The sequence below is a fragment of the Sinohyriopsis cumingii genome, unplaced genomic scaffold (genome assembly GCF_028554795.1).
Source record: "Sinohyriopsis cumingii isolate HCF-2022 unplaced genomic scaffold, ASM2855479v2 utg003158l, whole genome shotgun sequence".
Taxonomy (NCBI): Eukaryota; Metazoa; Mollusca; class Bivalvia; order Unionida; family Unionidae; genus Sinohyriopsis; species Sinohyriopsis cumingii.
Genome location: NW_028316414.1, coordinates 1 through 59,288, shown reverse-complemented (window position 1 = coordinate 59,288; position 59,288 = coordinate 1). Strand labels below are relative to the sequence as shown.

The 59,288-nt window shown below is 37.0% G+C and overlaps 1 protein-coding gene across 1 annotated transcript; it reads right to left on the bottom strand.

Moving 5' to 3' along the window:
• Positions 1-18,884: 18,884 nt before the first annotated feature.
• On the bottom strand, positions 18,885-58,969 carry LOC149769853 (uncharacterized; the record flags this gene model as incomplete). Its single annotated transcript, XM_089949738.1, has 9 exons — positions 18,885-19,113; positions 21,051-21,191; positions 21,844-22,000; positions 28,782-28,894; positions 29,432-29,516; positions 39,974-40,117; positions 42,282-42,410; positions 43,158-43,253; positions 58,797-58,969. Coding segments are annotated over 9 exons (1,151 nt in total), but the record flags the coding sequence as incomplete, so codon positions are not given.
• Positions 58,970-59,288: the final 319 nt, after the last annotated feature.

Sequence of the window (59,288 nt, the reverse complement as noted above, 5' to 3'; positions counted from 1 at the left end):
GATCGAAACGGATTGAGATCATTCACCAATCCAAACACGCGTTACAAAATTCAGTCACCACACGGAGTCACTCGTCCAATTCGAAGAGAGCAGTCTGTGACGTCACATTCCCTATATAGATGCACTAGCGTCTGTGCGCAGTCAATCCATGCGACACAGTTTTCAAATATGACGGAAACTAAGATGACGATGAATTGGGGTGCATCGGCCGTGGAGACGAAAAGCGATGGAATAGTATTGACTACCCAAGTAAACCCGGACCTACTTCCAGAAAAGGTTAATTTTAATTGGGATTTTGTCGATTTTTGTTCGCAGGAATTTGTTCCGGAACCAGTACCTACGCCACCTTCTCCTTCTTTACCACACATGGAGAATTTTAAACAGAGACAGAAAGATGAATTGGAGAAATTGTACAGCAGCAAAAGGAAGCAGAACAAGCTTTTCTCCTTCAACAACAGCAATAAGAAGAAACAAGAAGAAAACGACAGGAAGAAGAAGCAGCTAAGAAACAAGGTAGTGAAAGTCAAATGGTCGCGATACATTTAGACATTTTAGCAGAGTTAGGAAGTCTGAAACAAATGTGTCAGACTTCTTTATTATGACCGAAGATTAAAAGACCTTCCCGAGCTAAACAACCCAACCCTGTGACTACGCCTGCCGTACCACCCTTAGTGATTTCTACAAAATCATCATCGACAGGAATCAGTTGAGAAGTAGGCCTTGGTCGTGGCAAAGGCTTAAGGTAGTTAAAGTTGATTAGTTCCCATTCTTAAGTTTGTTGTTTAAACCAATAAATACCCAAAGGCCCTTTTCAAAGCCACCCATTTTTCTCGAAAAGAGATAGCATTTCAATTGCCAAGATCAATTAAATCTCAAAAAAAACTTTTTGCCCCTATTGTATGTGTGAATGTATGAGTGCATGAGTGTAGGTTTTTATTCTAAAAATCACAAGCAAGAGACACTTAGGTTTTATGCCTGGTCTATTCAGTTACAAATTTTACACTCCAATTCACAACATAACACTTAAAAAACTTCTTCGACTTCGTCTGTGTCTGTGCTCACCCTCTCTGTTCATTAAATTTCTTCACTTTCAAAGTTTTGTCCTCCACGTCTTCGTCATTTTCTCCACTTCTTCTTTTATTCTCATGTTCCTGTTTCTGCACGTGTCTAGGTTCTTCCTTGGAGGAGGCTACCTCTTCTTCCTCTTCATAATCCCTCTCTTCTCCTTCTTCTTCCTCCTGTTGTTCCTTAGGGCATTCTGAAGACCAATGTCCTTTTTCTTGACAATGATAACAGGTATCTAGACTTTTGTCTCTTCTAGCACCTGTTTTGCTTTTTTGACGTTCTGGACACTTCTGACGACCAATGCCCTTTTATATTACAGATATAGCAAGTATATTGACTTTTATCTCGATAGGAGGGTGAGTAGTCCGTCGGCTTGTCTGAAGAAAATTTTCTGATGACAACTCGCAAAGCTCTGATCAAAAGTTCGATCTCTGTAGGCTCTTCCATCGTTCTGCTCGGTCTGAGAGTTAAATGAATATGGGAAGGCAAGACACACACCCTTTATATTTACATTGGTCTGCTATAGGTATAAAGTGACCTATGGTGTTTGACATGTAGTCATATGACTTTTTGTAATCAAGATGAAACGATCGCATCAATTCGAGAAGAAAGAAGAAAAAGAAAGTAAGAGGCAGAAACGTGATTTATCGCCTCGTACAATAGCTGAAGTCTTGGCACAAATTCATGCCAGTGATTTTGAAGATGACATGAGTAAACCAGAATCCAGACCCAGCGATTCTACACCCAGTCAAAGTTCACCACCCTTAGTAAACCCTGAAAATTACACTCGAGAGACGGAAAAGCGTTCCTCTAGAAAATTTAGAACCACGGCTTACACTTACAGGGTGAAGTTTACAGATTTCAAGGCCAACGTACCGCTGCAGAAAGCAGAGGGCTTCATCACTGAGATGTGGGATTCTTTGTTAACCACACTGAAACACCAATGTAAAGCCAAAAGACGATCGCTTGGGACTTTCTATTTATCACGACGGTTTGAAATCCCCTGTTTGGACCGAGTTTAGTACCCCAGCAGAATGGTCAATGGACAATATAAAACACGGTCAACAATCCAATGACCAATGTCACATCACCGATGGAAAAGCGACACTGTTCATGACCCACGTCTCTCTCCCCAAGGGGACCGGAAAAAGCAAAATGGTGTTATTGATGGACGACCTTCGGAGCATTAAGCGTAGCCTCAACCAAATTAACAATCCTCAAGACCAAATGTGTTTAGCCCGAGCCATCGTGGTGGAACGAACCGTATGCCAACAAGAACGACACGGCAGAATGAAAAAGAGCCTGGAAAACTGTTCGACAATCGGACCGAGCCAAACAATAAAGTGAAAAAGAACTCCTGTTACAACAAGCCGGCCTGTCCAAAGACACACCCTGTGGCATTCCTGAAATGCAAAAATTGCAAGACGTCTTTGCTCCACGCTACACATTGAAAGTGCATCCTCAATAACTGCGCGGGTCTCTGATGTCTCATGGCAAAGATTTTAAGGACGGAAAATACATTCACGTCTATTATCACAATGAATATTTCGATACCATTACCAGTATCACTGCATTTCTTGTATACGGTTATTACTGTGAGAAATGTGACTATGGTTATAACAATCGAGAGCAACACAAACACTGTGGTTCGAAATGTTCAGTATGTTTGGCCTCTCAACCCTGTCTGGACGAAGGAAAAGAACGAGTGCATTGCTCTGCTTGTCAGCGTACTTTTGTCAGCCCTGCCTGTTACCAACAACATTGGAAGACACAAGGTTCACAGCAGAAATGTGCTTGTCAACTGCTGAGATTGTGTCCTACGTGTGGACAACGCTTACTTGCCTATAATGCTAAGGCACACATATGTTCAGGAAAGAAGCGATGTCACACCTGTCACCTAATCGTGGACTTGGAACACCAATGCTACATTAAAAAATACGAACCCAAACAGGAAGATGACCATTTCAAGAAAAAAGGCAATTTCATCTTTTTCGATTTCGAATGCATGCTGCAAGAGACTGGCATTCAGATTCCTAATTTCTGCGTGGCTCATCGAGCGTGCGAGAAGTGAATTCAAGAGCCTATCTTTAGTCATTGCCCTCACTGCAGCAAGATTCCTGGAGGACGTGAAAAAATATTTTGGGGACCGAACACGCTGGCCAATCTTGCCCGATGGATCTTAGAACCCATCGACGACACATGGAGCCAAGAGGACATCGAACGTTACGGAGATTGTCAACGTAATGCCACAGTGATGGCTCACAATTTCTCGGGATACGATGGACAGTTCTTTTGAGATACTATACGGAACATAGCACCGAACGTCCTAAAGTCACTTTGAACGGAGCCAAAACCATTTCCATGCAAGTGGGACAAGTGCAGTTTAAAGACTCGATGATTTACTTGGCCATGCCTTTGAGTCGAATGCCTGAAACGTTTGGAATGACAGAAATGGCCAAAGGCTACTTTATATACTTTTTCAATACTGAAGCCAATCAACATCCCGTTCTACCCCATTTGCATGAGGCTCACGACTACGACCACTACAACATGCGTACCGAACAACGAGAAGCTTTCTACGCTTGGTACCAGGCTCACGTCTCAGACCCCATCGACTTTCAGGAAGAAATGTTAAATTATTGTTGTTCCGACGTGGACATTTTACGACGTTGCGGTGGAAAATTTCAAGAACTGTTCATGGAACACGGAGGGTTCGATCCTTTGAAAAAAGCCTGCACCATTGCCAAAGCGTGTTCCTTAGTGTACCGCCAACAATTCATGCGTGAAAACACCCTGGCTGTCATTAGCCCTCTAACGGCCAACTTTGTCAAACGCCAATACTCGGTCAAAGCCCTACGCTGGTTACATTACTTGTGAGACAAGGAAGACAAATGGAATCAGTACTCCCTCAACGAGGAGGCGAAAAGACCATCGCAACGTATTCGGTAGATGGCTGGGACTTAGAAAACCCCCAAGATCGTGTACGAGCTTAACGATTGCTTATTTCACGGACGTCCCGTCTGTTACCCTGAACGTGGCACTAAAAATCAGTTTTTATAACGAACCATTGAAGACTTGTACCATGCCACTTGTCAGCATCGTAGAAAGTTACAAGTTGATGGACCCCCTGAACCCGAGGGACAGTTTGTACGGAGGACGGATGAATGCCACCTGTTTACCAAGCCGACGAAGAGAAAGGAGAAGAAATCAATTACTTGGACGTGTGTTCACTGTATCCTTACGTGTGCACCCGCAATTGTTGACGGAACACATCGACCTGGACCACATTCAACAATACGAAGGCTTGATCAAGTACAAAAAAAGTCTTGCCTCCTACTGACTTGTACCATCCCGTGTTACCTCATTATTGCCAAGGAAAACTAATGTTTCCCATGTGCCATACTTGTGCCGAAACGTGCAATCAACATCAGCCTTGTCAGCACACACAAGAAGAACGCGCCTTGACGGGAACGTGGATTATCCTGGAATTGTTCAAAGCTCTGGACATGGGATACCAACTGTTAGAAGTGTACGAAATTTACCACTTTCCCAAGACACAACAATACCACAAGGGTAACCCAACTCAGAAAGGCATTTTCGCAGACTACGTGAATGCTTTTTCAAAACTAAAACAAAAGGTCAGCGGCTATCCTTCTTGGTATCTCACTCCCGAAGATGAAAAGACATTCAAAGAGAAATAGTGGGAACAAGAAGGCATCACTTTAGAGAAAAACGAAGGCAGGCGATCGTTTGCCAAAGTGATGTTAAATTGCTTGTGGGGGCAAAATGGCACAACGACCATGTTTACCCAAGACGCAATATTTGACAGAACCTTCCCGCTACGTCCAGATGATTGACGACAAAACCAAATACATGAAACACGTGGACGTCGTTCGCGAGGATTTGATCTTAGTCAATTACGAAGAAGATCTGGACTTTGTACAAGCCGACGAATTTGAAAATGTCATCATTGCAGCCTACGTGACAGCTCATGCTCGCTTAAAATTGTACGAAGCTTTGGAATTGCAAGGGGATTGCGTCCTGTACTTTGACAAGGACAATTGCATTTACATCGAGCGCTCGGGTCAGCAACACCCTGACATCGAAGGAGACCGTTTAGGAACCTGGACAGACGAGCACCCCGACGAGAAGATTTTAAGCTTTGCAAGTGGCGGTCCTAAAAATTATGGCTACAAATACCGAGACAAACAAGGAGAAGTGCACACCGATTGTAAAGTGAAAGGATTGACTCTCAATTATCGCACCAGTCTAGTAGTAAACTTTGGCGTATTGAAAGAAGCCTTGCATTCTGGAGAGGATGGAAACTTTAGAGTGACCACCTACCAACCGCACAAGATTGTACGTTTACCCACTCATCAAATCGTCAATCGACCGTTGGAAAAAGTTTATCAAATCTTGTACCAGAAGCGAGTGCGTCTTCCCAATCACTTCATTTTGCCGTATGGACAAGTCGGAATAAAACAAACTGGTTGTAAGAGGATAGCCACCAACCAGAAGAATGACTTTGCCACTGCAAGAATCGAGTGAGAGACCCAATGAGAACTCCAAGTTCAAACCCTACCTTTTTCTGGTCTTCTTGCCTGACTATTGTGATTGTGCCCGTCGATTGGAAACGTTTCAAGAATGGCCCACGGATAGGGAAGGATTACCTACTTCGAATGTTTTAGCTAGAACAGGAGTTGTCTACTTGGGACCGGAGACTGAATTGGGATACGAAGTACAGTGTTTCAGTTGCGGCCTGAAATTACAAATGGATCTATGTATCTATAAAGATTCAGCTATTCTGGAACATACTCGATGGTGTCCGCACTGTCCTTACCTTTCTGTGGCCTTTCCACCCATTACACTACGATACAATTATGACGGTACCTTAGAGAAGGTAGTACAGTTGTCCAGGACGAAAAAAAGGGAGAGTTCCAAAATTAGAAATTTTGGGGATTGTTTATCTCCATTATAAACAAAATTGGGAGAATATTGACAAAAGATTGAAATCGTTGAAACATTTACGTTCAATGCATAATATTCAAATCGATGCAAACTTCAAGAAATTGAGAAAAGGTCAAAATATGTACTGATGAAAATGTATGATAGGCCACTTGTAAGAAGAGTCATGCTAGATAAAGCTACGTTATTAGTCTACAGAACAAGAAAATAAAATTAACCAACCAATATATGTTGGATTTACAGTGATAGAAGTAATCTCCCATTATAAGACTTTGACTATGACATGCTAATGAAATCGATATATGTTGGCTTTACAATGATATAAGTAAGCTCCCATTATAAGGCTTTGCCTATGACATGCTAATGAAATCAATATATATTGGCTTTACAGTGACAGAAGTAAGTTGCAATTATAAGACTTTGACTATGACATGCTAATGAGACCAATATATGTTGGCTTTACAGTGATAGAAGTAAGCTGCAATTATAAGACTTTGACTATGACATGCTAATGAAATCCATATATGTTGGCTTTACAGTGATAGAAGTAAGCTCCCATTATAAGTCTTTGACTACGACATGCTAATGAAATCAATATATGTTGGCCTTACACTGATATAAGTAAGTTCCCATTATAAGTCTATGACTATGACATACTAACGAAATCAATATATGTTGGCTTTACAGTGATAGAAGTAAGCTCCCATTATAAGTTTTTGACTATGACATGCTAATGAAGTCAATATATTTTGGCTTTACAGTGATATAATTAAGCTGCAATTATAAGACTTTGACTATAACATGCTAATGAAACCAATATGGTGACAAAATGATGTAATTAATGATCGTAACGAATTTCCTATGCATACGTGACAAATGGATGACTTCAGCTGCATAATAAAACAAACCATACAGTTTACAGTATAAACAGTTATACAAATGATAACATTTATTAAATGTAAATACTAAGTAGGATGTTGTTGCATTGCTTAAAGATGCGATGAATCATGTTCAAATAGAACAATGTTGTAGTCTTTCAGGTAAACTTTATCGTTTTTAGACTGATGCAGTAGAAATAGGTATGGAATGGTTTTTAAAACTGCAAAGAATATCAATTTAGATATATACAAACATCATTCAATTGGCGGAACTAGAAATCAGAAATGAGCTTTACTTTAAACCTATCACCACGATGATTCACAATGCTACACTGAATAAGGTTGCTCTCTAATCATATGATGGTACCTGTTATCTAGCTTAGAATATGAGTACTAAACTCTATATTTCAGCAACTTCTACTCTCTGATCCAGCCTTTGTCACAGTTTTACTTTTCGTATTTTCTTTTTAAGTTTTTAACTATGTTTCATCTTTGAAACTTCTGGCATTATACCATTTTCATTAAAAATATTTTTTAAAATCATTTTGTTACATTACTATAAATTTAACATTTTCACAAAGATAGTTTGCGACAGAGTTATATTTTCGTACAGTTTGCTAGCATGGATACGTTGGTTGCATTCTTTCGTTCCTCAGATAAATTTGTAAAGTTTACATCTAAAATAAAGTATCAATTTCCTGGTATTCACTAATAAGTAATTATATATATATATATATATATATATATATATATATATATATATATATATATATATATATATATATATATATATATATATTTGTGTGTGTATGTGTGTGTGTGTTTGTGTGTGTTTACAATAAAATTAAAACAGTGAAATGGGAAAGAAAAGAGATGGAAAAATCTAGCAACCACAATATAATTTTATATTAAGGTGAAACTGGAATAGCATCAGATAGTTGTGATATTGCATATGGTTGGAAGACACACGGTGTCAACAAATATTACTTGTTTAATTTCGTTAATGATTTACTAATATATCCATTTTCTATAGAATACTGAAAAGACGCTGTGCAAGTTCATATAGTATGTTTGTGTTCAGAGACTTCATCTGTAATTATGAGATTTCCTCACATGGGTGTTTTCTGCTAAATAGTCCTGGTATTAATCTGTTTTTGAGATCTGCACAAAATGAGTATTGAAAAATAAAGTCATATTCATCTTCTGTTTGGCTTTAATCACATAACATAAATATACGCTGATTAACAGGGATAGCATCAGGCCATCATTCTTCTGTGGCTATATTTTGGATGGAACATCGGATTCTGGATTTTGTATTTAGCAAATGGATAGGTAAATCAATGGCTATTTAAAACACACACACACACACACACACACACACACACATATATATATATATATATATATATATATATATATATATATATATATATATATATATATATATATATATATATATATATATATATATATATATATATATATATATATATATATATATATCACTGTGATAAACTGTATGTGATTTTAAGACGTTGTATGAAGTCGAACAAAAATACAAATATATTTCATCTCTTACATCTTGTGTGTGTACCGGTTATTGATGAAGCTAATGAATACTGGGTCGGGGGTAGGCGCTAGCTTTTCTCCTACTTGTTGAGGTGATTTGTGTGACCCGCGAAGCAGTGTTGACGTCTGGAACGGTGGCATTGTTGGTATGAAAACTAACATAAAGGTCAGTGGCTTGTGATCTAAGCCAGTGGTCAATACTTTTGCAAAGACTAGTAGCCCATGACCTAGGTTAGACGTTAAGTGTTTAAGGAGTCGTACAATTTTAAAGATGCTGGCAACGGTTTTCGTGAAGTCCCATGGCCCAGGTTGTCTATGTTTTAAGTTATGGTATAATGAAAAGGTCAGAGGTTAGGTTGCCAAAAGCCAGGAGCGGATCTTAAGTGGCTCATGAATCATAACATTTTAGTGTTCTAATTTTGCGGGTAAATTTTGGGAGATCACTGGGAGGGGTTGAAGATCAGACACTATGGTGAAATCTCAAATATTTGATACAAAATGTCAAATTTCAATTAGTAACGTTACGTTACCCATAACGAAGGTTCTGTGTACTATTTATGTGGATTACGTTCATTTGTATGAATACCTTTACATTTGGAAATTTCTAGTGATTTAATAAACGTTAAAAATGTTATAAACAGGGAAGGGCTAAGCATACATTATTCGCAGTGTCAATCGAGCAATCAAAGCATTCTGGCAAACCTTCCTGAGTTTTCACACATCCTGGGGAACTATTATTAGGTCTTTGTTTTGCATTTTGTTTTATCAAAACAAACAATAGTAAGTCTTGTTGGCCGGAAGTCTAAAAAAGGCAGTACAAATGTACTTTGTATTTTTTGTACTTCTTGATATTAATACATTAAAGGTTTGCGAAATTTTATCCAAGTATGTTTATAATTTTTTTTTCATTGTCCCGTTAAGTTAATCTGTTATATTATGTTTTTTAAATGTTACACACGACACTTAACAGGGATATCCCTCGATCATTTTCTAAAATCCTACACTCTTTACGTGAAGGACATGTGCTGGGATTTACAGCACTCTGATGGAAAACTACCTTATCCAGAAGATATTTAAACAATTACTATAATTAAGGCAGTATATAGCTATGGTCATTTTTATATTCATTCTGTCGTAATACCATCTGGCCATGAAAGCTAGACAAACTTCATTTTTAGCAACGTTTTTGCACTTCTTCAATGAAAATGCCACTATCTAATGTTTCGACATACGCAGCATGCAGAGTTTCTGAATCTGAAATATTACAAATTTACTTCTACTGTAAAAACGCACACACTTCTTTCATGCTGATTTGGCTGATACGTTCCCTTCTAAGTCAACATTAATATCACCTATCCTAAACCTTTTAGAAGGCGATATTTAAACCGTGTTGATTGTCAAACTTCTGGATCCCACCATGTAAGCCGTCAGCTTTAAAGCTATCTGATACTTCATTTTATGCTCGTAACTGCATATTCAGTCAATTTCAGGAGATCTTGAACAGATGAATAAATATTATGATTCAATGGTTATTCATTCAAAGAGTATTTTCAATTTAACCCTCTAAATGTTTGTAAAATCAGGTATAAAGGCATTTTTCCATGGAAATATTTAACCCTGCCTTAAACATTTACAATATCCATACGAGTTCAATGAAGTGAATATTTGACAGACGAACGTGCATGCATCGCTCTCCATTACATTTTGTCACATGGTGCTTGATTGACATAATGAGAAATTATCAAGTTGATTGGTAAAATGCACCCTGTATTCAAAATAGATAATCGTTCTTCACAGTTCTTCCGCTGGTGATCTTTGGATCTCATAAACAATTACACAATTTATAAAAACCAAACCGAAAAATAATAACGATGTTAAAAATATTTTTAAATTACATATGTTGTGTCATTTTCATTTCCATGCTAAGCCGGCAGTAATTTCCTGGGTAAATCGAGCTTTCAATTAATTTACGTAATACAAAGAACATAATGGTCCTGTTACACAAATAAATACTTTATGTGGGTGTGATTATTTATTTCCCTTTTGGAAACTCGGAATTTATCATGAAAATAGATCAGATAGTTTTTTTTTTTTTTACACCTTCTGTACTTATTAAATAGACTGCTAGATGTTCGCTTGTGCAGAGCCCTTTATGAGAAACACCTGTACCACATCCTACTTGATAAGCTCACAGTGCCCTCAGAAAATTGTTTTTGGGTGCAAACTGAGGTAAAATGTCGTTATTCAAAGCGTTTCTACCATCCACTAATTTATCAGCAATGATGACCAAATTTATGTAAAAATATAACAAGTCTCAAACAGAATTCATTCTTCTTACATTGTCTTTGTTTTTCAAGTTTTTCCAAATTTTATGGAATTTTATCTTTGCTTGATAACAATTTGGAAATTTAAATGTTTTCTTGAACTCTTCCTACATACTCTGGTGGCCTAGTGGTTAGAGCGGCCGCCTCGGATGCGGGAGGTCGTGGGTTCTATCCTCGGCCGAGTCATACCAAACACATTTTAAAAAAATGATAGTAACAGGTTCCTCGCTTAGCGCTCAGCATTAAGAGGTTAGTGTTAGGACTTGTCGGTCTGGTGTCAGGATAATGTAACTGGGTGGGACGTAATGCTTCATGTCTACGGCATGATGCCCCAGTGCTAGACATTGCTATAAACTGCCACACTGCAGACATCGTAGTCATATGACTGAAAAATTGTTAAAGCTGAGCTAAAAATCCAAATCACACACACACACACACACACACTACTTAAAATCGACAAAATAAAAATGCAACTTTTAAATTCTGCATACATCTGACGCTGCGGGGCATGATACACATGATAGTATGTTAAGAAAAAAATGCAAAATAAATTTTGTAAATGCTTTAAAATCATGTACAAGTATGAAAATCTGTATCTGTGTAATTAAATAAAAAAGTTTCTTTAAGAAAACAGACTAACGGTAAATTTTTAGAAATCGACAATAAAGACATTTTTTTCTAGAATGTTTGATATATGACATTTCTTTTGATTAGCTAATGACTCTATCTGCACTTAGAAAAATGAAATGCAGAACACGCGAGGGTGTAGAAGCGTTTATATCTAAAATCTTTTTTGACAGCTATGTTCGCTTAGCTTCCTTCTGTTGCATAGTTTAAGGCCTAGAATCGCAATATTGACAGTTTTTAGAGGCTAAATTTCGAACCAGGTCTGTCACTAGTTACAGGTAGGCAGCATATGCAATATACGAATTTATCATTGGTCGAGTGGGTGGTAGGTACCTATCCGTTCCTATCCGCACCAAGTGGAGGTCTCGTGGTTCAGTGACTGGAAGAGTGTAGATCAGGTTTTCACCATCTAATCAGTCTAGATCGGCTATTCTAGTATGTTCTTGGATAAAATAAATGAATAATCTGTTATTGATAGGCAGAGTTTATTTTAGCGATTCATCAATTAGCCTACCTCTTTAGCGTCTATCTCAATGTTTCATCAATTAGCCTACCTCTTTAGCGTATGTCTCAATGTTTCATGAATTAGCCTACCTCTTTAGAGTATGTCTCAATGTTTCATGAATTAGCCTACCTCTTTAGCGTTTATCTCAATGTTTCATGAATTAGCCTACCTCTTTAGCGTATGTCTCAATGTTTCATGAATTAGCCTACCTCTTTAGCGTTTATCTCAATGTTTCATCAATGGCCTACCTCTCTAGCCAAGCATCTCAATGTTTCATCAATTATCAGTGATTCACCAATCAGCTTAACCATGTAGCCAAGTATAACAATGGTTCATCAATTAGTCTACCGCTATTGCCAAGTATATCAGTTTGTGATTCAACCATTAGCCAACCTCCAGTGCCAAAGATTTCAGAGAATCATCAATTAACATACCTCTACAGCCAATTATATTAATGAATCAAATATTAACCCATCCATATAGCCGAGTATCTCAGTAGTTCATCAATTAGCCTACCACTATATCCATATATCTGTGATTCATCAATTAGCCTACCCTTGTTGCCCTGTGTATCTCAGTTGTAACCGCTATAGTCAAGCATCTCACTTAGTGATGCATCAATTAACCTCTATATCGAAGCATCTCACTTAGTGATTTATCAATTAACCTCTATAGCAACGTAGGAATGATATGTGGTTAATTAGAAGCTAATATTCATATGTCAACCACTTTTATGTACATTCCAATGTCACAATGTCTGCGATACGTAGAATTGCTTTTTGAATGTATTTTTGTTGGGAGGTGGGACGACAGCCAAATTCTAACAGAAGTAATGGTGCCTCATCCTTTAGATAAATGTGAAGAAACAATACTGATTTATTTGTTCATAATTTCTTTTATCCTTATGCCTTTCTGTTGTTGATAGAAATGGCAATACATTACGAAGATAATGTTGGCGCTTGCAGCAGAAGAAACAAATGATAAAGTATTCAGGGTAAATCCATAACTCTGTACCAGGCGAAAGAGCGTTCAGTTGAAATATTACATTATAACAGTAACTGCTATATCCTGAAATAACAGACAATAGTATTACTTAGAGGACTTACGATACAAATCTTTGGAATAAATCGTATAATTTCATCAAGAAAATGATTTCCATCGATACTAGTAAAAATTTTCGTCGTCTTGTGCTAACAGTCTCGTAACGAATGCAAGATAATCGTCATAATAAATTGTTTTAAGTATAACTAATAAGTACACCAAGCACACCAATAACATACTCGACTATTTCTGAGGGACAAAAGTATGCGTGGGATGCATGTCAGAGTAGTAATATAGAGAATAATCACACATTTTGTTGGCCAGAAATGTCTTCACTAACAAGACTATTTCAACGATGGACTGACTAGGATTAACTGAATATATGACAATGAGAAAGAAAAAGACGATTCGACACATTCATAATTTCTCATTCAATCCATGTATTGTAAATAGCCGAGGTGGTCAGAATATCAGCTATTGAGATACATTCGAGATATACTCCATAGGACTGACCTCAAAGTTGCGAATTATAAGCACACGTATCACGTTTGGTAAATATACATCAGTATTTATAAAAATAGAGAATTCTGAACACCCTATCACGTGACCTTAGGATACAATATGGTACATTAATAAAGCATAATTCAGTGGTGAATAAAAAAACTACCGATCTAGTAAATATTTCATCCGAATATTAATATCAGACGTTTGGACGAGTTTGATCAAAACTGAGCATAGTCCTTTGGAAAGACATCCCATCACGTTCAGATATGGACGTCTGTCATTTACAATCAAACTGATATCTTTTATAACACTAGTATCTGATAAACCAAACTTTGGTCAAGGGAAGTAACGTAGCCGGTAATTTTGGACCATCTCATTCAATATTAATTCTAACGAAAATCAAAGGGAATTCGCTACAGTTTGACACCATCGTACTCAAACTGACATCTCATGATGTAAAATGGTATAGTAAATAAGTAATCAAAAGGCTGTAAACATGCATTAAAAATCCTGCACTAATAATCTTTATGATAATCTTATAAACTAATCTGCAATCCAATAATTATAATGAACGATAAATCTTTTAAAATGCAAATTGTAAAATGTCTAAGTTTTATTAAAATTCAAAGTCTTTATTTTCGGTCCAGATGCTTCCGGTACAGACTTCTCATTGTTACAGGTAATACATAAAAAGTACCAGATTTGAACGAAATGTTGGTGTGACGGAGTAATTTATCGTGGCTTTCAAATCAGGACACTTTTTCCGCAAAATGCTATGCACGAATTCAGACAATGTATTTGTTTATTTATTGTGTGCAGTGCATGCTCAATCACCAAGGTGCAGAGCCTGTATACCACTGGGGGAACGTTGTCAGTGGACAGTTGTTTACAAGGTGTGACATAGTCTGTAGAGCTCCACAGCAACAGGAAGAGTCAGTGGCCTGGTCCCATCGGACAGGATCGACTGCATACTGACACTGTTCTGTCCGGAAACGGTTAATCCGGTTCCTCGGATGTCGTGGAAGGTTGAAGCCAGGAGGGCAGACAGATGGTTCAGCAATGAGGTAGTGGTTTACAGCTGTTGAAGACTACTCATCACTCTATGCTGAAATAGCTGTATCATCCTTCGACAACCTACCTAACCAGATTGGATGTCTCGAAGCCAAGCGGACTGCTGTATGTGAAGTGATGTCCATGTACAGTGGAACTTGAACACTGGTCAGCAATTCAGCAAGTATGATGCCTGTTCAATTGCAGTTAATTAATGTGAGACACAAATTATTTTCTCATATCAACTTAAAGTCATTTTTTACAGTTTGGAAGCGTGTAGCTCCATTTTCTCTGTTGTACATTCAGCTATTTAATGTTTTTCCGTCTCGTTCATGAAACTAATCTAATTTGTTCAGACGGCTTTTCCAAGAAACTCGTTTCCTCTTCTGGGATGTCGGTATTTGTCACGCTAAAGTTCATTTTGAATAATCAGTTGAGGTAGCAGCTGCATTTGTTCGAATATGTAAATGTTACGGATCTCTGTATCAGCTTTCAAATTATAATACAGTTTTATTTAAGTCATGTGGATTTATGACATTTATATTTTAAATCTTTTAATTCAGTGGCTGGCTAGCACTATAGGAAAATACATGAAAACTTTGTTGTATCAGTTTCATTCATAAGTCAAGGCCGGTCGTTAAGGTCAAATCAACAACTTTGTCGGTCAGGTATGCCACACTTTATTTGAATGGAGGTCATGTCAATACAGCATGATTCTTGATGGAAATACCACGCATGCCCTGATTGTTGATTGGTTCAAGAGTACGCGAAGTTCATAACAAGACTGTTTTAGTTATTTTTTAGAATATATAATAAAAATACACGCACCACGCATTTATTCTTCAATCCACGCCAGCTTTGTTAGAGTCATTGAGGAGAATGTGAGTTATTTATAATATTTGTTCGTTGGACCTAGCAGAGTGGAAAGGTTATAACTTAAACTGTCATTATTAAACAGATTATGTGAATTTATTTAAGGACTTGCATATAGAAAGAATTTTATTCGATTATGTGAAACTGTCAAGGACTTCAGTGATATTCTACGTTCACGGGATTACAATGGTTCATTTTCATTTACATTCTTTTTCTGCACAGCATAATCAAACAAATGAGCATAAAACCAAAAATCACAATTTTCTTGTCCTCGAGTGTTTATGTGAATAATATCATCATATTATAAATAACAGCTATGCTATACAATTATTTGCATAAAAGAAGATAGACTGATTACGATTTTACATTACATACGTGCATGCATGACTATACACCACATGCACACGCATCCATCAGTCCAAACATCCATTCTGTGTGATTAAAATAAATGCAATATACTGACGACGAACAATGCAAAACACGTTTCTCACTAGCCTAAGCGCTTGCGATTCTAACATAGTCATTTTCTAGGAAAATACAAAGCAGACACAAGACAAAAAAGAAACACTAAAAAGCATATATTTGGGAGGATTAACTTTAAGTTTGTTTGGTCTAAGATAGGCTTGCTGTTAGTCGTCATTAACAAACCAGCGATAGCATACCGCAAACCAACCAAAAATGTAAAGTTGGTTATCCCCAGCAAACCAGAAGTAGACTACCATAGACCAATAAACCCAAAAGACATCCTAGTCAGAGCAAAGCTAACATCAATCACAAACCAAGCCTATCACAGCAATCTCGTCCCTGTGATGATAAAAGTTGCAAAACATGTCAACATATGATGGAGACCGGCACATTCTCTTGCAGAGCATTGAGCGAAACACTGAACTGACATGGTCCAAACGGAACGTGCAACCAGAGATTGTATCTCATCACATGTAATATATGTGGTCTTAAGTATTTCGGAGAAACTGAAAAGCTAAATAAGAGAATCAATCTTCAGAGATCTGATTGGATGACAAAGAAGATGCAAATAATCCAGTTGCAGAAGACTTCTCATCCCCTGGCAACACTTTTAGTGATGTAAGACTAATTGTAATTGCACACAATCCCAACTGGAATTTTTGCGAACCATGAAAGAAAAGGAATCTCACTGGATACGCCACCTTAGAACACTGAGATCAAGCGGCCTAAATCAAGAAGAATTGAAAAAGACAACTACTCGCAAATAAAATAGCCATCTTTTTCACAGCCAGCACATTTATACTTAATTATTTTTTCCTCAAAGTGCTCATTAGTCACTCGAAAGCGCTCAGGCTAATTAGAACCTAATTTTGTACTGTTCGTAATCGGTATAATAGCAATTACACTGGTTCATGGAAATGGGGTACACGGCATGCATGGGTACCTTGTTCTGCAAAAAATGCCTAATGCACAGTCAGACCGCTTGTCACTTTTCTAGTCGACTGAATGCGACAAGAAAACATGTAGAGTGCCTGCGGGATAATTGTTCTTAATATGTTTTCATTGGACGACGATATATATATATATATATATATATATATATATATATATATATATATATATATATATATATATATATATATATATATATATATATATATATAGTTTCTATAGCAGTTTTTGCACAATAAAGATTCACCCGTTGGTCTGAAGATGCTTGTAACTGGGTACATGACACTGCTCCCACAATCCTTCCATGTTCCTAATGCACGAGATAGACACACCTCTTCGCTTGTTGCCCCATGTACGTGCTGCTCGGCCCATGTGTCCCTGTGAATCTGTCCCTTGCTGGAATTTCCATGAGAAGACAACCGTAGTCAGCGAAAAAGCAGCCGTCTCTACCTATAGTCATGGTGCCTATTCGTGAACCAATATTTATTGTTAAGGTAAGGACTGTCAGCACTAGCATAAAGACATGAATACAAAAGAAACCAAGAAAACAGAAAAATATACATTTAAAGTGCAAAAGTAAAACAGGCGAAAATGATACAAAAAAGATAGAAAGAAAGAGAAAGAGAGATTTGGAGAGAGAGAGGGGAACGTTCCATATGCAAAATCAATTTGAAACACGCGGTATAAGCTATAAGCAAATAACGACCGAACATGTGCGCATCCTAAGTCTCCTGCAAACACTGAAAATGAGAGAAGAGTCGAACACCGATTAGTAAGGTCAGGTGATCGCTTGATGCCATATGCATCCACGTTTAGAAAATTCATATGCCATAGATAAACAAAGTAGGGGATTATGGACGATTATTTTCATTTTCAATGACCATGCCAAAGTTGTATTCTTTTTCCAGGCTGCATTTGGTCACAAGCTTTCTTTGTAAAGATGCACCATAAATTTCGCTGATTTTATGACTGACTGTGAAATTTGTATCATGCTGGTCATGGTACGTTTTTGCAACCTCTACTGTCTCAGTAAGTGAGAGTTTCTCTGTTTTAGATCACAAGGAACCGTAAACTCTTATCATGGTTTGGATGGTTTCATTATACTGAAATCTTTCCAATAGCTCCATTTACTTCACGGAATAAACCCGTGGGACGTAATTGTGTCACATAGCTTCCCGGGGTTTATTCCTAAAATCAAATAACTTTGGATGTATTTTTACTTTTACTTTGAACATTGTCATCGCTAGACGTCAAAACCAGATGAAATATCTTTACTTCAGCGGTTCGTAACCTTTTGGGACGGCCAACCAGATTAGATTTGTTGTGTTAGCCTCGCCACCCATCAAGTACTAAAAACCATATAGGTATTAAATTTCATATGAGTAATGTTAATCTCGGCGACCCACTCAAAATAGCATGAAGAACCAGTCTGGGTCGCGACCCACTCAAAATAGCATGAAGAACCAGTCTGGGTCGCAACCCATGGGTTAAGAACCACAACTTTGAATAGCGACCTACTGGACCCAAGCCATCGAAAGGTACACTATGTCAGACCTAAAATCTGATCCACCAAAAGTGGAGTTTATTTTATTTCCTTACTGAAATATGATGTAGTTTCATCGATAAAAGGATTTCGTTTAAGTGTTCTTCTTTTTCCGAATTCAATTCTTCGTATGTAATGAAGGACAACGGTAGTCAACAAATAGACTTTTATTTACTTGCAGCAAATGGAATTTGACTCTTACTTTTTTTTTATAACTCTGCCTATTGAAAAAATACGCTTTCTCCAATTTTAAAGATCAGTCTGATATTGGATTTTAACGCAGACTCGTTGAAGCATTTAACACGGCTGTCACATTGATCAGTTATGTCTAAATTTGTACTTTTTAAATATTAATAAATTATTCTATGTATGACATTAAATATTTGACACTGTTGCATGTTCTTACTGTAGAAACGTCAAAACTTATATATATATATATATATATATATATATATATATATATATATATATATATATATATATATATATATATATATATATATATATATAGGTAGTCGGGTAATTTGCACTAAGATTAAGTCTTTCTCAGTGAATAATATCAGACCTGTCGGACCATACAAAGCAATTACGGGGTGGTTTGGGATGGACCCGCATTCTTTCCACTGTTTGGATGCTCTTGCTAAGCATTGGGATTCGTCTTGCCCTGCTCTGTAATGTGTCTCTCCATACGTGTCTCTGACTGTCCTTTGAGACTGGGATGATTATGGCAGCTATCAAGTATAAGCCAGCACCCTTAAAATTAAAAGAACATATTCTTTTAAATATTGACATGAAATATATGTTTATGGCTATAGCGATAAAGTAAGCTTTACAGATTTCTGTCATGCAAATTGACAAGTGATTATGACCAATCTAGGAAATCCAAATGTGATGCGTGGAATTCAGCTGCACAAAGTATTCATACTTTGGTATATTTCTTTTCCGTTGTGTTTCTTTGAACATGTTAGAGACATTTCACTCGAGGAGACCATATTTTATATTTTGTGTTCTCAGTAATCCGCCTGTGTTTGTCTTAAAGATTTACAAAACTCCGATTATACTCCTATATCGACTGGTCTTAAATATGTGCATATATATATATATATATAATAGAGAGAGAGAGAGGGGATGTGTGTGTTGTTGCTGGTGATGTTGTTTCTTAACCCTTTGTAAGGTTCTAAAAATCGATTATATTCAATTCATTAAGAAAATATCCAAAGGCCGCTTCTCTCTCTCTGTTGACCATCGTATCAAGGCGAACAGACAAGAATAATAAGACTTTCGCTTGTGTAATACCACAACGTCTCTAGACCTGTGAACAATGCTGCTAAATGTTAAGTCAAACCGACCAAAGGAAAAGAGAGAGAGAACAAAAGAATACTCAAGAGGAAAAAACTCCGAATGAAATTATTTACTTTGATGAAATTCTAGAAATTTAGTTAAAAAATAACTGCTTGAAACATGTTATAGTCAAAATGTTAATGATTACTTTTGATATTCTTTTACGAATACTTAGTATGACAGGTAAACATATTTCTCCTTCGTCACTTGGCTGTGTAGATAGTTTTGCATGAAAATAAATCGACTCTGCATGTAACGCAACCTAGATACAACGAATAAATTAATAATGCAATCCACAACCAATCGTCAAACTACAACCAATCGCACATCTAATGAATCTACAACCATTCTTCAAACTACAACTAACGGAATTGCACGATTAATGAATACACAACCAATCAACAATCTACAACCAATCGCACGAGCAATGAATACACCACCAAACACAACCAGTCGCATTAGTGGTTAGCGGGTTGGTGGGTTTAACGCATTTGTTTCAGCACATAATATGCTATACATGGTGAAAAGTATATATCGTGGTGGAAGAACATAGGAAACCCCGAAAATAACCACCTACTCACCGGAAGCTACTGACCAGCTTTCTCACATGCACCGTAGGCCGAACCCAGGACTCGAACCCACATAGGGTGAGATGTCAGTGATCTGCAAAGGTGAATCCCTTAAACCACTCTGACACCAATATTCTCATCACTAATGAATCCACAAACTAAATCAAAGTACAGCCAATGGCATGAGTAATGAACCCACAACCAATCACAAATGTACAGACAATGGCATGAGTAATGAACCCATAACCAATCACAAATGTACAGCCAATGGCATGGGTAATTAACCCACAACCAATCACAAATGTACAGCCAATGGCATGAGTAATGAACCCATAACCAATCACAAATGTACAGCCAATCGCATGAGTAATGAACCCATAACCAACCACAAATGTACAGCCAATCGCATGAGTAATGAACCCATAACCAACCACAAATGTACAGCCAATCGCATGAGTAATGAACCCATAACCAACCACAAATGTACAGCCAATGGCATGAGTAACGAATCCATAACCAATCGCAAATGTACAGACAAACGAATGAGTAATCAATCCATAACCAATCACAACAGTATAGCCATTCGCATAAGGAAATTTAAATATAAAACCAACATAGTTCGACATATTTCAACAACATGGTATGAATTATGCAATGGTCTAGAGAAATGGTCTAGAGAAATTTTAATTGGTGTTATGCTATGCTCTAGGAAAGTAGGGCAACTTTTAACATTGACCATAATAGGAATTTTATTGCATGATATAAGTTAAGCAGATTTACCTTCATGAGATACATTATAAAGTGTATTTGGAAAAGATCCGTCAGGAAGAAAGGAGTGCTGTGGCGTTGAACGAGGGACCCGAGTGGCACAAGGAGGGTTATTATGGTGAGATGAAGACGATGTTGGCTTTACTGTCTGCGCTGTTCAAAGGAAAACACGTTTTCACTTGCATTAATTGAAACCCAAAGGAAAATTACTACTAGTAATAATCTTAATTGTGTATACAATGAATTTAATTTTATCTGATGGGAGTTATCTTCCTTGGATTTCATAGTTGGCACAAACCACACATTTGAAGACCCAGGGAATAATGATCCTGATACTTCAGTGAAAAAAACAATACAAATGTGATAATTGGCAAAATAATAAATACTGATACGCATAAAATTAAACGAATTATTGACTACCTGAATATGGATGATGTAATTAGAAGTGGGCCAAATGAAACATTAAGCACTTGACATGGATCCTTCAATATTTCTCCATATCCGTCCCTTTGTATATTTAAACCACGCAATGGTTAAACAACTAATGCACACAAGTTATTAATTTTACTACTTCTAAAAGTACAAATATTAGTAATTCTACTGAAGTTCGTAAAACTACTATTATTGTTTGATTCTCATTTATTACACATAAAATATAAACATGGAATTCGTACAACAGAGTACAATAGGTTGTTAATTACAACGTTGCAATTCATGTTGCAGTCTTTAACTACTTTCCATCAGATGATGGTTCATTTACTAGACTTATATGTTAAGTTGTATGACTGTGTAAATGGAAACTGACAGTGGTGTTTGTAGGCTGGTCCCGTTGCAAAACGTGGTCCTATATCATTAAGACTCAGTGGTTGCGGAAAATTCTCCGTGTTAGACCAATCTGCTGCGGAGCAGCGAACGCTGAAGTCACCATTTGAAGGATCCTTAAAGTCTGATTTATCCATCGCCTGAGAAGGAAACAGTAAATTATCTCCTTATTTTGCCATGGACATAAAATAACCATCCTATGTGTTGATAAGCATTTTCAGAAATCAGCTAAGATTGAAGAATCTGTCTTTTTATCATTTCAATTAGATTCTGATGATATGCTTTTCCAAAGAGTTTAATTTAAAAAACATACAGTTAAACTATGACAAATTACTAGCAATATATTACTAGCTGAATAGTGGTGAAAACATTATATCATTTGAAATGGGTGTTAATACCTTACCACCTACATTTCTGGCACTTCTGAGCCGGTGACCTTGAATTGAATGAAGGAAGTTGTCCTGACCGGAAATGATTATAAAATGTATAAACAGACCTTGGAGCAAATACGTACAGATGTATATTTCTTTTCATTACGAAAGAGTCTATGAATCAAAACAAGTTTTACAAAGGGACAACATCGGTAATCTTCATAGATTAAAATCCAATATATGAACCTCAAATATAATATTAATCGGGTGTGCTGTAAACATGGCAAGATGTGTAACGGTGACATTCTTCTGCCGAATCGTCTCAACAGGTTTTTACCCAATCGCCCGTGTGATTTCATTATTCAACGCTACTACGACTTATCGAAGCTGTGTTAACCACACCCGAGATCGCTCTAGAGTGTGAGCACTCCATGTACGAATAATTAAATATTCATGCGCCTACTGATGGCCGAATAATCGTTCCTGAACTGTACGGCTAAACCATTGCACAAAAGCATGATTCTGATATATGCCAACATACCAAAGACGAAGAGCACTTATGTTCTGCCAACAGCGCAGCAACAACTCGACGAGATTCTTTTGTATCAATACCGCCAATGAGTCTGTTTTGTTCATTATAAAGTAGCTTGCTAGATGAGAGGCGGATCTTCATAATGCACTATTGGCCTTTTTACCTCTTTTGATGAAACACCTTGCAATTCTTTATCCTATTCCTGACCCCGAAATTCAAGGTTGAGAACTTTATCAACACGTCGGCCTGTATGGATATAACTTTACGCTTCGTACGCGAGATCTTGTCAGTAATATGTAATATGACGCGATTTATAGGTTATTAGCCGGGTTTACGGTGATTGTTAGAGTCTAAAATTAAGTCGTATATCCAGCCGTGTTCCAGGCCCACAGTAATTTTATAGAGGTCTCAGAGGGAGTCATTGATGTTTTTGGGCAGAATGTTTGCTCCATGGTGTCCCGGGTAGCTTAGCTAATGCGGCAGACACATCATCGTCAGCGACCGTTTAAAATAAACGCAAACTTCACTGCTTCATACCGGACGCACCTTGCAGAGATTACAGCTTTACCATTACGTGTTTGAAGCCGCGTTGGATCTGCGCTACAAGTTTTTATACGGCATCGCACACAATATGAAAACATGATTGTGTTATAGGCCTACAACAAGTGATATTTAACCTGGCGTCATGGAAAACTAAAAGTTCCGTTTTTAACGTCACTGACTTCTCCGCGCAGGAAAGGTCTAGACAACCGAAGCAATATTATATGTTTCAAAACTCAGTTCACTTGCTAATTAGCGGCCCTGCATGATCAGAGGAAACTCAACTTTTGTTGAATGTGATAATAAGATGGTTAACGCGAGATAGCATGTACGTAATTGCGACATCGACAGACAGATAACCATGCACTGATATACTCTGAGTTATTCCGGAAGCGCTTCATTCGTTATCGAGAAGCAGATTCGCCGTCACTGATTTTGTTTCCATAGTACGTGAAGCATCAACCACTGACAACCTTGACGCCTGTGCAATTGACCTTGTCGTATAAGGCCATGTGAAAACGTGAACACAACGGCAATCCTGCGAGAAAAACTATGTATTGGAAAAATACAGAACGTATGCAAGTGAAGAATCTAAAAACTGGACCAGGCGGGTATTGCAAGAGAAGTTTGTTCAGCATTTAAACAACACTGGAAAATTTAACTTAAATGTTATCACATAAACAATGAAGGATGAGAGTATCAACTAGGTACAACATTTTTCTCATTGTGATTGTGTGACCACAGATCAGCAACTGTTCCACTAACTTGTAGACATGTTTGAAAGACTCAAAGGGTCAGTTCGCATGGGCAACAAAGCACCAGAAGATGTCAATGTAGCCGCACCGATTTGTCAGTAGTTGCTCACCAAAGACATCATGGACCGGGGACGTTTCGGTTGATGTTGCACGAATTCGGTGAAGACATCAATGATGTCTGTTACGACGATGATAAGCACTGAAGCAATTTCTATTGAAATTCTTCGTGGTTACACGAAATCAGTGTCGCGATGAAGCGTATTGTTGTAAATATAATCCAGAGCATCACCTCTATGATTACAATTTCATCTACCAAACCAAAATTTTATTTGACGTTTGTTTTCTGCACCAATCGACATGGGGGAATCCCGTACACTTGAGATAGATTGCACAAGTGTCGTTGCATGTGTACTACATTTGGCCTAAGATCTGATCACAACCATTCGTTGGTCTTTCCGCGAATAACTGGTTTGTGTTTTCTATGGATGGTGTCGTAACCTGGCTAGAGGTTGAATGTTGAACAGGCGCATACGAGATAGAATCGACCAATGACGTTATGAAGTTTAGGATTTTGTTCGAATCCGGCAAAGACTGCAATTTTATAACGCGAACACGAGCCAATACTTTGTTTTGTGATCTCGGTTAATTCAGCACGTACGGGGTTGATGTCCATATGAATAGTTCTCTGTTGGGCTGATGGCATTAATGAAATCCCTCAGTACAAACGAATTTAAACCTAAAGTCAGGATTATCTCAACAATTCTGATAAATTCAACTTGTGAAACATCAATGGCAGTTACGAAAACGGAGTTTCCGCAAGTGAAGTTGGTCAAGATTATACGTCCTATTTGGGTTTTCCCCATCTCTGGATCTATAGATTACACCCACGCCTGTGAATATTCACAATCACTTGCTGGCATATATTCGTTGTCCACTTATGGACCAAGTCGGGCATATGATAGATCTCCGTCGGAAGACTTAGACATGTTACGATTCAATGGTCATAAACTATGCAACAAAAAGAAGCGAAACCAGCTGTTGGTGGAAAATTCTAAGATGTTTAGTCTCGTGAACTAATAAAAAGAGGGAATGGTCTTCAGCTATCCTGGACGGCCCGTAGAATATCCTCGGGCAGAGGCCTTCTAATACCAGCTACGACTAAGCAATTTTGCCTTATTCGAGATGACAAAGTCAATCAAGAATTTTAAAGGTGTCTTTATGCGGGATGAACCTGCATTAATTATGTCATGCACAAGGAAAACTGGGATTGTTAACCTGGATTTGACAAAAGGACCTGGGACTCATTGGATCTCATACTTGGTAACGTTTGGACATCTTTGTATTTTGAATGGTACAGATTTTCAACGCCCACGTGAAGTTGTTGATTATTTATATGGTGGCTTTGCCACATGAATACATTGTCATCTACCACTGTTTAATTCTGGTCTAGCGTTGCAAACTTAGCTGTTTGATTCAATATGTGGAAATCTTGTTACTGGTTAATAGTATACGAAATGCCTACTAACATTTCCGGACTCTACTCAGTCTGACGTAGCACCAATGCGGAACTAAGCAGATTGGCCACCAAAGCAGACTTGGCCGAGTTTACCAGTCGGGTTACTGTTTACGTCAACCCAAGCGAGCGGGTGATTTTCCATGACTAAACTGGAAAACATAAAACGTCTAAAGTGGACATTCAAGATGTTGTTTTGAAGCTCCGATGTGCCATCGTGAAAAACCTGACTGAAATCAATGAAATCAAGGAAATTAGAGACTGACGTGTCGGTTTCGTCTATCTAAATCTATGTTGATGATGACGATGCCACAACAAAACAAAATGTAGATGAAAGATCGCAGAGGTGCCTTCACCACCATGCATAATAACTACATCGAGCATAATTCAAGAAATATTGATCAGTGAAACACAGGAAAAACTGACGCCATAACCTGAGCAAAAGACTGATCTTTTATTCCTTCCTTTTGCAAATGCCTTTGATAGATTTCAACATTATATCTTAAGGGCGCGAGAGTGTGGATCATATTTGTTTATTAAAACCGAGACTGAAAGGTGGGTATGGTAGAATGGCAGTGTTGAAAAACGATCAGCGGGATCTTGGTTTTTCGTCACCAATATCACGCATCGGCAAACCCGATCAACATCATTAGTCTACGGAGATATAAATCAGTTTGAAGTATTTAGCATCAATCTTTGGCGTTTGTGTTTAAGATTAGATTTGTCATTACAGATACGTAATGGATTCTGACCGCAGTGATGAGGTTGCTGAATTTGATGACGGTGTATTGATTTGGCTTGCCAGTGATACCATCATTGATAGCGGTTTGTTTTCACTTTACGATGTATATCTGCGTAAAAATGGTGTATACACTGAAAATATTATCTTGTTAAGGGTCACCCTGATGTACCAATCCAAACTCAAAGTCAACTTGGAATCATTGCATTAGCGCGTTAAAACGCGCAGGGGTTGTTTTTACAACTACGAAGTGGAACTATAGGACAGATCTACCCCTATTTCATTTACCGTTGATTATGATGTACCAACACTGACTCAATCAAGAAGAGAAATATCTTAAATGTTGTTTAACAAGGACACACGTGTCCTTGTAACAGCTTTTTGGCGACGATAAAATTGGTCATTTTAGAAACTATTCAATGGCTTTAATCGGTATAGTTTCATATGAACGTAAAGCGAGACCTCAAGAACGCACAATCGCTGGAAATTTAAATATGCCACCGAAAGATCTTTTCAATGAGTGTATGACATTTGTACCAGTAAAAAAATAATTGGTTATAAGTGTGTGTGCTGCTTGTATCGAACGAAAGCAGGCATGTCGAGCAATTACGCTTCGCGATCGCATTATTAATATGAAAAATACCATAGACCCTCATTGCTATCAACGTAAGAAAACAATCTACTCGAAGGATATTGAAGATAAACAAAACAATTTGTGAATTTGAAATGGTACTGGTGGAAATAGAAAACAACCAAAGTCTCCACGCACAGATACGGAACCGTGGCTTTAGCGACCCCTAAACAGGTAACTGATTTACAATTAGCGAAAATCAAGTACTTTTATGCCAGTGTATATAAATTAACACACTAGCAGAAGATCTTGCTGTACAAAATCATTCACGCACGCAAAGATTAACCAGTCTGTTTCTAAAGAGTTTCCACAATGACACCGCATACAAGGAAGAAATTGTATGTACATGCGGTGGCATTTTCTTGACGGTATCGTTGTTTAAATGACCAAAAAATGATGTGGTCATTATATTTCCCCAAAATGTATAATTGTATTTCCAAGAGTTAGCAATGACCACATAATTTTACCCTAGACGATGTTGCTACGTAAAACTTTCAATCGAGCCCTAAAATTAGTTTTTGCTGCTTAAATTTAACGATACCGCATACACTTGCGTGTGTCGATCATGGTAAAAGTATTTAAGTTATGGGTATAAAAGGCATTGACCTATCTCCTCTACCTAACTCCAAGTCAATCATGGTAGAAGTTTTAAAGTTAGGGTATAAAAGGCGTTGACCCATCTCCTCTACCTAACTCCAAGTCGATCATGGTAAAAGTATTTAAGTTATGGGTATAAAAGGCGTTGACCTATCTCCTCTACCTAACTCCAAGTCAATCATGGTAAAAGTATTTAAGTTATGGGTATAAAAGGCGTTGACCCATCTCCTCTACCTAACTCCAAGTCAATCATGGTAAAAGTATTTAAGTTATGGGTATAAAAGGCATTGACCCATCTCCTCTACCTAACTCCAAAAGACTATTATGATACTACTGTTGGGTTGATAGTGTTTAGAAGGACGGACAGGTGCAGGTGGGTTACCCCTGGAATTATCAGTAAATGACATATGCGATTTCAACCTTCCGCATCTTATACATTGTTGTTTTTTTTTTTCAATTTTCATGACACTTTCATTACATGTTTCAACTTGTGCTTCTAACATTAGCCACGTTTTCCTAAGAAGAAAGGAAATAAAAAAATAAAAGAAGTAAAACATTTTTAACTGATTAAAACTTTGAAGTGATGCGTTTAGGCACATGAATTGGGAATGATTTGATGCAATCGACTTCACTATATTGTACTACATGAGTTTTGTATTCTGTTTTTCTTGTCAATTTTAATCGTACGTTGACATTGTGATTAAATTAAAACTTAGACAAATTTAATTTTGTTTTCATATTCTCTATGAAGAAAATGATGTTCTGAAAAATGTTGATATCCTGCAGATGATTGGTGTAATATATTATTGCCTTTCTGCAAGATTCCGTTACTTTTGTTCTGTGATATTATGTTCAATGAATGAACTATTCCTGATTGAAAACAACCACTAAAATTATAAATAAGACACAACTTTCATTTTTGAAGTATAATCTAAGGGAATTTTTGGTGTTAAAGCCTTGAAAGTGATACTGGCTAAAGTGACAGGGATTCAATGTGCAGTCCAATCTCACAAGACCTACCACGTTCCTCGTATAATACACCTACTATCTAGCAATGAGTTAATTTTCCCTTTTGTATTTCATCTACATATCATATACCCCTTTAGTAGACAGATTTATTAACAATTAACATTTTCCCATCCCATACCTGGATGTTTCAAACAAGGTGTATTGTCATTGTTTAACATGTACTTCAGAACAGCTGATATCTGGTGTAATACTGATTAGTATTACGTGTACTTACAATCCACATAGAGGAGACGTTAAACCAGCTAGCGTTATTGAGCGACCCATCGTAATCATGCATGACTTCTTTATCATCCCCAAGATATATCACGTTATGATGGATCTGGTTACCTGAAATATTTCTCTCGAAACGTCAACAGATGGCATGTATATATGTATACAGTATAGAGTTAATTTAATATCACAATATCATCTACCTTTTTCTAAGAATATGTCTGCATCTAATATAAAATTAGCTATATGCAATCTTATTTCTGGCATCTTTCTTTGTTATGTGTGGTTTACGATTATCACCTAGGGAGTAACTATGCAGTCAATAGTATGCAAGTGATGCATACTTTGAATCTACACCATTATCCCCGGTGATATCAACTCAACTGACAGTCAATTTTGAACTACTTAGACTTTTTACTAAATCAACTAAATGTAACCACTCTCTTTACAAGTTTAGAAAATGCAACACATTAAACTTGATTATTGACCATAGTAATCGAACAAGTAAAACTCAACGATACCTACATGTGATAAAATTCAAAAGAATATCTCACATTGAACTATAATAACGTCTCGCCTCATCAAATTAAGAAAACGAATTTGTAGTTTTGCTTCTTTGATGATTAGAGTTCAAAGTATGTATTATTAACACACCTTCAGGCAATTCCTTGTGCATGGAGTCAATGATGGCTAACTTTGGATATCTGCTCTGCCACAGCTGGCTTGTATACGGCATAGCCTGTGAATTTTCAACGTAACGGGTTATACGTCATAAAAGATTCAAAATGAATGGATACTTGAATCACCAAAATAATAAGCGAGTAATTTCAGGCAATGCACTAAAAAGGGTAAATACACATAAAATAAATAAATTCCAAATATCAAAATCACAATTACCAAAGAAACCATCTGGTGAGTACTATCAGGATGTTGTTATATCCAATAACTATATTTAATACGAAAGCGGTAACAAGTAACAGCTGAGGATATCAATATCTTTTAAACAATTAGGTTACTGATTACATTGACAATCTAATTACGTCTTAGCTGTAAGATGAAAGCTCATCAAGACAAATAGTGATAAGTTTTTGAATCTAAATCAGCATCACTGACGCCAGAGGTAACGAACATGTGACAAAATGGCAGATTTATTGGCTATATTTATAAAAAAAATTTTTATATATTATAAAGTCAAATTCAGTGCTGCTTGATGTTTTTCTGTCACTTTGTATTTACGAATTCTAGACAAAGTGAGAAAGAAATAGTATCAGGTTGTTTAGCAAATATGTAATGCATATTTATTTTGTATTCAGTATTTTGCGCCATTTAAGTGTATTGAGTATTTCTTTCAAAAGAACTGAGAAGTGAAACGAAGCAGATAAAAAAAATATATTCAGGACAGTCTGAACAAGATGTCAATACCTGCAGTTGCAACAATAAACATAATTTTAGTTCAAGGAAAAGGTAACTTAAATAAATTAATTAATCAATAATACTAGCTACTGCCAGTTCCGTTTCTGATTTTGCTCCAAACACAATTTGTGAAAAAAAAATCTTTAAATGCCCACACTGCCTCCTGCCTGTAATACTTGTTTGTTTGGTTTATAACGACACTGCCATCATATCATTGGCTATATCATGCCGAGGAAATGTAAGTAAAGTAATTTTCTAAGGACATACCAAGGCAACATATTTAGGAAAGCCTGTGTGTGCGTCGATGGAGTCCTCGAATCTTGCATAATGAGTCAGACGACGGATTCAGTAGTGTTTCAAATATTTGGCAACATTTATAAGGTATAACAATATAAAGTGAAACAGGTAAAATCGAGCATTGGTACCTGGGCGACCGGCCCTTTTGCATCGAAAATAGCGCGTAAAAACTCTTGACAGACCGACTAACTTGATCTATTTATGATCTCTGTTTTCTCTAATCTAAACTTTTTTCTTTTAAGTCGGGTAGCAGCAGGGAGGTGAACAGAGCACTTGCTTGAAAGTCGATTTATGAAAAATAAAACTTCATACAAAAAGAAAAAGAAAAATACAAGGTCAATAACGTCAAACCGAAGTCTCTAAGCAAGGCCGAGAGTTTCTCTAATTGGGTTAGTTTATTGTGTTACTTTATCTTTGTCGTTCGTATATGTCAAAATTGTATATGTTTTGTTTACCTTTCGGACATTCATTTGTGGTCGCGCCCTCCCTGCTTCTTTAGTGTGTGAGTAATTAAATCATTATTATATCAGTCTCACAACCAAATATTTTATTAAGACCTATACGATATCGCGATCGAGGATCATGTAAATTTATCGTGATAAATCCGTGTGGAGTAGATTGTGCTACTGAATAGAAGTTTTTGAACTTAATCATATCAATATCCTTCTGAACACGAGGTCTGATGAAAGTTTCGCAGAGTATGTGTATCCACTCCATTAAACACAACTAAAATATTGCAGTCATCTCTGATTACTTAAGGTATTTGTGTATATCGCTGAGTAACATATATAACAACGGTGTTTTTATATCTTCCTCTGGAAAATATCCGAGCTGGATATCATTGTTTGTCCAGCATTACATCATCGTATATTATGAGATTATTAATAAATCCATTAAGGTCATCTACAGATGGGGCTTCATCAATATAGGTGATAAAATCAATAATATCATTACCATCCTAGTCCAACAATTTTGCATTTTCATTAAAATCTTTAAGCACATCGTAGCATCGCTGATCATGTACGGATGGTGGCACTAAATATAACCTATCCCACTTGAGCCGTCTCATTATCAGATTAAGCAGTAATTGTATTTTACCCGATCCGGATGGACCTATTATTATTATTCTGAGTAAAGTCGATAATGCTGAAATGAGTGTTACTTGCTCTTGCTTTCGTGTTGCTGAAAAATCAATGACATCCATATTGTACTAATATAATAAATATTATGGATTTATATTGTGTTCGATGCAGAGCATCCACCCCTACAAGTGGATTAACAACAATAATAACAAAGAAAAGCGTGCACTTACATGCAAATGTGTAAAATGTGGTACAAAAAATATAAATTTATATCCGGACACAAAGTATCTGGTGATATCGTTGCTTCATTAGGAAAATAACCAGGAGTCCCATGGGCTACGTATTCAGGAGAAAACATTTTCCTGGATATAATTATTGTGGTCCTGGAACTCGACTTGATATCCGACTTGACGAGCGAGATCAGCCAAGACCTAGAGAGTATCCAATACATACGATTGATCAAGCATGTCACGTTTAGGATGTAGCGTATAAAACTAAGGATTTACAACAACGACGTATTTCAGATGTGAAGTTGATTCACTCGTTAAATTGCATTAAAAAATCTCTCAGAGAAAAACTTGCTAGCTCCCTAGTAAAATCTGCGATGAACGCTAAACTAGTATTAGGGGTCGGTAATTAATCAACCGATTATTATTATTATTATTATTATTATTATTATGGAATCGATTTATTATAGCCCAAGAAGATATTGAAGGGGTAGAGCAGCGATTAGTAAACTTGCTGATGCAGCAAATGTCACACGTTCTGTTGCTGTAAAACGGTTAGCACGACAGGCAATATGGCAAATTTATGTACTGCCACCTAAAAATATTCAGTATGCACATTTTGATGTCAGCGCTCTAAATGAAGTTCGTCAAGCAGATATTTCATTTTTACCACACGATACCATTACAATTGATAGACGTCAATCATGTACATACAAATACGCGTTGACTGTCGTTGACGTTGTGAGTAGATATAAAGAAGCAGAACCACTATCAACTAAAAGAGCAGTTGAAGTTGTATCTGCGTTTGAACGAATGTATCAACGAGGACCCTTGCGATCGCCATAGTTGCTACAGGTTGATCCTGGCAAGGAATATCTTGGTTTAGCATCATATCTGATGAAAAAGCATAACGTCAAGATTAGACGAGGACATACTGCAATTTATCGTGATCAGGCAATTGTTGCACGATTTAATCGAACACTTTCTGAGAGATTGTTTGTAGATCAATATGCAAAGGAAATAATTCAGAAAGAAAAGAGATCTCGTGAATGGGTTGCAATACTACCAAGTATAATAGCTGCATTAAATAATGAAATTACTCGTGCGATTTGTATGAAACCTACCAAAGAGATCACACAAAAAAACATATACCAATACAACGACATGACTTTTCAAAACAACCAGTACTAGGTAATGTGACTGTGAGGTATTTATTGAACCAGGTGAGCTTGAAGGTGGTGAAAAGAGCGACTGATCCTATTTGGAGTGTGACTACACATAACATTTCCAGCGTGGTAAGATCAACGCGTAGACCTGCAATCTACAGACTAGATTCAATTGCTCCACAGCGTGGATTTGTACGCGAACAATTACAAGTAGTTCCTGAAGACACACAATTACCACCGCGTTCACTTTTGTGAACTAGCGCCTCGAGGTCGATTTCATCGAAGAAAGGTAAGCATCACATTTTTGCGTGTGTGACCAAAACTACTATTAAATCTATCTACGTTAAAATGTCTTGGATTATTAATTGAATATTGTCACAACATTACTATTACTGTGTTACAACTTGCATAATGATTATTCTGTCTTTGTTTCAATGTCATGATAAATTCAGCGTCGATATCGAAGTCGCTCTTATTTTGTTTGTCACACTGTTTATAACCAGTTAATTTTTGTTCTTACTACATCATCGATATTGCCTTCCTGAGCTTGATTTTCTGTAAAGTCTATGATAACCCGCCGCAGCTGAGATATTCTTCTGACTCGAGACACTGAGAGATAAATTAAATTTGACCATTCGATACGATCTTCAGTAATCAAAATATTAGTATTAGAAATAGTTAATCCTTTCGACGAATAGAATCGTTATAGCATATACTAGCGTAAATAGAGTTCTGTCCATACTTAACGCGCTCTCAACAACACTGGCAGGAACTAAAACAATATCATTTAGCACAAGATTTTGTTTCTCTGACGATCCCGGTATAATCAACTTCAATATTTTGTCGTCACGTATCTGATGGTCAATAACAAAATGGTACAGGTAGAGTTGAAATTTTTTCTTCATGTAACAGAAATAATTGTTGTTAAAATGTATCACGAACTAACTTTCTACTTGCAACTACCAAATCATCCGGTCTCCATAGATTCCAAAAATTGTTCATAGGAGTTTCTGAAGTTATTTCACGCATTATTTCACGCTGAATTTTATTTGGTTGTAGTCTGTGAATTTCTTAAACTCTCTTAATTCTGGATCAAGCGCTCTATGATCATCAGTAATTTCTTCATAATAATCAACAAAATTCCTGTCATTTATGTGGAGACAATCCAATAAAAGATGGCGGTTGACCATGATCGCCACACATTATTACAGCAGTATTTTTCGTCAACAACCAATCTAGAAATATTTTTAACGTTTCTAATGAAAGGGTACATATATCATCCCAGATAATAATCCTTGGAATATATTTTTACCCTCGTGTTCAGGAGTCCATTGATCACCTTTCCAACGAAAGAAGATCTAAGTATTGGATTTTAACCCTCGCACTTTCATTTTCCTGGTGAGTCAATGTGTAGGTGTTAATAGAACCATATTAACAGAGTTTGAAGAACTCTGACCAAATAATTCGATCACACGTATTGTCTTTCCTGATCCACATAGTCCGTATAATTAAACTGTTTTATGTCTGGCAACAGTATCATATACCAATACTGATATTGTTTCTTTAATATTTTCACAATAAGTATTTTTACACTCGACATCAGCTATTGCATCATAACCGTGTAGTTGTTCTGTTTTCAATCTCCATTCACCCAATGATGATTCAGTGCCGATATTTAGCTTTAATAAATCTGCATGTTTCTTACTGATATAAAATGAATATGTCTCTAACCTAACGGCAAATTTAGGGGCTCTGTTCACTATCGACAATAGATTTATTGAACCATACGCGAGCATCGAAGATCTTAAATGGGTATACTGTGGTGAGTCGCCATCAATGTAACTCACAATTGTACCTACATCATTAGGCAAACACACTGATGAAATCTGCTTTTTTCTTCGATGCAAAGAATTCCATTAGGCCTTTTCAGATCACCATCATCTTCAGAGCTTTGGACCGATGAATTCCAACGCAAAATTAAATCTATGACTGAAAGAGAATCTAAGATAGCTATCACTGTTAACGAACCAACGTTATCAAGGGTGATAGAAATAAATTCACCAGATTACGCTGTATATATTTATCAATTATAATTTGTTCAATTTGATAACTGCCCGTGGGAATTCCAACAACATGGCAATCTGGAGATCCATCTTGTTTATTTTTATTTGCAAATACCAGTTAATTATTTGCTGATAATCCACCAAATGATCTTGATATGATATTTGGCCAACTGTAATATACACGTAATTGTGCTAGCGCTATTTCTTTCAATGGAATTGCAGTTGGAAAGTTAATTCTAAATTCAGGATTAGTTGAGCTTGCTGATATCATCGTAGCTTTTGACGGAGTTGTATTAACGACAATCTGCTGTAATAACTCGTTCGGGGTTGACATTATTATTATTATTATTTAAATCAGACGTGGATTCTATCACGCTCATTATGTCTTTGTAAATTTTAATCATCTGTGTAAATTCATAATCTGATATCATTCCATCTCCGAGACTCGATAACAACAACGAAGATAACTTAGAATATGCCAACGTCGATGCGTGAAGTTTTACTGAATAATCGTGTAATTTCATGTTTGTACAAGTGCATATCTTTTTTTGGCAATAATATTAAGAAAACCAGCAACTGTTCTTGTGACTGATAAACAAATTGTTACAATTGCCATCGATGTCATTCTTATTGTTGATAATAATACGCCAGTTCCAGCAATAATAGCAGATGCGGAATAAACAATTATATCAACAACAACTACACGTCTGCGATAAGTTTTTACTTTTACTGTATATTTATCAACAATATTTTTTCATTTGCCATTCAAGTGCTTGATTTTATCTAAAACGTTGAACATCAACTGGGATGCACATTTTATTTTAATTATTAAGTAATCAATTGAGGCGTTTCAGCGACAAATTCCAGACACTAGTAGTAAGACGATGTGTTTAATTTTTTATCAGATGATTCCAGCAAAAATGTTTATTCGCCTAATTTATTTAACACAATAAGCACGGTTCCAGAAAAATGTATCGGCTGAATGACACCAGGGATACGTGGTAAATATACGAAATTTTGCACCGCTGAACATTGACAGCCTATACATACCAGCTACTTCCGCGGAATTCAACCGATAACATTTTCTTGTTTTTTCTAATATCATAGATATTTTATTGCGCTATCGTGATTAGTTCTGAAACTGATTTAGGATCTCTGATAGCGCCTAATCGTTGATTAATTGTTTCAATGTCTGTCATAGCTGTCATAATATTGACGATTTTTGTGTTAATTTCAGAGAGTTTAATACCTGTAACTAATGGTGTTCCTAAGAAATCATCAACAATTCAATTTATTCTTTTGCGATAATTCAAACATGTGTTTCCATGAGTATTATAATCAGATTTAAATGTGGTCATTTCATTATTAATTGAAAAACACGAGTTCTTCATTGGGAGGGTTCTACTGTCGATATATTCCTTTGTTAAAGCGTCATTGACTGATTCTGGTTCTCCGATATGAGTGATTTTATGATTAGCCATACTGAGAAAACCAGTCATTGTATCACACGTGAATCGTAAATGATTAGCAACACTTTTTATAATTTCATTTCTGATAGTTGTGATTTATACATTTGAGTCTCTGATTCTACCGCCGTCAGTAAATACTGGAATGTTATCCGTGGTAGCACCGAGAACTCTACGAATTATGTCGACCCACTTAATGTTAATCGTCTTAAAACACCGTTTTTATCTTGAAAAATAGCAACTTCATCCCGGTCAACTCCAGAGAGGTTCAAAAGATCAGCAAGATCATCTCTAGTAGCATAATTCGACAAATAAATATCATCGTTTTTCTATTTGATGGAAAAAGATCTTCCATAAATATCAACCATTATATAATTAGTAATTATTTTAAAAAATAACTCGTGTACGCATGTACAACTTTATGAGGTGATTCGGAAAATGTTGATATAGCGTTGAGTGCAGCAATCACTTCACGGAAATATATTGGCGGATCGGTTATTGTCTGTGTTGGTAATGTTGAATACCAGACTAGAATATTTTGAAGAGGAGTACTTTGCACTCTGCCGACATATTTTAAAAACTCTTTTGGTGGTGCCGACCCATACGAATCAAAATAAACAATTCCACGTGGATCAATCGCGTATGAAACCCAATGAGTACCTGTACCAGAACTTTTATCGAGATTAATGATACCAGTTTAAATACTATTTATTTGTTTAGGTAATTAATCACGCATACATTTTTTTTAAATATTTAATGTTTTGCAGCATCAAGTAAATCAAAATATAACATAGGAAGAATTAGCGAAATGTCCCTGGAAATCTCAGACCTTTTCCGTCCCAATGAGGGGTTCCTGGCAATCTTCGACCATTTCCCCATTTTTTTGACGTCTTTATTCCTTTTCCTGATGCTTTCTTCAAAGCCATTCCAGCAGCATGTCCACCGGCTCCAATTGCAGCTGCTTTTTCAACAGCTGGAGCTTCAGAGGTTATCTGTGCTGGTATAGTAGCAGAAGTGGAAATATACCACCAATCTGGATTGGATCTTTAATGGCGCTCGCAGAAAGATTAAGTTTAACGTCTGTTTTGGTTTGTTTGGCGTCATTAAAATGCCTTAGTTGACGTTCTGACAATGATAGTTTATTTTGACCACCTGTGATCTGATCTATTTTTCGTGATATTTTTATTCCACAGTTCTTTGCTGATTTTGATTGAAGGTTTTTAATCTGACCAGGAGTCACACTGACACTAACATGATGATATGACATTATACATATCATGAGCGATTTAATTACATGTTTTCTACTGGAGCATCAATGACTCTTCTTCATCATTTAACATTGATCTACGTGCCGCAAATCCTAAGTTGAATTCATCGTTCATTGAATCAACTTCAGTTCTAGCTGCGTTTAGTGTTACGTTTCTGTCTTCTGGATGATCAGTTGTATCCTTTGGAAACATCAATGACGGACCAGCTGATCTCGAATAATCATCGCTGTATCTTGCATGGCCAAGTACCGTCGTGGCAATGTCAACGTTTTCCAGGCATGATTCAATGGGTCTTCCGTCAATCATGTATATGGGACTTTTAAATAACGCCATAATACCGTTATTAACAAAACCAGGTCGATCACCAATTCCGATTCCTGTACCATCTGCTTGTATAATCCTACAGTCTACTTCAGTATCAAGAACAGGGATATAATTGCCTCTAGTTGCTCTCGAGCTAATCTAGCTGTGCGAAATTCCATTATTGATATATTAATGATTTAATTACTTACACAATACAGCAGCAGAGATGGTGCGATAAAAAATGAGTGTCCGACGGGTAAATGGACACGTATACAAATTTGAAAACACGAACGGCAAAAATGAAATAAAAAACAAGTTAACCCATTTAGAGAAACTATCAGTTCTAGTTAGAGCCTTCGGTTTGGCGTTATGGACCTTATATTTTTTTCATATGAAGTTTTAGTTTTCATAAATTGGTCTTCCAGCAAGTGGTCTGTTCACCCTCCCTTCTACTCCAGTTCACCTGCGATAATCTCATTCAAATCGTCTTCGTTCGTTGTTTTATTATATGGCGAGTAGCTCTTGCGCGATTTCAACCCGGTTCGGTGATTGATCAGCTGTCAGCAAACCCATGCTGCACAAATCTTTCTGAGCTTCAAAAGGATTTGTAAGTATGTTAAGAGTAACTGCTGATTAAATGCCCTCTTCACAGCAGTCACTTCCAGCCCACCAATCACAGAAAATAACAGTCTTCCAGGACCTTGGTCCTCTTGCAAAGATTCGTTACCATCTTTAAAACAATCAAACCATCTCAGAATTGTAAGATATTACAGAGAGAATAACATCAGTAAACATCATGGAAGTCGGCTTTGAAATCAATCAGAGTACACTAAAAGTGCTCGAATGTTACAATATGCTCTTCGTTCAGCAGGTGGCAGTTGCGTTGTACGTGCAGCTGCATATCAGTGTATAGAACGTTATTATGTCTATCATTTCATATTATAATTATTGATAGGTGCAAAGAAGCCATAAACATTATAACAAAATGTTCATATCTTTTCAAATATCCCAATTATGGCATTCATTTCATATTTTATATACGCTACTTAGAACTTATTATTATCAAACATCTTATCTAATAGTTATGTTTAATTCTCGTTGACGTACAGTTTCGATTGCTATTCCTTCAATACCGGTTCAGAATTTATATTTTCAATAATTAGATATGTCCAACTTCTTCCATATATTTCATGAGCCCCAATTATGTATTTTTTGCTTGGATTTTCAGAAATCAATAAATGAGCAACAACTTACAGGCACGCGACATTATTTGTTGCTTTTAAATTATGTTATTGGCTGGAGGCATTTTAGGATTTCTCAGAGAGCATTCAAAGTGTCCTAGAGTTAGTATGCCAGTAACTTTGTAGTAAATCATAGGTGATTTCAAAAACATTTTCAGCAAAGCATGTCGTCCTTCAGCCACAACCTTGTGAAAAACTCCAGTATAACCTATTTATCTTTAAAGAAAATCGAAATAACAAAACAAAAATATACTTGCAGGGAGTACGACTAAACAATATTCGAAATGAATATATCGGTCCATCTGATTTTAAGGTTTATGTGAAATGCATTTGAAAAAAGCCTTTAAACTACCACCCCAGTAACATCTCAACAGTTTCGTGGTAAATGATACGCGATTTAAAAAAGAGAGAAGAAAGAAAAACACTAGGCCTAACAGTAAAGCAGGAGTTCAGGTCGCCATAATAACGTAACAATAATCATCCTCTTAAGCCAATGTAAGCAATCGACCAATATTTATTATTTTCATAACGTAATTTACCGAGATAACTGACTTGCAAGCTAACTCCTATTAAGAACATATTGTTAAGCACTGTGCATATCTCCTTCGATATTGACGTGAACCTCGTACTAAAATTTAACGGAAATCAATTACTAGTATAATCTACTTACCTTCAGCCTTGGCAGGAGATCCCTGTCAAATACGTGGCCCGTTCCTCGAGAATCAACTTGCATGGCGTAAGCTGTCGCATTATAGAATATATTGTAACGAACAATATTGTCTCTACCTCCGCCAATGTTGACGTGAACCATATTCTGAATAAGAGATCAAGCAAAAGATGGATTATTATTAAATCAATCGAACATTTATCTAGTAGTATGCTATTGGTAACCATCATGATATTTTGAAAGAACATTATTTTCTGTGTTTTATTACATTCATTTCTGCATCTGGATGCAGTGTAAAACCCGATCTAGAGTTGTAGGAGGGTGAGTGTAATACCTTAATATTGTTAATGCTTCGATTCCCTTCAGATAATATATGAGGACAGAGACATGTCGTTGTTCATGCCTACTTGAAATTCTATCAACAACAGGCATAGTTTGGGGTCATATATCTCAAAGAATTTGTTTCTGGTGGATTTCTATATTATTTTCCTGGACACGTGCGTCCATTTTGATGGTGAGTGGTGACTTATAAGCTATACATTATTCAGAGTTTATTTAGATTTAGTAGAAGTCAGTTTTTATTCCAATAGCAAATCAAATAAAAAGCAAACAATAACTTCTGTAACGTGTACAATATATGACAACTATAGCTAACGACGTAATGCATAGTCAAACATTTATTCTAAGCCCCAGCAAAGATCGTTAACTTAAGTAAAGGTTCTAGTGTATCAAACTTTTGAATTCGTTTGGAACTGATAAACTGCAGCCTGTGAAGATCAATTCGTACACCTGAGCAAATTCAAAGCAATGATTCACCAATAATATTAAACCAAAGTAACTTGATATTTTCTAATCTTATTCCAGTAAGTAAGAACAACTGTCAAAATGACCACACGTAACAACTCTCACAAGGTGTCCCACAGTATATGACGACGCGTAACAACTCTCATTAGGTGACCTACACTACAGGACAGCACGTAAAACTCTCACAAGGTGACGTACAGTACATGACAACACGAAACAAGTCCCATAAGGTGGCGTACAGTACTGGACACCACGTAACAACTCTCACAAGGTGACTTACAGTACACGACAGCACGTAACAGCTCTCACTAGGTGATCTAAAGTATATGCTATCACGTAATCATTCATGTACATAACATCACGTGATTATTCACGCCATATTTTAGATAACATATATATATATGAATGATAGACTGACATGTCCACATGAAGATGCCGAATATATGATTGACATGTCCATAGAAAGACTATAGATACGATATATTGACGTGTTCATAGAAAGAGTATATCCTAAAATAGATTTATCTGTTCAAACCATAATTAGCTAGGATAATACATAAATAGATTACTACTGTAATTCATGAAGTAAATATCTTACCAGCATCATACCCACTTCATTATTTTGATAATGTCCCTGTTATATTTTTAAAATTATTTTTAAAACACCTAGAATTTAGTTTTATCAGAATGTCAAATAAGAAACTATTTGGTGACGAATAGAAGAATTGAAGCAATCCGTTAAATTCATTTTGCCGAGACACGTTAAAAGCTAGTTTCTAAACTAAGAGATAATTACATTTAGCCTTGGTCTCTGCTTGATGTGTAATGTACTTTTTCGTGGTAGTCAAAATATATAGAGTTCATATATGAAGTTTGAAGTTAAAATCAACTTTCTCTAACAAATGTGAACGGGAATGGAGGGGATGAGAAGAGGGAAAGGCTCAAAAAGCATATTACCACAAAGCAAGTTATCTTTACAGTTTATTTTCACCTTATGTTTCTTTTCCATTATTGATTACCTTGTGTTTAGTTCCTTTCCTACATGATGTTTGATATTTTTTAATTAAATGTAGAGCACACTGTTAATACTTTGTTTAGAAAAGAAAAAAATGATATTCTTAGGAGGGCATCTTAAACGTGAAATCAGAAAGATAGTGTGCAACAATAATTTTGGACACCTCAATGCCAATTTTTGCAACCAGTTCCGAAGATTAAAATAAACTATCATACTTTAAAACTCAGACTCCACTGTAAATTCCATCCATCGTCTGATTATCTCTTATCAACAGCTGATCAAAGTCAGAATTATTTAGAATTGAGCCTCACTTTGAGTATAATAGTGCTTATAATCTGTGGGACGTTTGGTCCCAGTAGGTTTTTTTCTTTATGTTCAGCAACGAATATACATATGTATATGATCAGATGATGACACGCAGGAAATTATACACGAGTATTTCCATTTTTCTGAACTCTCTAATTAAGAACATAGAATGTAATAAATGCTTACATCAGAGAAGACGTTGTACTCTATTGTCACAGAAGAATACTGGTCGTCCAGCATTATACCACGTACAGCAGATCCGGGGACTTTACGTAATGTGTGGTGTATGTAGTTGTACCTGATCACTACACCTCGCTGTAAACAGCAAATATGTTGTCTTGTAGGAAAAGCCATTGGGTATCTAGCACGTTTTCTATTTTTTTTTTGTTTATCAGAATATGTTTTCGACATCAGTACATAAATTTCATATAAAGCGTGGACTAGTTCTTTTACGACATTATATCTGCCCGTTTTGCTTACAACAATTACGTTCCTTGTTCAACTCTATGCCTATCCAGCTTCATTATACACACACACACACATACATACATATTTGCATACATGCATGCATACATACATACATACATACATACATACATACATACATCAAGCTAGCAATATACTATTAATAATCATCCCTTTGTGATGGTTCATACTAATCCTCCATCTTTAATTCCTGTATACCTTTGCAAGCAAATAAGTATATTTTCAAAATTATTGCAAAATACAGTCATAAGTCACAAAGCGTTTAATCCACATAAATACGTTTACTTAACTTATTGAAAATAACGAACTTATTTTGTAATTGTTGGGTCATAAATTTCACACACCTGCTATTACTGTATAGTCTACTTCGCGAACTTATTTAGCGTTCCGATGCATGTGATATGGTGTCGATAGGAATCAAATTGGAACCATATACCATCACTACATATGTTTCTCGCAGAAAAGAAGTATTCTTCTGAAATTATTTAGAAATGCAAGACCTAAAACTGAAATGTCAGAGTTGTTTTCTTAACTTACATTTATCCCGTTGATCACTGAAAAACATCAAAAACTTACAGCAGTCCAATCTCTTCCACACATCAGAGCTCCACAATCACTGGAATTCATGCATGTGTGATGGACATGATTGTACTCAATCACATGATCGTTTCCCTGTAAAAAAACCCACATAATTCATTTAATTGAAAAGGTTTAAAAGTTTTTTAAATATAACTTCCAGTTTTTATAATGCTTTCCTCCGCATGTAGACTGTAGGTGAAAACTGTGAACGTTTTTTGAAGGAGTTAAGGATTTACATTTCTTATATCAATTATTCACTAGAAATGTTTGAACTTCTGCCAGAGTTTCTAAAAATTGTCGTGATAATTGTATGAACTTAAAACAATAGCGTACGATAAGTTAGAGTAAGACTCGTTGTTCTAGAGGAAGAGTATATTGCTCATGGAGAAGTTTACCACACTGAGGTGAAAACAGTGATGATGTCAGAAATACCAGTCGAAGACAAATTTTGAATCAAGATTCAGAATAAATAGTATCCAGGTTTATTATATGCTCATTTTTTCCCCGTTAACTTTACATTGTCAGAATCGTGCAGTATTACTCGATACTGAACCCGCGCGCCAATACACATATACCATTCACGTTCATAAAGGAACTACTTTCTATTGTAAACAAACACTGGACGCAGATGCCATCACTTTTGATTTGTAAACAAATCATGTACACTCGCGTAAGAGGCGATGTATGTTGTGGTTGTTTAAATTTGTTTCTGACTGAACTAAAACAGATGTTTCGTGGACTGCCACATACCAGCTGCTTGGCACATTCCGCGTTGATACAATGTTTCGGATTTAGGCTAGCTACAGTATACAACAGACACAAGAAAATGTCCTTACAAATAACATACAAGTGACAAGTCATATACTCTCTTCTTTAGCTGGTGATAAAAATGGCAAAAAATATACTTACAGTTTTACATCCTAAATTTCCTCAAAATGTACTTTCTTAGTTCTGCAAATCCGAATTACATGAGCCATGTCATATGTTCTCAATCTTGATTACACATTTCGAAATTGTACTGTAATTTCGAAGACAAGTGCAATTACATCCTCCTTACTGCACTCAAAACGAAATAATCATTAAATTCCATAGCGTCGTTTTGATAATTACAATTGAAAGACTTCATATTTTTCCCACATTATGATTTAAAACATTAAATGACAGAAACAGAAACACATTTGCAGATGTCAACACGCTTCTCCCTAGCTTATTCAATCCCATGTATTTCATGTGGAATTGTCACATACAAATCCAGTCCATAATCACGAAATTTCGTAGAATCGGAAAAAATAAAAAAATCTATTCATTCCAGATCAAATGGACAAAGTTGTTGCAATGCACATTCATTCACAATATGACTCCAAATTTCAATTTTAACTAGACACGCCATTTTCTTTCGAAAGTTATGTCGAGCGTGCGACTAAGTTCAAATTTATCTGGCCGGAGTTACGGGCGCAGTAATAATGTTGCTGTTGTGTAATGATGAATATGCGCTTGTGTATTTAGCTTGGAATACGACATACATTCATTTACTTTGTTTCTTTTAGTGTATTTTGTTTATATTATTAAGAGTAGTGAATGGGGTGAGATTAGCGACAATGGGAATTAGCATTACAGCCCCCCCCCGGGTAAGATTAGCGACAATGGAAATTTAACATTAACCACCCTGGGTAAGATTAGCGACAATGGAAATTTAACATGGGCAAAAAAGCCTGGGTCACTCTGGGGACAAGGGAATTTTGACATGGGCAATGGAAATTTAACATGGGCAAAAAACCCTGGGTCACTCTGGGGACAAGGGAATTTAACATATGGAAATTGAACATGGTGAGTCTGTATAGCGTCAAGGGGAATTGAACATGGTGGGACTGTCTAGGGACAATGATGGTAGAGGGTCAAACACAACAGAGACAGAGACATACATACACTAGTACAAGCGTGAGATTTATATATAAAGCATTACCAAGACCTGAAATCTTGCTGGGGTGTTCAAAAATTTGCATATTTGTAATGATGCTATAAATAGCTATAATCAAGGAAATGTTCAACGACAAAATGGATGTGACTAAAAGTAACGCTAAAATGACGAAATTGTCCCAGAATTTAAAGGAAAATAAACATATCCCCGAAAATTAAGTTACAATGGTTTAGACTAAAATGGATAAAATTAGTAACTACTTACAATATCAACTTGTGTGACGATCGTGGATAAACACCCATGTATCTATTTATAGCTATAATCCGCTAAAATCCATATGAAATCCCACTATCTATTTATACTACAACTTGTGGGTTATTCCTTTGGAAAATCCCACTATCTTTTTATAGCCTCAGCTTGAGTGACGTTCCTGTTTATGAACTCTAGTACATATGTATAGCTACAACCTATGGAAATCCCCAAGTCCATATTTATAGTCTCGAAATTTCCAGCGTCAGTGACGTCACTGTACTGAACACTAGGGGATAAATGTCAACAGTGTTGCAAGTGGCTGACCTGAATACACGCTACTGCAGGTAGGTAGGTAGAGTGCATCTGATAGGGATAAAGTGAGTTTTTATAGGGACAAACAGAGACCAATACACACACACCCACACACACACAACGTACGCGCGCACACACACACACACACACACACACACACACGCAGGGAAGAGGAAAAAACAAACCCCAAATATACTATCAACACAGAAGGGAGATAATACAAACCCCAAATAAACTATCCACACAAACGTACGCGAACGCATACAAACCCCAAATATACTATCAACACAGAAGGGAGATAATATAAACCCCAAATAAACTATCCACACAAACGTACGCGAACGCATACAAACCCCAAATAAACTATCCACACAAACGTACGCGAACGCATACAAACCCCAAATATACTATCAACACAGAGTGAAGAAGAAAAAGTTTTTTGAAAGCACCTAAGCCCTCACCTGCAATGACCAACTCTGCCAAACACCTACACCCCACCCCCCACTCCCAACACTACAAAACCCATTTAACCCGTTATTTTATGGCATCAGTGTGTGATTTAGGAAACATCAAGACACAAAATGATTTATGAATAGACTGACTATTGCTTACCGACTTGCATGCCTAAAGAGCGTGCGTGAAGGAAAACATCCTTCCATTTCAATTCTAACTAAAACATGATCCAGAGGGATAGAGAGAGGTGAAAGAGCACAATTTCATAAAGTGTGAGTAAAAACAAAACACGCCATCCTTATTATACAATGTCAAGACCAAGAGACACTTACGATTTCTTTCTGGTCTATTCTCTTTTAGAAGGTAGTATGAAATTTCACATCAGGGCCAACGCATCGGCTCACATTGTCAATTTTTCCATTTCCATGTCTTTACTGGTACAAGTTCTTCATCATCTTCAATTTCTTCTTCTTCTGAATCCCTCTTCTCTGTTTCGTCTTGTTTTTGTTTCTTCTCTTTTCTCGTAGGGCACTCTGAATTCCAGTGTCCTTTCTCCTGACAACGATATTAGGTATCTTGACTTTTGTCTCTCTTTCTTAGACGAAGCAGGTATTCTGGAGACAAATACCCATTTACCTTTGCAGATATAGCAAACTTCATTAGCACTTACACACTTTCATATGACTCTCATCAAATCAACGACCAAAAGAGTACGTTTTGTTACCACTTTCGCATGTGAATTATGCTTTCGTATGACTTTTAGCAAATATTTGACCAGCAGGTCGATCTGTGCTGACTCTTCCATCTTCTTGATCGTTTGAGAGCGGAATGAATACTCTGACGCTAAGACACTCTCCTTATATACAGGGACCTGCTGCGTATGAAACCTAGTCAAAAGTAATTTTGCAATAAGATGAAACGATTTCTATTGAGGAAGTAAAAAGCAATGATGTACCGTATCGCCTCACACAAAACCTGAAGTGTTAGTTCAAATCCGTGTCAGCGATTTCGAAGACGACATAACGGCTTTAATCAATGCTCTCCAATTATGCCACAAAACCACGAGTCCTGATTCACGACAAAAGAAATTTCGTTCGGTCCATAAAAAATAGTATCACATCTGAGAAACGCAAAAACGAACTTCCAGAAAACTGAGAACGACGGCTTACACCTACAACGTAAATGTATGAGTTCAAGTAGTGCGTAAAACTTAGTCAAATTAAATTTTTATAGTCAAGACGAAACGACTTTTTTTCGAAGAAGAAAGCAGACACCAAGCGACAATGGCGATCCGTGTCACACAACACTTTTCAAAATGTATATTATCAGAGGTTTGTTCTAGCGATCTGCACGGTTAAATTAAATGTTGATGTAATTTGCAATAAGACGGACACAATTTCCATGGGATCGCCCATGGTACGATTGTTCGTGCATTAGTTTAATTTTTTAAAATATTTTTTTATATAAATCGCCTATAGGATAGACCCAGTAAAGCATGGCCATTCTCGTCACTGTCTGAATAGCTACTCAAGTCAATTCGAAGCGAACGCGGTAAGAAAATAAGTATAGCCAATGAAATGGCTTACAACGGGTGATGCATTGTTTTGTTCTAGGACTGTGTGGCATAATAATCCCTATGTTCTTGCGTTGTTACCATTACAGTGCAGACAGACTGAAATGTGAACTTACAAGCCCTCTTTGTGTGTGTTGTACCATTTCCTCTTACCACATCAAAATACTGAGTGTCACAGTATTGGTTCGCGTTTTCAAGCTGACCATTTTTTTATATCTCACTTAAACATTTCGACATAAACACTCACACTCACATCGGTAGAGTCAGAACAGACGTGTCACAGTATTGAGGGGCATGTTATCTTTTTCTTTCAAACTAATAAATTTGTGGCTTGTATGAAGTAAAGAACCGAAAGTACAGTGAAACTCAAGGATGATGACCCAATCTGTCTGTCTATTGATGCGTGTATTTACTTAAGAAGAAATATGACCTCTAAAACACAGAGAGATACGGCAAGCATGATTAGATTAAACACAACGATGTTTTCCTTCACGCCCGTGTAATTTAGAGTTTCAATCGTCTTTGAAGACAAACTTGGTCTCCTTTTGTAGGGCTTGAAATAATAAAAAAAACTGAAAAATCTTAAGCACTTTGCTATAGATAATTTCATCAACAGACTAAACAACATAAATACCGTTACAACAATAGAAAGCCTTAAATCTTCTATCAAAAAGAAATACATGAAAAAAATTAAAGATTAACGATAACTAACCAATGAAACCGAATTTAACAAAGGCAATGACATGTGAAGAAATGCCTCTCACTTTGGAAAGGTAGGCGAATGTACTCTGTCATGCACCATCAACTTGAAAAAAATTATAAACAGAGAGAAACCTGAATTCAAAATTCAGTTGTTTCTTTTTCTTCAAAATTGTTTCGTTTCCTTTTTCTTTTTTTTGGAACAAATCTAAGCACTAATATAGAGTGGAAAAGGGAAAATGCACATACAAGCTTTGATATTTCTGAAAAAATGAGGGGATATTCCTTACGTTCATAACCACCTATATATGCTTGGACTTGTCTGTGACTTATCCACAAAACAAGATGTACATATTTCTGGTCAAGCTGCAAGTGTGTGCGTGTTTTTGAAAATGGTAAAAATGGGATATATAATTTTCTCGTGACACTTATAAAGTGAAGAGTCTGTGCAAGTGTCAAAAGCCAAAGTCATATAAGTTTTGTATTTTGTACGGCTTGTAAAGATTTCCACTTTAGAAAATGTGAAGTATCACAAGTTATTATCACAAACAGAAGTGAACATAAGGGCTTGCAAGAAAGAAAATAACCCAGACAGTTGGTGTCATCAAGAGTGCTAGAGACGGTACCCGAACTTGCTTGCCTGCTTACTTGAATTAAAGTGATTTTCGCTCTAATGGAGCATATATCACTGGTTTAATAACGCACCGCGTGATTTTTAATTACTCCTGGGGAAGGAAAGAGAACCTCATCTCCCAGGCTTTTATGTACTCACAGACTACTTTTAAATTTAGCCACTCAGGTGTAGGACTAATTAGTCCTTAACAACCTGACTGAAAGGCTTCAAACATGAGTGGGAATAGTCTCACCACACACTCATTTTTTCTGTCCGAGCGTGGTAAAGGAGGAAAAAGGTGCTCAAAAAGACAGCCATGGGTGTTAAGTACTCAACAAAACGCTAGTCCGTACTTATTTCAAATCAAGTCCCGTTTTTCCTAATGGACAGTAAAAAGTACCAATAATGTGTTAACCACTTGTACAATTAGTTCAAATCTAACGAGTCTGTTAAATTTCCTACTTCCTAACATATCTATCTAATATTAGTACTTAGTGTACATAAAAATAGCCATACTGATCTTATTTAAATTATTATGTCTAAGAGACATATACCAGTTTGGTCACTGTTAGGTTTAAAAAGTTAAGTTTGTTGCGGCGTTCCAATGGGTCAAGTTTGTTTCGAGAATAGTTTAGTCAAGGAGGGATACCAAGCCAAATATGGTTCCCTATTTAATAAAATGCAATCTTTTGGAGCCCTAAAAAAGGTTTTTTTTTCTGTTAGAAGGTAACGCGTCTCTCTTTTGCTTTCACGTTCTTTCCCGCACTCCTAGTCTCATGATTCTTGATATCAGGAAATGCGTAGCCATGATGGGCGGCAATGTAAGCAGCGGCTTCTACCAGTTGACTGAGGGGGTATCCAGTGTAGGTTTGTCGGTAGAATTGGGGAAGAACTCTGACCCTAATCCCCATTGAGAAGGTCTTGGTTTAAAGGTGTCTAGAGATTTGTAGGCAACGTATTGTATGGCTCTAATAAACTGCCCTGCTTTGTTGACGTCATACAGTGCTTGATCTAGACCCATTTCGGTGTACTTCTCAACGAGGGTCAGCGTCCCCCTCCTCCTCAACCGCCTCAATTTCCTCTTCTGGTTCTGATACTAATTCTTTAGTTGAGGTAGATAGTTTCAAATCCGCTGCTATTGTGTCTGTCGCTGTTATTGTTGTTGTGGTTGTTCTTTCAGCTGAGATTGCCTGTAGTACCGAGTTCTGGGCCTAATTCTTTTAATTTCGTTGTACCCGAACTTACATTATCCATATTATCACCAACAAAAAAAAACGCACAGACCTAAAAGAAACACTCACTCACTTTTTACAGAACATTACTATTTTTAAAATTTTGATAAGCGACGGAAACGAAGGACTTAGAGTCGCACTTTCTAACCAAGATAAAGAAATCATGTGCTGATAGACTCACTTCTGTATTTTTCTTCTGACTAACATATCATAGGCAATGGAATGTTATTTCTTTTCGAGAGTATGGGGTAGCCCTGAAATTTTTTTTTTTTTTGGAACTTGAAGCTATGGCGATAGCTTAGGTTATAAGATGGCGGCCTCCTCTGACGACAGGCTTTCTCACAGGATAAGGTCTGCTTCTTCGGAAAAGAGAAGAAGAACTCTTTGGTGTCGATACAACTGTTGACAAAGCCTCTGTCAGGTTCATGCTGCTGCTGTTGCTGCTCTCTCTGCTGTTTATGAAGTCTGTACTTCTCCATCCATTCTTCTTTCTCCTTCTTGAATTCCTCCTTGAAGAGTTCTTCTTTCAGGTCTTCAGTGACTTTCAACATTATGATATTGTCTATCTCTTCAGGTCTCGGTATCAGACTTGTCATGACCCTATGCAAATTCACATAGGCTTCGTTCAACTTGGCTAATCTTCAGCACATCTTCGTAGGAAGATAAGTTAACAATGGATGGGCAGACTGGAGACTAACCCGTTTTTATGGTCAAAGCGCGGACGTGAAGGAAAACATTACTACACGGTTTTCTAGCCGGAACGTTCAAATAGTGTTATGGGAGGGATAGAGAGAAGTCAAAGAGCATGAATCAACATTCTTATAGCCAAACAAACCACAAAGGCATTTTTTCAAAACACAACATTTTTTTTATTCATACTAACAAACAACTCTAACATTTTTTTTAACAATAATCCAACAATATAACATCAAACATTTTTTTCAAATACCAAACATTTTTTTCAACTAACACATTATTTTGGACAGGGCTGACAACGTTGTGAATGAAATTGTGATTTCCACTGTTGGAACTCATTAGGTCATTGATGGACACTACGTTTCCTAGTTAGAGACAAAAGATAAGCATACTGGTCACAAAACCATCGATGTACTTTCACATCGTTTCTAGAAGAATGACGAGGATCAAAATGAGTCACTAAATGTTCTAAGGAATAGCCCAGGCTGCGATGATGCAGAAATTACACACAGTACTGTCCACACACCAAGGAATCTGTGCCTTGTTATTTCACATTATTGAATCGTGTGGTCTGAGCATTTCTTCTCATAAAGTCAATGATATCGTCTTCCAAAGGGGGAAGTCCATAGGAATCAAAATATTCCACACATCCTTCTTGAGGAAAGTAGACGGCTACCCAGTGGGTTCCTGGGAGATGACTGTCGTCCGTGTTGATCACATAAGCTTGATGGTTTTGAGGTGTACATGAGGGAGTTCATCTTTAGCACAGACGACAGGATTCCAAGAAGCCGTATACGAACTGTGGTTCAAAAGGTAATAAAGTTCTCAGGCATCCATTTTTTGTTTTTTTCTTCTTCACAGGTAATGATAAGTGATCAATTCGATCCTGACTTTTTGCTTGAAAATGTCTGACAAGTAACCGTTTCATCGTCTTGTCTCCCAACTCTGATCCAACAGAGCTTCGATGCGATGGATCTCTTGAGTTTTTAATGGAGGACAATAATGTTCACGCAAGCCTTTATACCACTGTTGTAACACGTCTTCTTCCGAGATGAGACTCCAAGCTTCGTCCAGATATTCGTCCAATTTTTCTTCTTGACTCAGCATCAGGCATTTATCGTGTTAAATTTCACTGGGATGATCGTTATGACATCCATAGCAATCTTTCTTGATCAATTCCTTAATTTTTTTTCTGTCAAGACTATAGCATAACAGGAAACTAAATGTGATTCTTGTTCTGGCCATCTAGACTTCATCATGATGACTTCTTCGTCTTTGTCTTGGGGTTCTCCTTCCTCAGGATCTTCACATTCCATGTCCAAAGAATCCCTACTATACAAACATTGATAAAAGTCGTCCATGACTTCTAATAGTGTAGAATGACTTCTCTCAAACTGTTGGTTTATATCGTATTGTCCAATTCAGCATACAGGATGACGTTCACCGTATTATCTGCGCGTAGATTTTCTGCAAACTGAAATTCCACACATATCTGGCCGGATTTTATAGGGTGAAAATGTCCCTCCTCGCTGTCTTGACTTACAATTCGTTAGAGAACCGTTTTCGAAAATGGAGTTTCACTGTAACTTTCCCTTTGGAGAATGGAATATTTTGTCCCAGATCTCCTTTTATAGCAATGTTGACAGTGTCTAAATACGACTTACTGACGGGCAAATAGTGAGGATGTACAAATTCACGGTGTACGTGATAGGTGTTTGCACCTTCCTGGTCATTGTTTGTGGTATTATCCACTTTGAAAGGAATGACACGCAGTAACGGAACAGAGGTGTGTCCCACCACGTTGTACTCCACCACATCGGAATACACAAAGATCAAATTAAGTCCTTGGTTCAGTTCTACCGGGTTTCCAAAAGCTCTGTAAAAATCCATGTTACTTTTGATCTTGGGGCTCAAATTGTTTGCGACCATTTCTGCATGTCCACCCAAAATTTCAAACAAACTACCATTGAACCTGAGGGACAATGTGTCCGTATCTTGAAATTTGATCACGAGACGATGAGCCACTTTATGGTACTCAATCTTCACACTTTTTTTGGCTCTGTTCAGTGCTTTGCCAAAGGCTAAGTTGAACCTGTCCGCAATAGTGTCCACCAAATGTTCACCACTAAAATAATAACCTGAAGGAATTTTCAAGGTGTAGATAATGAAGGCTGGATTGCTGGCTGGTCTTGTGTCTCCTAAAAACCCGATTTTGTTGATTCCTTCCTCCAATTGGGCATTCAGGATTTCCACCTCGAAAGTAGTTTGCTTTTCGGTGATGTTTTTGATTTGTGTTGGGTGAATGATTTCCACTAAAGCCACTTCCCAATGGGCTTCGTGATCTAACTGGATGGTCTGAGGTAATTTGACCGTGTAACAGCACAACGTGTTCTTGGGAAACACCTCCATGGAACTGTCACTGGGTAAGGTTAAGTAAAATTGGTTGTTATTGCTCATAATTCCAGAGTTTTGTGGCTCTCCGAGGCGATACTGGAAGTTAGAGGAGTGTCTCCGCCCAAAATGGGGTTGTTGTTGGAGTGGTGACTGGCACTGACACTGGACACAAGGTTCCCGTTGTTCCCGTTCGAGGAGAATTTCAGGGAGGGATTAGGAAGCAGGTAACCGATGTAACTGCTCAATACAATGGTCCACAAGTGTTTGTCTCCTTGTTGCAAACTCAAATTGGCAATGGCTGCACCGATGACACAATACACCACGAAGGTTTGGCAGAAAAAGACGATTTGCGTTTTAGGCACACGTTTTCCATACCACACCCACAAGGGTTGTGTTTGTAAACCTTGCAGAGAAGAATTGGGTGACGGAGTGATCTCAGTAGCTGAATCTGTGTGAAAGGGCATGATGGTCACTTCTTTTTATAGTGCGAAGCGTCGATGCAAGAATGAAAACTGGGTGGATATCCTTTCCAACGTACTTTGACTTCTTTGAGACGTCGTTTGCCCACTTTACGGTTTCTGCGTTTGACAATGCCTTTGATGTCGTACACGTCGTCTTTTTTGGTGACACGACTTGATTTGAAATAAGTACGGGCTAGCGTTTTGTTGAGTACTTAACACCCATGGCTGTCTTTTTGAGCACCTTTTTCCTCTTTTACCACGCTCGGGCAGAAAAAATGAGTGTGTGGTGAGACTATTCCCACTCATGTTTAAAGCCTTTCAGTCAGGTTGTTAAGGATTAGTTAGTCCTACACCTGAGTGGCTAAATTTAAAAGTAGTCTGTGAGTACATAAAAGCCTGGGTGATGAGGCTCTCTTTCCTTCCCCAGGAGTAATTAAAAATCACGCGGTGCATTATTAAACCAGTGATACATGCTCCATTAGAGCGAAAATCACTTTAATTCAAGTAAGCAGGCAAGCAAGTTCGGGTAACGTCTCTAGCACTCTTGATGACACCAACTGTCTGGGTTATATTCTTTCTTGCAAGCCCCTATGTTCCACTTCTGTTTGTGATAATAACTTGTGATACTTCACATTTTCTAAAGTGGAAATCTTTACAAGCCGTACAAAATACAAAACTTATATAACTTTGGCTTTTGACACTTGCACAGACTCTTCACGAGAAAACTGTATATCCCATTTTTACCATTTTCAAAAACACGCACACACTTGCAGCTTGACCAGAAATATGTACATCTTGTTTCGTGGATAAATCACAGACAAGTCCAAGCATATATAGGTGGTTATGAACGTAAGGAATATCCCCTCATTTTTTCAGAAATATCAAAGCTTGTATGTGCATTTTCCCTTTCCCACTCTATATTAGTGCTTAGATTTGTTCCAAAAAAAGAAAAAAGAAACGAAACAATTTTGAAGAAAAAACAACTGAATTTTGAATTCAGGTTTCTCTCTGTTTATAATTTTTTTCAAGTTGATGGTGCATGACAGAGTACATTCGCCTACCTTTCCAAAGTGAGAGGCATTTCTTCACATGTCATTGCCTTTGTTAAATTCGGTTTCATTGGTTAGTTATCGTTAATCTTTAATTTTTTTCATGTATTTCTTTTTGATAGAAGATTTAAGGCTTTCTATTGTTGTAACGGTATTTATGTTGTTTAGTCTGTTGATGAAATTATCTATAGCAAAGTGCTTAAGATTTTTCAGTTTTTTTTATTATTTCAAGCCCTACAAAAGGAGACCAAGTTTGTCTTCAAAGACGATTGAAACTCTAAATTACACGGGCGTGAAGGAAAACATCGCTGTGTTTAATCTAATCATGCTTGCCGTATCTCTCTGTGTTTTAGAGGTCATATTTCTTCTTAAGTAAATACACGCATCAATAGACAGACAGATTGGGTCATCATCCTTGAGTTTCACTGTACTTTCGGTTCTTTACTTCATACAAGCCACAAATTTATTAGTTTGAAAGAAAAATATAACATGCCCCTCAATACTGTGACACGTCTGTTCTGACTCTACCGATGTGAGTGTGAGTGTTTATGTCGAAATGTTTAAATGAGATATAAAAAAATGGTCAGCTTGAAAACGCGAACCAATACTGTGACACTCAGTATTTTGATGTGGTAAGAGGAAATGGTACAACACACACAAAGAGGGCTTGTAAGTTTACATTTCAGTCTGTCTGCACTGTAATGGTAACAACGCAAGAACATAGGGATTATTATGCCACACAGTCCTAGAACAAAACAATGCATCACCCGTTGTAGGCCATTTCATTGGCTATGCCTATTTTCTTACCGCGTTCGCTTCGAATTGACTTGAGTAGCTATTCAGACAGTGACGAGAATGGCCATGCTTTACTGGGTCTATCCTATAGGCGATTTATATAAAAAAATATTTTAAAAAATTAAACTAATGCACGAACAATCGTACCATGGGCGATCCCATGGAAATTGTGTCCGTCTTATTGCACAATACATCAACATTTAATTTAATCGTGCAGATCGCTAGAACAAACCTCTGATAATATACATTTTGAAAAGTGTTGTGTGACACGGATCGCCATTGTCGCTTGGTGTCTGCTTTCTTGTTCGAAAAGAGATCGTTTCGTCTTGACTATAAAAATTTAATTTGACTAAGTTTTACGCACTACTTGAACTCATACATTTACGTTGTAGGTGTAAGCCGTCGTTCTCAGTTTTCTGGAAGTTCGTTTTTGCGTTTCTCAGATGTGATACTATTTTTTATGGACCGAACGAAATTTCTTTTGTCGTGAATCAGGACTCGTGGTTTTGTGGCATAATTGGAGAGCATTGATTAAAGCCGTTATGTCGTCTTCGAAATCGCTGACACGGATTTGAACTAACACTTCAGGTTTTGTGTGAGGCGATACGGTACATCATTGCTTTTTACTTCCTCAATAGAAATCGTTTCATCTTATTGCAAAATTACTTTTGACTAGGTTTCATACGCAGCAGGTCCCTGTATATAAGGAGAGTGTCTTAGCGTCAGAGTATTCATTCCGCTCTCAAACGATCAAGAAGATGGAAGAGTCAGCACAGATCGACCTGCTGGTCAAATATTTGCTAAAAGTCATACGAAAGCATAATTCACATGCGAAAGTGGCAACAAAACGTACTCTTTTGGTCGTTGATTTGATGAGAGTCATATGAAAGTGTGTAAGTGCTAATGAAGTTTGCTATATCTGCAAAGGTAAATGGGTATTTGTCTCCAGAATACCTGCTTCGTCTAAGAAAGAGAGACAAAAGTCAAGATACCTAATATCGTTGTCAGGAGAAAGGACACTGGAATTCAGAGTGCCCTACGAGAAAAGAGAAGAAACAAAAACAAGACGAAACAGAGAAGAGGGATTCAGAAGAAGAAGAAATTGAAGATGATGAAGAACTTGTACCAGTAAAGACATGGAAATGGAAAAATTGACAATGTGAGCCGATGCGTTGGCCCTGATGTGAAATTTCATACTACCTTCTAAAAGAGAATAGACCAGAAAGAAATCGTAAGTGTCTCTTGGTCTTGACATTGTATAATAAGGATGGCGTGTTTTGTTTTTACTCACACTTTATGAAATTGTGCTCTTTCACCTCTCTCTATCCCTCTGGATCATGTTTTAGTTAGAATTGAAATGGAAGGATGTTTTCCTTCACGCACGCTCTTTAGGCATGCAAGTCGGTAAGCAATAGTCAGTCTATTCATAAATCATTTTGTGTCTTGATGTTTCCTAAATCACACACTGATGCCATAAAATAACGGGTTAAATGGGTTTTGTAGTGTTGGGAGTGGGGGGTGGGGTGTAGGTGTTTGGCAGAGTTGGTCATTGCAGGTGAGGGCTTAGGTGCTTTCAAAAAACTTTTTCTTCTTCACTCTGTGTTGATAGTATATTTGGGGTTTGTATGCGTTCGCGTACGTTTGTGTGGATAGTTTATTTGGGGTTTGTATGCGTTCGCGTACGTTTGTGTGGATAGTTTATTTGGGGTTTATATTATCTCCCTTCTGTGTTGATAGTATATTTGGGGTTTGTATGCGTTCGCGTACGTTTGTGTGGATAGTTTATTTGGGGTTTGTATTATCTCCCTTCTGTGTTGATAGTATATTTGGGGTTTGTTTTTTCCTCTTCCCTGCGTGTGTGTGTGTGTGTGTGTGTGTGTGTGTGCGCGCGTACGTTGTGTGTGTGTGGGTGTGTGTGTATTGGTCTCTGTTTGTCCCTATAAAAACTCACTTTATCCCTATCAGATGCACTCTACCTACCTACCTGCAGTAGCGTGTATTCAGGTCAGCCACTTGCAACACTGTTGACATTTATCCCCTAGTGTTCAGTACAGTGACGTCACTGACGCTGGAAATTTCGAGACTATAAATATGGACTTGGGGATTTCCATAGGTTGTAGCTATACATATGTACTAGAGTTCATAAACAGGAACGTCACTCAAGCTGAGGCTATAAAAAGATAGTGGGATTTTCCAAAGGAATAACCCACAAGTTGTAGTATAAATAGATAGTGGGATTTCATATGAATTTTAGCGGATTATAGCTATAAATAGATACATGGGTGTTTATCCACGATCGTCACACAAGTTGATATTGTAAGTAGTTACTAATTTTATCCATTTTAGTCTAAACCATTGTAACTTAATTTTCGGGGATATGTTTATTTTCCTTTAAATTCTGGGACAATTTCGTCATTTTAGCGTTACTTTTAGTCACATCCATTTTGTCGTTGAACATTTCCTTGATTATAGCTATTTATAGCATCATTACAAATATGCAAATTTTTGAACACCCCAGCAAGATTTCAGGTCTTGGTAATGCTTTATATATAAATCTCACGCTTGTACTAGTGTATGTATGTCTCTGTCTCTGTTGTGTTTGACCCTCTACCATCATTGTCCCTAGACAGTCCCACCATGTTCAATTCCCCTTGACGCTATACAGACTCACCATGTTCAATTTCCATATGTTAAATTCCCTTGTCCCCAGAGTGACCCAGGGTTTTTTGCCCATGTTAAATTTCCATTGCCCATGTCAAAATTCCCTTGTCCCCAGAGTGACCCAGGCTTTTTTGCCCATGTTAAATTTCCATTGTCGCTAATCTTACCCAGGGTGGTTAATGTTAAATTTCCATTGTCGCTAATCTTACCCGGGGGGGGGGGGTCTGTAATGCTAATTCCCATTGTCACTAATCTCACCCCATTCACTACTATTAAGCCTTCGGTAGAATAAAAAATGAGCATATAATAAAAAGGTTACTGCATTTGTATGGGAAATTATGAACTCGTTTTTTCATATATATATATATATATATATATATATATATATATATATATATATATATATATATATATACTGCACTCCCAAGGTCGTGCAGTGTTCCATCCAAAAAACTGGTTCATATTTTCCCATACAAATGCAGGACCCTATAAATACAGTGTAATATTAAATCTCTCATGGAATCTTACACTCCAATGAATTGCATCGTACTGGCCTTCAAAGATGTGATTGTAGCGTACAAGATGTCCCACTCCGGACATCTCCACTGCGTTATAACCCACAGCACCCTCTCTGCTAAATTTCCAGATCTTATTGTCAGCCACCACGTGACCAGATGTCTCTAGCGTAGATCTTATCCCACCTTGTAGGATTAAATGAAAACTGTGTAAACGTTTCGAAAATACAAGACCCCATCCCCAACAAAAATGCAAATAATAATAATAATAATAAAGGTTTTAAAAAATGATTCATTTTGTTATCATTGTTACACGTTTTGCTGAAATTGCCCCGTGCCTTCGAGGTAATACACGTGAGGTACAAAGACATGCAACAAACAATGATAATATTGTCTTATGAATGATAAAAGTAACCAGAATAAGTCGGATGCATGGAAAAAGGATGTGATAAAATGCCATGTAAGAGTTCTCACTTGGCAATAAGACCTACTGAGAGACCAAATA